This window comes from Camellia sinensis, chromosome 11 (assembly GCF_055761805.1).
Source record: "Camellia sinensis isolate YWXY chromosome 11, ASM5576180v1, whole genome shotgun sequence".
Lineage (NCBI taxonomy): Eukaryota > Viridiplantae > Streptophyta > Magnoliopsida > Ericales > Theaceae > Camellia > Camellia sinensis.
In genome coordinates this window covers 108,558,686-108,615,462 of record NC_138971.1, presented here as the reverse complement: position 1 = coordinate 108,615,462, position 56,777 = coordinate 108,558,686, and the positions used below count along the sequence as shown (strand labels likewise).

General features: G+C 33.5%; 1 protein-coding gene across 6 annotated transcripts; it reads left to right on the top strand.

Annotated features, from left to right (window-relative positions):
* Nucleotides 1–5,377: 5,377 nt before the first annotated feature.
* LOC114324005 (RUN/FYVE domain protein) lies at nucleotides 5,378–15,164 on the top strand. Of its 6 annotated transcripts, none has more exons than XM_082894462.1 (15): nucleotides 5,378–5,535; nucleotides 5,613–5,657; nucleotides 5,754–5,852; nucleotides 6,421–6,531; nucleotides 7,250–7,424; nucleotides 7,568–7,624; nucleotides 8,022–8,155; nucleotides 8,266–8,325; nucleotides 8,445–8,522; nucleotides 9,036–9,109; nucleotides 9,816–9,892; nucleotides 11,386–11,462; nucleotides 11,608–11,670; nucleotides 11,887–11,962; nucleotides 15,010–15,164. In XM_082894462.1, exons 1-15 carry the CDS (start codon nucleotides 5,464–5,466, stop codon nucleotides 15,147–15,149), a joined length of 1,338 nt encoding a protein of 445 aa, XP_082750588.1. In that variant the 5' UTR covers nucleotides 5,378–5,463; the 3' UTR covers nucleotides 15,150–15,164. The 6 variants fall into 6 exon arrangements, with proteins under 6 accessions (XP_082750588.1, XP_082750587.1, XP_028127517.1 ...); XM_082894461.1 differs by having other exon boundaries at nucleotides 11,587–11,670; XM_028271716.2 differs by lacking the exon at nucleotides 15,010–15,164 and adding an exon at nucleotides 12,871–12,897 and having other exon boundaries at nucleotides 11,587–11,670.
* The last annotated feature ends 41,613 nt before the right edge of the window (nucleotides 15,165–56,777 follow it).

The following is a 56,777-nucleotide window of genomic DNA, read 5'->3' as shown; positions in this document are numbered from 1 at the left end:
AATTCTTTTTGAAAATAGCCCTAGTCACTCCTTAAATCTTTTTTTGTCACCGCCTCTATTTCCTTTGCCATCTCTCACCATCCTCACCACTACTCCCCCTACAAAATTTGGGTGGTAACGGTGATGCTTATACCCTATTTGGCATGACCAATGAAAGGCCATCTTGTGACATTAATTATGGTTAAGAAGAAACAAATAAAGGTTAATTTGTAGAGTTCCAAACCTTATCCATTTGCGGCAAAGAATGAGAGGAATTGGTCTTAGGTAGCGGATATCAACTCTTGATTTATAGGATGCGATTAGTAATCATGTCCCCATATATGTAACTATGTGACAATGATAAACATGAGAAAAATGTCCTAGTTCAAGGACTTGGCACGTGTCTAAGGCCTTGTTTATCATAACTTTAAAAAGTTAAAAAGTTACTATCCTATTTAAATCACATCATCTTATTTAAGTTACATCACCTCTCTACTATATCACTTCAAATTCAACTCATATTTGATAAAAAATCAAAAAATACATTTATTTAGATCATCCCAAACCATTCCTTAGGACTGGTCGGAAGAAAAGGTTCATACACCCACCTAGCAAGATTGCTTTTTCAAATTCCTAAAACCTAGCTAGGAGGTTACAATGTGGTGGCTTAATGGCGGTTGAAAAGATGGTTGCAAGATGCAATACAACAATTTAGGAGGATCTCCATCTAAACATACGGTAAATGGGGAGTTATTGGGAGCGTCTGGCAATAGGCTTTTTGATTTTTTGAACTAAAATATTATTAAAAGACAAAGAAGGTAAAATAGTTAATAAGATAAAATATCACATCAAATCCATAATTATTTTACTTTTTCTCTTATAAACATCACATCCAATTACAATATATATATATATATATATATAATCTTCTTCCCAAACACAATTATTTTAACCTATTAAAATAGTCAACTTCCCAAACATTATCATTAAATGAAAAACATGCGCCACATGACAAGAACTCATAAGAACAAAGCAAATCATGTAGGGACGAATTAAGTAATTGGCCAGGCAAGTCATAAATACCAAAATTAAAGCGATGGCAAAAGTCCCAATATCAACTATCCAAATTACACATTTCAGCATCTCTTTCAACTAAAAGCCATTATATTTTACATTCTCTAACTTCCAAAGCACAAAATGTCTTTTATTTACTTAGCATAATTTAGTTCCAACAACTATGTATCCAGATTCATAAACTGCATATGTTCATCAATGAAGTAGTTTATTGTATCTATTTAGTTTTACTTGCAGTTCTATACTTACACATATGTAGAAAAATGGTGAAATACTCTTCATTGAGACAAAGAAAGAATTATTCCAATTTTTTTTTTTTTTTTTCACCACAAGCTTTTGTTTGTATTAGAAATTAGATTGAGCATACCACTCACATTTAGACCCCAATTCGATTCTTGCACCCCTGCATTTTCACACTCACAAAATCCATTCCATTGTTTTTGCAAACAAGTTGCTATGGTTTGGATCGATTAAATTATATGTATGGTTCAAGAGAGGGAAGGGAAAAGGAGTAGGGTATTGAAGAAGGGCTTAAGAAGAGGTGCGGGTGACGAAAAAAGACAAAAGAATCTCAGGGTTGTGGAGTGGTGGTCAATGGCAAACAACAAAGGAAATAAAGGCAGAAAAAAGAAAAGTATAGTATATATTTTAGTAAATTCAATGGGTGAGCTTCACCTTTTATGAATTTCGTCTTTTATTTCAATCATGTTGTCATTAAATATTTTTTCCAATGACTTGTAATTTGTTTTTGTTACCCAAAAAATAACTTAAAAGAGAGGGTGAATTATATTTCTACAAATTAAAATTAATAATATCTCAATAAAATTAACTACTAGTACAACAAATTAGTAAATGATCAAGCAAAATAACAACGAAGTATAACTAACATACATGGTAAATCAAATGATTAACACATGAATATTAAATAACTATAGCAGTAGTAGGAAAGTAAAGAGATTAGGGAAGAGGAGACAAACAGATTTATAGTGGTTCGGGTTCAACCAAGCCTACATCCACTCCTCATGCCTCACTTGAGATTTTTCACTATTTTCTAACTTCACAGGGGTGCTAGCAACCTCTTTACAAATGAAGCAATCCTCCACGGATTTTACATAGACTTCACAAGCCAAAACCCTTGCAAATCTTAGGTGATTCACAATCACTCTCAAGATTTCAAGAATACAGTGTTTGCAACACTTTTACAAGATGAAATGATATTTTTGCTTTCAAATAAAGCTTATAATAAATATTTCTCAAAGATAGATATATAAAATGAAATTTTGATTTTTCTGTAAATCTCAAACAGAAAAAATAAGCTTAATGCTATAAGGCTCAGTGTATAATTTCTGAGAAATGATGTGAGTGATTATATATTAAAGAATATTTTCAAATTTTTTATTGTAACTTGTTTACATTAGAGGTTTTGGTATATATAATGAAAATTATAGTCGTTTATAGCGGTTGTAGTCATTTGATTTTATAGCCGTTTATAGCCATTTGTACTTCCATCATTACCAATTTGAATATCCTCTACTTCATCATTACAAATTTGAATATCTTCCACTTGAACCTTTTGGCCTTTTGAACCTTTATAGCAGTTTATAGCCGTTGTACTTCCATCATTACAAATTTAAACATCTTTCACTTGAACCTTTTGAACCTTTTAGCCTGCTGCTGTGCTAGGCTGTTTGAACCTTTGTTTGGAGCTGTTTGAACTCCTGATTTAATCAAATATTGAATATATTCTAACAACATTTAAGATAAATGTTTATGTGAGAAATAATGAAACAAAATAAATTTTGATTTTATTAAAATATAAAATCATCAAAATAAGTGTTGATTCTATTTTTCTCTTTCAAATAAGTCACTAAAATAAATTTTGATTATATTTTTCTCTTTCAAATAAATCATCAAAATAAATTTTGATTATATTTTTCTCTTCCAAATAAATTAAAATATAATTAAATAAATCATCAAAATAAATAAATCTACCAATTTTCTCTTATAGGTAAATTTATACTGTTGATGCCTTTTGCTCAAGTGAAATTTCAGTTTCAGCTATGTAGGTCTAACTAATCTATTTAATCTTTACATTTTACATTTTATTTTAATATAATCTTTTCATTAGTTGTTAATATTTTAAATAAAATTATATATAAAACTTGAGAGACCAAAATAAAATTTACAAAAAATATAAAGATCACTAATATAATTCAAAAAAAATTTCAATGTTAAAATTCTCACATTAGTTGTACATAATTTTTTTCCATCTAAAATTTTTTTGAACCAGTTTTTCCAACTAAAACGATAACGAGATAAATGACATAAAAATCATATTAAAATCTAATTCGTAGTGTATAAATTATAGGTTATATTTATTTTGAGGTAAAATATTTTTTAAATTGGTTTTACACAGAAAAAATATTTTTATTTTTGTTTTTGTTTTTTCGTGTTTGGTTGAAACTTGAAAGAAAAATATTTTATTACTTAAAAATAAAAATTTTGATTCAATAAAGTATCATTTATGACTTTCAACGAGATAAGATATTTATTTAAAAAGACTAAGGCCTCATTTGGGATGCTATCTTTTTAGCCAATTAGCCAAAAAGTTACTAAATTAGCCAATTAGCCAATTAGTCATACCAAAAAGTCAACAATTACGGCTTCTCTCTACTTTTTGCACAGCTTTTCGTAATTAGTCAAAAAGTCATCCCAAACATACAAGTTTTTTTTACCTACCTTTTTAGCCAATTAGCCAAAAAGTTACTAAATTAGCCTGTTCCCAAACGAGGACTAAAGCTATGTTTGGCAATGGATTTTTGACTAAAAAAATCACAAAAGATAAAATTAGCTACATAAGTCAATAAATTACATGTTACATCTAAACTATAATCATTACACTTTTTCTTTCACAAAAGTAAAAAAAAAAACAAAAACAAAAAACCAAACGAGTCTAAAAAAGCCTGGCTAAAATAAAGTTAGACTATTTTAACTCTTTTCAAACGAAGACTAACTATGTTGAAAATATAGTGAGTAAAAAACATCTTTATAAAAATTGACTTACCAAATTTTTTAAAATAAATCACTTTTTAAAAATGACACAAAAACATTTTAGTTACCTTTTGTTCAACAAAATAACAAAAAAAGAGTAACTATGGGAGTTTAGAAAGAGAGTTGGGCTAAAATATTCTATTAAAAGGAAAAAAAAAATTAAAATAATCAATAAGATAAAATGTCACATTTAATTTATAATTTTTTTTTTCTCTTACAATTATCAAATCAATTATAAAAATAAAAATCAATTATTTTTCCAAACATAACTATGGTAGCCAAGCTAAAATAGATAAAAAAAATTTAAATACCCTACTTTCCAAACTTCGTAGGGGTGAGCAGCGGATATACCGATCCGCCAAAACCGACCGAACCAAACCGATCCGCCGCATTTTGGACGGATGCGTGATGACGAGCGGACGGTTGCGGATTGATTTTCTCAAATCCGCCAATTTGGCGGACGGATGGCGGATTTGAGATTTTTTGGCCGCAACCGAACCGCCAAACCGCCAAATCGCGAGCACCCCTAGTAATTTATAAGACTTTGTATTTTTAATTTGTTTAAATATTATATTTGTGTTTTCAATTGAAAAAGAGTTTAAATATTCTGTTGAAAAAAAGTTTTCAACTTGAATATATTTTTTGAATTGAAAAAAATAAACGTATTATTCATATATATATTTTTAGTTTTTAAATGTAACTCTAAAAATAATAAATAGAAAATATGATATATGTTGGTTGGTTTTTGTTTTTAAAAACATATGTAGATGTAACAATACAGAGACATTCAATCTCTACTACTGCTCTGTTCATAGTTTTGGTGATTTGAATTGTTATTATATTTTAAGAATCACAGATTGTAATACTTTATGGGGATGAATCATACTGTGATTGTAATATGTGGATGAGGTATGCAGTGATCATGATATTCTAAAGTTTCAAACTTTTTTTCTTTAGATAAGGCATACAGTGATTGTAATATTTTTTTAAGTCATTGACTGTAATACTTTCTTTTTATTTTTTTTCTTTTTTCGTTTGAGGAAGTGCACAAGTTGAATTATGTTGAAAATTTATAAAATTTTAAACCGCCAAACCGATTCGCATCCATCCGCCAAACTGCCAATCCGCTCAATCCACATCCGCCGGATTGACAGACGCCGGATTGACAGACGGATGCGGATTGATTTTCTTCAATCCGCCAATCTGACGGACGGATGACGGATTGGAGGTTCCGTGGCCGCAACCGACCCGCGCCCACCACTCGTCCTATACAAAGCAAAATGAAACAAGGATGGGTGTAATTTACCCATTTGTTTTTCCCAGACAACAGTGTTTTGGGTGAGGAAATTTCGCGGGGAAATGGAGTTGCTCAAATTGTCTAAATTCAAGCTTCAGCTTCGAGCCCTAGTCACCGAAGTTCGTGAACTCAGAGTGAGTCTCTCTCTCTCTCTCGCTCTCTCTCTCTCGGTCTCGACGCCTTTTCTTATCTGTCTCCATGGACATTTCAGGAAAGAGAACAATCTTCCACTGAACAACTCAACCTTTTAATTCAGGTTTCGTTTCCAATTTCAATACCTCTTCAGCTACACATTGTTAGACTCTCATATACATGTTGAAATTTATAGCAATGTGTTGATGTTTGAATCTAGAAACAAAAGCAAATAGAGGAGGAATTTGGTAGAAAGCTAACGGAATTGCAAGCGGAATTGGCTTTGTCCAATGAGCTTCGGCAAAAACTCGAAAGAAAGGTCTATAACTCATTGATACAGTGAAATTTGCAATTTGTCTTCGTAGAAAATCTTGTTAAAGATCAAGTATAAGTGAATGTTTGATTGCAGACACTTTCCTGTTTAATTGATTGACTAAGGATTGAGCTTCTCTCAAGTTCAAAATCTGAACTTGACCAGCCTACCACCGTTTTGTTTTGATGATATAAACCGTTTATTTTGTAGTCTTCCATGTATATCATTCATGTAAAAAAAAATAGATTTATCTGATAATTTCATTTTATCACATTTGTTTCTGAAAAAATGAACGATACGTATTTTTTTTCCCTCTAAAAAATAGACCATATTGAAGAAAAACGTGATAACACAAAACTGTTATGATTATTGGATGGACCTAATATTTTCCATGAATGATGTTGATATATACATGGATGATTCTACAAAATACACGGCTTAAATTATTGACACAGGAGCCGTTGTGAGCCCCACGAACCCTAACATGACTGTAAGTTCAGATTTTGAACTTGACAAGATTCCCATCCTTAACTACTACTTAGTTCTTGTTATTTATTCAATTAAATCAATGTAGGTGAGCTACCTTCAGAGTGACAATGCTTTGCTTGAAAACAAGCAAAAAGAGTTGAAGGGAACTATAAATAACTTACTCCAGTCAAGGGAAAGTTTTGTAAAAGTTTACGAGGTTTGTATATGCTAAACTTGTTATAATTTTGATTTGAAAATTTGCGAACCTTAACAGTCTTGTGTTTGAGAAATTGAAATTGAGTGAACCAATTAGACAGTTGAATGCCAAAATCTTAAATTTGTACCTTGCTGAAGAAAAACAAAGTACAATAGTTAAGAAGCTACATCTAAGTATTAATTTAAACTAAACTGGTTGTGTATATATATATAGACATACATATGTGGCTTCATGATTTGAGTCTAACAGTTGAATGGCCTAAATTTGCGTAATTTTATAGGGTCCAAACAACAATAAACGTTCAACTGAGAATTGGGCATTCATATTTTTGAAGACTGCTCTAAGTCTGAAGCTAATATTTTCAGCATTGCTGGTATTTTTTAAAGCTCATTGTATCAGCAGTCAACTGTATTTGGGGTTAGAAGTAAAGTTTTGGTTCCATGCCATGGAATATGTATGACAGCTGGATTTCTGTGATCTGTTTACTTTCTGACTTTGGTTAAGGGTTTTCACATTTCATCTCACTTTTCTTTCTGATGTTAAAGCTGCAAAAATGCTTTGATTAATAAATTATGTGGTAACTATCAATCATCATGCAATATTATTTAAAATTATTGATTCTTATAAAAAAGGATATGAATCTTATGGTGAAGGATTTATCACAATAATTACCATATACAACCATTATACCATAAATTGATGTCATATTGATCTGCAGGACTCTACTTTTGAAATGAAACAATCTATTCAAACCAGCGATAGAAAGGTCACTATCCTTTCTCAGAAGATAAATGCTCATTTATTACTATTTGATTCAATAGAAAAGGAGGCTTTTTCTGTCAAGCAAGTTTTGGACAATGTGCAACATCTTGTGAGTGAAAAAGAGGGAATAGGCACGTAGATCTCTCAACTTACTTACTTCCAAGTGTATGTTCCATTGCTCATAAATTGAATCATTGATCTTCAGTATAAACTATTCAAGTATCTATGAAAAAGGGTGCATGACGTTCCTTATTAACTTTGCTTTTATGTTCAGTGGCTGGATTAAAGAGCAAAATGGATAAGCTTTCTTCTTATGAAAAAGTGTTTGTTGGTAATTCCAAATCCTCATTTGCCCAACTTAATTAACTTGCATCTCTAATTGTATTATGCCATAATATATCATGCTCTTAATGATGTTAAGTATTTAAAAATAAATTATCTGGACGTGTAATCATGCTCTTAATGATGTTAAATATGTAAATATAAATCTGGAATTTACAACAATGCTTCTGGATTGTCTTTCTAATCAAATGAGGTTGAGTTTGCAGAACACTGAACTTATGTAAATTTGATCGTATTTTGATTCTATTATTATTTATAAATTTGGGTGATTTGGACTTTAAAACAGTAATGTTATTCTTATGCTAATTGTTCTTGCCATAGTTTTTAATGCATGTGTGCTTTCATTTTTCTTTAATAAGACTGGAGTCTCAAACTGTTTGATGCAGAAAAAATCTCTGACCTGGAAAGTAAACTGAGAAATGACGAAAATGAGCTCCGAAGAAAGGAGAAAGTAATTTCACAGCTTGAAGCACAGCTGGAAGAAGCAAAAATTAGTAACTTCCAACCACAGATGGAAGAGATATCCATATAACCATTGATTAACATCCATATTTTTCATTGACTCTGATTAAGGAATTGAATTTCAGCTGTGGATATTTCTTGTCAGTGTAAAACCTTAACTAGCCTTACTTTCAGAAAACACTATCAACAAAGGATGTGATCATACAGAATTTACTGACAGAGAAAAAGGTCTGAATTTGAGATTCTGTACTTTCATTTTCCAAAATGAAAAAAAAAATACTTTAGCTTACTTTTTTGTAGTTAGTCTTTATTAATTTCTGACTTCCTTGGAAACATCAAACGGTCAGGCATTGCAATTGGAATTGCGGAGTCTCGGAATTATCTTACAGAAGATTCAGGACACTGTCACAAATATGAATGAGGAGGTAAGGGGGGTATTTCTTTGAATAAACTAGGGTAAAATTCTAGCCATTGTGGTTTTAGTCCACTTACCAGGATTAACATATGGTGCACGTATGGTGGATGTGAGGACATCTGCCGTTTGCATGCTCATGTTGGGGCATGTGAAGGGAAAATGAACCTACTATGAATGGTTCGTCCAAGATGCTGTATGGAATTGTACTAGGTATTCTATTTTGACCATTTTATAAATAAAAGTGTCAGCCTGTGGCAATAGAAAGTCTGTTTCCTGTCACCCACCTGAATGCCACAGATAAAATGTCCAATTTGATCAATTTACAAACTTATCCTTTTGTTCACCTCTTAAATTTGTATATTTTGTACCTTGGTATGCCTATGGCAGCCTATAATTTGGGGTCTCATGATGTTTCTCCCAAAGGAATCTTAACATTCCTCAACTCTATCTTTATGGTAGTTGGAAGCAGCTTTTGTTTGTCATTGATTTGCCAGTCTCGTAATATCATTGATCCCTACTCCAGGATAGAAGAGCATTCTCCTCTGTTCTGGGAGGCCAAAAAGAATGTACAGAAATTAAAGAAAAGGAAAATATCAGGTCAGATAAATGAATTTTGTCATCAACTTCTGTTTACAAGTTGAATACTGACTTTAAAATTAGCATGTATTTTAACTTGTTTAATTTAACTGAGCACAGAGTGATGAAAAATGATTCATGTGGCTGACTCCACTTGATTGGGACACAAAACTTAGTTTGGTATGGTTTAAGTAAAGGTGAATAGAGTTAGAGGCCGTCTTTTTGTGGTTGGTATAATAATGTTACAGTGTAGAGAAAAAGAAGAATGGAAAAGAAATAGGTTACTCTGGCCTTGCTGTCATGTATACAAAGCAATGTGCAACATTCAAATGTTATATATATATATATATATATACGGCTTATATTGAACAAATCTTTGACACATGCATGCCCAACTGCAACTAAATGGATAAGGTTCTTACGAGATTGCAAACCAATTCAAACATCATAAACAATGGATTATAACTAGATATTTACTATATCTGTGCATGCTTGTTTGTTATTTTCAGTTTCCATGATTTAGTTACTGTAATGGAAGGATAGTTTTGTTCTTGGAGATCCAGAAGATATGGGGTTAGGGAATAGAATTCCACTTTTATGACTTCCTATTCTTATTGCTCTTGTAGATGCCAAACATTGTGATACGGTGATGAATTCTTCTTATTTTTTCTCAGACGGTATTTTTCTTCTTATTACCATTTGCGCTGTTACTGGTATATCATATCAGGATTGAAGATGCATATCAAAACACTGGAGAAAATTCTCCAAGTAAGGCTGGTGAGGGAGGCAGTGAAGAAAATACAGGTTCACTCTAAAAACAGCTTCAAGTCATGTTGCTATTGAACTGTATGACCTAAGGTTGCAACTTTAAAACTCTCAATATGATATTCAACATGTGTAAAGAAACCTAAACTTGTTGAGGCATGATAATGGGTGGACTGCTGCCAAGGTTTTGGCTCTTAGATATTCTATGAGCTAAGAGCAATTGGGACTAGCATTAACATTAATAATTAGAAAACAAAACTTAGTTTTTTTCTGTGTTGTTGTTCACAGTGTAGAGAACCGCAGAACAGATATTTGACTAATGAGCTATTTTGATCTGCATAGAATGCAGCTACTGTAGATTTTGGTGCTTTAGATGATATATAAAGTGTTCGGGTTTATGGAGCCTAATAGTACTAGACACTGGGCCCTTGATCGAGTTGATCCAATGGGGGGTTCGGGGGCCTCCCCACTGAGCGTTGGGTCTGTGAGTATTAAGGGTAGCTTGGTAATTGTCAATGTAACCCTAGTGCTATATATTGCTGCTTTCTGTAGCGACCACATTGTTACTCTCTTTTCATTCCCTCTGATATAGTGAAACTGGTGTGAGGCTTGGATGTTGGCAATCTTGCCGAACCACATAAATCTCTGTCGTTTCTTGTGTGTGATTGTTTGCTTTCTTCTTGCTATTGTTTGTATTTGGGTTATTTCACAACATAAAGCACAGAACCCTTAGATTCATATCAAGACCTGTGTGAAAACTTACTCAACAAAATTCAGATTGGCAGTTCCTTGTTTCTGTTAGTTCTCAATGGAGCACTATGGTTTTATTTCAGCAAGAGTCTCCATGTTTAATTTTTTTTCCTTAGGTTGTTGGGTAATTTTTTTTCCTGAACCCAACCCATAAGTTATGGGTTCCCATTCCACACATAACCCCCTGGGCCCCTAGCAGGCTCAAACCCAGTCTTCCCTCACATAGACATGCAGAAGATATCAATAGGCTAACTAACCAGGGGTGGATAGAGAGACTTCAATTCTGACAAATCGTTGAGATCAGGTAATTTGGTCGTATAAATTTCTTTGCTGTGGAACTAAAAGTCGGTTTTTGTAGGGGTATTTAACAAAGAGTGAGAATCCATTCTTCTGATTCCTTTTGGAGCTTGTCACCCTCCGGGTCATTTTGACAGTTCTCTGCTTATCCATCCTGTTTTCTTGAGGTGGAAATTCATCCTCCAGAATAGAAATGAAATGTGACCTCAGGAAATTCTAGAAATTAAACCTATTATGAAATGAAACACTAATTTAAATGAAGCAAGCCTACAATTTTTGACATAGTCTCTCAGTTCAAAAATGCTATTCGAAGCAGATATGATTGACTAAAATTTCAAGGTTCATCCATATGCATCTTAGTTGGTCACTTTTCTTCAAGATAGCTAGTTAAAATTGGTGACATGTATCTCAGGTTTCAACATGGGATGCCACTTCTGGCACAATTTCAATTTTTTTCTCTGATTTTTGTTTTTCATTCAATGCAGCTTCTGTGTACAAGGAGCATGATTCAGTAAACAAACGCTTGCAAGGGAACAATAATATGGAATGCTGTATCTCAGAGGCAAGTGGATTCTTTTCCTGTTTCTAATTGGGAATTTTTTATTTTTATTTTTATTTTTTTGGTCCTTGCTCATTATATGGTGTTGTTGCTGGACAAACATATTTCTGCATTGATGCAATGGCAGTTTTCTTGTTCTTCCCCACAGCCAACTTACTCGGAACCTCAGTCTACTCCCAATGTCGTAAGCATTGCAGTAACTGAAGCAAAGGTATATTTTAGTTTTGGACTTTTCTTGTACTTGACATTTGGAGACTTTATAAGCAATTTCATCTTGTTGCTTTAATTGATAGATTAATTTGGGTTCAGACCTACTTAAACAATTTTAATCTGCTTAAAGAAAAGAAAAAAGGGGTTATTTGACCCAAATTCTTTATCATTTTGGCTACCTACTTACTGTCTTTTTATATTGTTCTTAATTGAATAGGACAACTGCACAACATTAGTTTACCATCAAAATTTTGAAAGCTCAACAACCCAAGCAGAAACCTCTAACGATCCAGGTTAAGCATTTAGTTTCCATATTGTACTTCTATGCTGAATATTTGTGGATACATTTTGTATTAGTTACTAGAACATATTCCCACTTGACCATGGCTGCACAAGTATGATGACAAACCAATGAATCATTCTGCACCATGATGCTTGAAAACCCACTCACTTCTTTCCGTGCTTTTAAAACCATTTTCACGTGCATCCGAGCCTTCTGTTTATTTTCCCTTTGTACTCAAATTAAGCTCATTGATTTTTGGGATATCGTTTTGGAAAAGAAAAAGTTACTTTGCATCAGTTGTCAAATTCAAATACTGATTTTGAATATTCTTTTGATCAGTTTCTCGGATAAGAGGATGTGCCACAGTTTTTTGAGGATCCAGAAAGTCCTGTTATGGGCATATCCAATAAGAGCAATGCTAGGAACCCCAAGAAAACTACTAAATTTTTTACCAAACACACACTACCAAATTTTTTACTAAACACTCGCATGTGAGTGTTTGGTAAAAAATTCATGCGATTGTTTAGTAAAAACTTTGGTAGTTTTGTTGGGGTCTAGCATTTTTCATCCAATAACGACATACCATCCATGTGAATTGGGTTAGACAAACCAAAATTCGGCATTTTTGGGGACATGAAGGCAATTTTTTTTTGTTCATTATGCTTTGATAACTTGCAATAGTTGTAACAACAGCTTTGTTTGGCCCCTCTCTCTCAAGCTCGTCACGCTAGCCTCAACCTTTCTCGTGACATTTTATTATTATTTTTGAAAGAATATGAGAAAGAGAATCTGCAGTGTAACAGTAAAACTCGAATTCAAGCATGACGCCTAGCAAGGGAATACCTTTTTACTAGGCTAACCCTTCGGTCATTTACTCATGACAAATTTGACTTGGCATTTGTTTTTGGTGGTGATCAGGAAATTTCCATATGGCATATTAAAACATAGTCAAGTCAAATAGATAAACACAAATTTCATGTGCTATAATATCGAGCCCAGAATCGACCTGGTTGGATTTGGTAAGAAGCAAGAGAGTCATTCAAAAATGACAAAAACAAATGTGGTGAAACTGACAAGTTTTTGGTGAGCTCATGTTTGGATGTTTCCAGGCAATGGAATAACATCATTGAGGCAAAAATCATTGTAAAATGTTGCCATCACGGGAAGTTATAATTTTTTGGAACATTGATTACAACGAGTTAGGTCAATTTTTTATGCCTTTGTGTGTGCTTGCACAACTGTGAAATGAATTAAATTAGTCGAGCTTGATCCATGTCTGATAAGTTTATATGTATTATAAAAATTAAATTATTTGAACTTGACTTGTTTTAAACTTGTTAAAATTTATTTGAAATTGACTTATTAAATAGTCAACACAAATTTAAATGTATTTAAAAATTCATTAAAATTTTAAATTACTTTATTGGCTTGTTTACCACTAGTTGTGCCTGACAGCTCAATTTTTGTGGGGTTGGCAATTTTGCTATGGCATTCTTAGGATTGTTTTGAAAAATTGATTAAAAGTTAATTTTTTTGGATGGTTTTTTTTTTTTAAATATGTGAAAAAAAAAATAAAGAGATGATATGATTCAGCGTTCGTTTGGCAAAAAGAGTTTGGGGTTTTTTTGGCTATTTTAATCACAAAAGACAAAATAGACTATTTTAGTCACAAAAAACAAAACATCATATTCAATCCATAATCATTACACTATTCTCTCGCAAAAAAAATCAAAAAAGTCAAAAAGTCAAAAAGTCATTCCCAAACCAAGCTTTCTAGCTCAGGTTAAAATAGCCAAAAAAGCCAAAAAATTAAAAAATCAATTCACTTCCCAAACGGAGACTCAAATAAGTTAAAAGTTAAAAATTAACTTTTAATTATGTTCCCCAATTGGTCCTTAAACAGTAGTGCCAAAGGAAATCATTTTATATATTATTTTGACAAAGCCCTCATCTCTGCCTCGTAACTTTCCAATTATTATTTTTTTAGAACAAACTTGACAGTGATTGATAAACTGCTTTTCCAACAACAATCTGCTAAATAAGGGCTGGTTCATGTGCTCTCGTACATATATGCAACACCAACTTCTGCAGACTAATAAAAAAAAAAGGTTAAATTACCCCATTAGTTTTGTAATTTAATTGTCGTGTGATTTTAGTCTCCGTAACTTTAATTTGAGCAATTTAAAACTTATGTTTTCAGTTTGATTACAATGTACTCTCTATGTTACAATGAGAAAAAATTGCGCAAAATAACAGTGATCAAAATGAATTCCAAAAGAAATTATAAGAACCACTAGTGTTATTAATAAATGACATTAGTGCTTTATATATATATATATATATATTAATTTCATTTGGGTTTTCTCTAATTTTATTTTTGCCGTTTAAAATTTAACAATAAATTATAGAAGAACTATATTATAACAAAATCAAAAGTATATAATTTGGTTGTTTAAAATAAAACTACGATAATCAAAATAAAACTTATTAAAGAGTTCGATAGTGTAATTTAACTAAAGAAAATTATTAAGAATTATAATTTTGAAAATTATATTTGAGTATCATGAGTGTTGTTTTACATAACACTGATTAGATAATCTGACAAGTTATTTGGACGTGTGTAAAATAGAAAAATGCTTGGGAGCACTAATTAGTGCTCTCACTAATTAGGTGGCAGTGGGTCCCGCCATGAATGATGTGATGTTTTAGTCTTGGAGTTGTAATTTTTTTTTATTTTTTTATTTTTTTAATGCATTAGTGCTATTAGTGGTGATATTTTTAGTGAGATGAATCATTGTTGGTGTAAAATATCATGCGAGATAGAATTACGGACTTAGATATAAAAATTTAGAAATTATCTAAAACTATACATCAATAATTCATATTTATTTCATATATAAATTATACACTTCATTAATTCAAGGAGAATTTACCAATAAATCTTATATACAAAGTTCAAGACTTATCTAATCTTCAAACAAAATACTTGCACCAATTAGTCTTATACATTTTTAATTGTTACCAAAAATTTTTTTTTTTTTAAAAAAAAATTTACAGATACTGTTATATCTTACTGTCGTCGGATTTCCGTCAAACGGTCACTGGAGACTCGTCGGAATGTTCAACATCACCGGAAAGTCGTCGGAGTATTGCTGGAAAGTCGCCGGAGTATCGCCGGAAGTTCACTGGAGTGTTAAGAACATTAATGGAAGTCGCCGAAATGTTCAGAACGTTCATTGGACGTTAAGAACATCATTGGAGACTCATCAAAATGTCTAGAATATTACCGGGAAAAAAGAGAGGAATAAATGAAGAAATTAGAGCAAAAAAAAAACATAGCAAAATGTGTTAAATATTGATAAACTAAAAGAAAAAAAAAATGAAACGACAAAAAGCAGCAACAATGGGAAAAATATATGCTATTTTTGCTATTTTTTAATTTTTGTAACGTTTAAGCAAATAATCTCCAATGTTGATCAAACTGAAAAGTAAGTTTTGAAACTGTAGCATTCTATTAAGCATTTATTTTTATTAATCAAACTGAAAAACATGTTATGAAACTGTAAAATTTTACAGTTCTAAAGAATGTTATGAAACTGCAAAATTTTACAGTTTGATACCATGATTCATTCATGCACCAAAAAAATCTTAAACTGCGGAATTTTACAGTTTTAAACCATGATTCATTCTAGCACAAAAAAAAATTTAAAATTACAAAATTTTACAATTTTCACCGCCTGTAACTAAAACTCGAAAACTATTTGTTCAAAATTTGAAATTTTTTTCCATTAAAACAGAAAAAGAGAAGTGTATAACATAGAAAATGTAGAAAAAAATAAGAGATCGAAGGAGAGAGGCAGATATAGAGAAAGAATTGTACTCCGACAACTATTTTTTGTTTAGATCTAGCCAAATTTGATGTACATCTACTCAGTTCTGATGTATTACATCAAATCTAAGTAGATCTACTCATCTTCTTCGTCGGAAATATATCTTTTTCGCCGTCGGTGAGGGTGAAGTCAACGAGTTGATTTCGATGGTTGGTGGTTATCGGTGAACCCTGATCAATGGAGAAAGACGTGATCACCGGTCATCGTCCATGATAAAGAAGATGAGAGAAAAATACAGAAAAAAAGAGAGAGGAAAACGTAAAGAGTGAGGCAAAAAGCAGAGAGAGAGAGAGAGAGAGAGGGAAAGTAGGACTTTTGGGTCTACTCAAAAAGTTATTGGATTAAATGGTGTCCATATATTTCAAATAGGACATGTGGGTAATTTCCCCTTAATTGAATCTCTATTACACATACCTATTTTTGGATAAATTTTGGGACCCTAGCTTTTTTTATTATTATTGAAATGTGGTACTTAACTACAGGGTAATTAAGGTTGCAAACAAGCTGAGTCGAGTTGAGTTTTAGTATGTTTGGCTTTATTTATTAAGATTTTAACGAGTTCAAGCTTAATAAAAATTTAATGAACTGAGTTCAAGTCAAGATGGCTTAAGTTTGGTTCGAGCTCGAACCTATTCACAAGCCTTAATGAGTCCAAAAAAATACAAATTCATACTTTCATATGAGATTAAAGTTACAATTGAAACTTTGATTACACAAATATATATAGTATATATATATATATATAAATGTACTAAAAAAAATTAATATCTTACTAAATAATAAAATCTACCACTACTATTATATAAATGTATTATCTATAGTTAGTTATTATTTACATATAAATAAATTTAACTATTATTTATATTTACATTATTTAAATTTATAAATAACATATTTATTCTATTGTTTATGCATATTTTTACATTATTTAATACATGAATAATGTATTTATTTTATTATTTAAATAAATATTAAATGAGTCTAACTAACAAGTTAAGTTTTAGTATATTTATTATAATTTTAATGAGTTTGAACTCAAACACAATAAAAATTTAACGAATCGTTCGAATGAATCTTTACAGAACTGAGTTTGAGTCTATTCACGAACGACTCTATTCATTTGCAGTCCTAAAAATAACACTGCAGTACACACCCACTATAGTGCACACCTCTTCAAATGGTGTATATCATATGCACATGTTATGTATTTTTATGATAAATATTATGTTTTTTTTATTTTTATTTTTTTTAGGAGTTGCAATAATTTATGGTTCAAAAATAAAGTTACCCATTTTGAAGTAATGTTACGTATTTTTGTAATAATGTCGTACATTTTTATCCAAATATTTTCCAATTAAAGAATATGTAATAATACCACAAAATACGTAATATTATCACAAAAATGCATAATCTCATTTTTCAACTAAAAATTATCGTAACTCCTATCAAAAAAATATATAATATTTATCAAAAAATACATAACACCAAAACAAAGAACATATGATACACAATCATAAAATTTTCCCTCAAATACATTCTTGTCCGGTAAATGGCACTTCTTGTGGAGACCACATGCAATTCCATTTACCATTATTTGGAGAATTAATTTTTTAAATAATTTTTTTAAAAAGGCATACCAAAAAAATTGAGAGAAAAAATAATTTTTTTGTAATAATTTTTTAAATTTATAATTAAAATAGTTTGTTACCAAATAGGCCTTAGTTTGAAATACTGCTACAGAAATAATTTTCTTTTGAATAAATTGATGTGATATGCATTAATAAAATTTTATTATGTAAAATGAGACTCGATAAATTAAGTTTTAAAAAATCTTGCAATTCTTGCATTTTTGTTTTTGTTTTTGTTTTTGTTTTTATTTTTGTTTTTTGTTTTTTTTTTTTTTGTAGGAATATATTGATAAAACCAAAATTTAAATGAAAAAAAGGGCAGAGGATCAACTAACCAAAAAGGGGGTAATTTTTACTTATTTATGAAGTTGTTGGCACCATAAATAAATAATTTTATTATTAGTTATTATCTATATAATTACAAGACATGTGGCACTCTTCTATTCATTTGGAGGTTATGAGAAAATATGAATCATTAAACACATGTGAAAGGATGATGAACGACAAAGTGGAGAACATGGAGCATGAATTAGAGATTAAATGAAGTTATGGAGACATAGAGATAAAGTGGAAGATCATGGAGTGTAAAGTGTGGGAGATGGAAGGATATGGTAGTTATTAGGCAGTTTTTTCCTACAAATGTTTGCCTATAAATAATCATTCATGGCTATGGCCTATTTTGAAAAGATGGTAAAAAATGACTTTTTGACTTTTAATCATTTTTTTGGCTTTTGGACAAATGATTTGAGAAGTTGGTAAAAAGTTATTTTTGGCTTTTTTGATTAATATTTGTTTATAATGTCAAATCACAATGAAATAACCAAACTACCCCCATTCAAATTAAAATATTTACAACTTCACTCATGTAGCACATTTTGACCCATAAGGGGTAGAATTGTAATTTCATCGGTGGCTAAAAACCAACTTCCCAAATGAAAAAAAAAAAAATACCAAAAAGTCAACTTTTGATTTTTGCTACAAACCTAAAAAAGTGGCTAAAAGCCAAGTTCCCAAAACACCCCTACATTATAAGAGGATCCAAAACTCAAATTAAAAATAATTGATTTTTATTTTTCTTGTCATTTATATTCCATGCACTTAATTTTCTGCACTTTATTTTAAGCACTTCATTTTCAAAGCATATGAATAGAGGTAAATTTCTTGTACTTTATTTTATACACTTCCTTTTCAAAGCATAAGAGTATAGGTAAATTAATGGTTAGTTTGATTGTTTACTCAATCATCTTTTTTCGTCTCCTTCCTTCTTCTTGTAATTTTTCTTTTATCTACACTTCGTAATTTTAAAGTCCTTTTCATTGAGATAAAAGAACCGTCAACACAATCGCTTAATATTTGTTTGAATTTAATATGTAAGGATTTTTCAATTATTGCTGCCATGCTCGCATTTATGATATTTTCATTCGAAAGTCAAAAAAGCCAACATGTATTTTTAGCACTTCCAGTGGGACGTCAAGCATAAAAAATAAAAAATAAATTGGATTCATCTATTCCAAATAGCCTAGATGAAATTTTTTGGCGTAAACAAAAAATTTTGGATCTTCGAGAAGAGATCCATTTTCTTGATGAAACAAACTTCCATCCATCACAATATTATTTGGTGGAAGAAAAAAGATACAATTTAATTGGAGAAATTCATGAATTTGATATGGAAATTCGTCAATGGAATGATGAATTGTCAACTCTCACTGCTAAGCCGTTAACCGAAACTTTAATGGCCAGAATTGGTGAGGTTTTAGAATTTTTCATTTTTGAAAATGACAAAAGGAAAAAGTTGATTTTTATCAATGATTCGGGGGTTAAAAATCCATTTTTAAAGATCCAAGTTATGAAAACAACATGGCTAAAAAACATATTGTTGAACCAATCATGGTTACAAATGATGTTCCATAAAAGGCTAGGGAGATTGAAAAACTCATTCCTAGAAAGTCTATCCATAAAAATAATATGTCTTTGAAGGATTTTCATAAGACATTAATGGCTAAAATGGAATAACCAATTAGGTCAAGAAATAATAAAATTCACATGGATGATTTTCATAAGTCGTTAATGGCTAAAATAAAAAAATAGCCCCATTTGTCAATAAATGATGAAAATTATTTAGCCAAAGAACATGTTCTTAGACCAAAAGTGACTAAAGATGATGATCAACCTACTATTGACGAATTTAAAATATTTGACATTGTTGAAAATGTCAAAGCATTTGAATTTCCAAGACTATATTATGCCATGACTTTCGGTATTCAAAATCTATTTTGGATTTGTGGGCTGCATCAAAATTTAATTTTGATAAAATGGCTAATAAAACAATCATCTTTAAGCATTGTTCTTTTAAAGCTTTCTAAAATATGCCGTGAGCACATTCAGAACAAGGTTTTAGTTTTTTTTTTTTAAAAACAAAAATGAATCATGTTGAAAGAACCTTCGAATGCATATGTCTCCATTCAAATATGTTAATTAATTGCCAAATATGATCTAAATTGATGTACAACCCTTCATGAATTCGAGATTCCTCATTCTGAAAGAGGAGTTGAGGGGGGGTAATGTTGGCACCATAATAAATAATTTTATTATTAGTTATTATCTATATAATTGCAGGACATATGACACTCTCCTATTTATTTGGAGATTATGAGAAATTATGAATTATTAAACACATGTGAAAGGATGATGGAGGACAAAGTGGAGAATATGAAGCATGAATTGGAGGTTAAAGGAAGTTATTGAGACATAGAGATGAAGTGGAAGATCATGGAGTGTGAAGTGTGGGAGATGGAAGGATATGGTAGTTATTAGGAAATTTTTTTTCCTTACGAATGTTTACCTATTAATAACCATTCAGGGCTACATTATAAAAGGATTTAGAACTTAAATCAAAGGTAATTGATTTCTATTTTTCTTGTCATTTATATCTCCTACACTTAATTTTCTACATTTTATTTTATGTATTTCATTTTCGAAGCATAGGAGTAGAGGTAAATTAATAGTTAATTTGATTGTTTACTCAATCACCTCAATCGTTCCCTCGATTATCTTTCTCCGTCTCTCTCCTCCTTTTAATTTTTTTTCCTCTATACTTGACAATTTTGAAACCCTCTTCATTGAGGCAAAAGAATCGCCAACGCAATCGCTTCATAGTTAGTTTAAATTTAATCTATAAATTTTTTTTAATCCTTACTAATCTGGTTGTATTTATAATATTTTCTTTGGAAAGAAAAATAAGTGAAAAGAAGTACAATTCTTTAGTTTCCCTGTCTTAAACCAAGTCAAAGGAAGTACAATTCTTTAGTTTCCCTGCCTGAAACCATTTCTTACCTGAAGAAATCAAATGTGGTCAACTTGATGGTACAGGTATTTGTGCACAATCAGTTGCATTGCATTTACTCTATCCCCCCCCCCCCCCCCCCCCCCCCCCCCCCAACACACACACACATACATATATATATATATATATTATAGGGTTATATTAGAAGGCACACTCCTCAAAAGAGTTGTGTTACCCATACCACAAAATATTCTAATCAAATTATTTTTTAATATAATTTAATGGATCGTAACTAAATACTTTCAAGACATCAAAAATTTCATTAACCATAACAAATTACAATCATAATAAATTAAACATAATATGTCATTATCAAGAGCCAATGTACTAAAAAGAAAGAGGTTATAATCGAATATCAGAGATATAATTAAATTTTTTTTTATCATAACTAAAAATAACAATAAGTGTGTTTAGTTTGAGATTTTTGGATTAAGTTTTTTAAAAATTAACTTTTTTAGTTTTCGTATTTTTTTATTTTTAGTGAATATTTTTTAAATTTTAAACATTTTTATTATTTTTTTTAGATGCACCTTACTTAGATAAATCTAAAAAGTAAAAAATTTGTGAAAAAATATTTAAAAAAATTAATAAATACATAAAAATATAAAAAATGTACTGAATTCTTGTATTTTTTTGTATTTTTGGTATTTGGTGAATTTTTAAAAGATTTTTTTTACAATTTTTTTACTTTTTAGGTGTATTTATGTTAGGTGTGTCCAAAAAGTAAAAAATTATTTAAAATATTAAAAAAATTCAGTAAAAACAAAAAAACACAGATAATAAAAAAGTAAAATTTTCTGAAAAATATTTTTTGAAAAGTGAAAACAAGCAAGGTGAATTATAATATGTTATAACTAATATCACAATGAATCGTAATCTAATCATAATCAACGTCACAGTGAGATTCAAAAGATCATAATTAGGGTATATGAAACAAATGAGTACTATAATTTTATTTTGTAGTTAGGTTATATTTGAGAAGTGATTAAATTAGTCCAAAAAAAATAAATTAAAAAAGTCAAAAAATTGATAAAAAAAATCAAAAAACATTTTTTCTTACTCTTTTTATTTTTTATATGTCCTTTTATTAAAAAAAATTTATTTTCAAATGATTTAATTTTTTTGATTTTATATTTTAATCAAATCAAAATAATAATTAAAAAAACCACTTTTCAAATCTACCGACAACCACAATGAAGGTAGTAGAACCTTAAAAAGTACCTACTGCAACAATCTTGACAAAAATAAGGGGTAGCAGCATATTCTTCTTTACAAGTACATCATCTCCAACCTAAAAGAAAATGAAAAGAGAATGGCATAAAATATTTTAAACTACGAATAAACTTTTCGATAATGACACATTTATATTGGAGATTGAGTTGTTTTCACCATGGACCAGAGAAAATGGTTGTTGGATTATTTTTATTTTTGTTTCTTTTCATTTTGAAGATAATGTTTCAGTCATTTTTTACGTTCATATCTAAAAATTACTTATATAAAAATAAAAATTAAATAGCAAACTTAGTCGATAATTGTAGCTATTACAATTCAACTGTATTTAACAATTTATTTTGAAATTATACTAGTTATCTTTTTTTTTTAAATGTATATTATTTCTTGAAAAATACTAGAAATCCGTTATTTAAGTGTCATAATTCATTTATAATGACATGATAAGAGAATTGGATTGATTTTGTAACAAATCAAAAATTGTCACATAACTTATTATATCATTGTAGATAAAATTTTAAGACTTAAAAATTGTGGATCTGAATTTTTTTACCATTTTATTTTTGGTGATTGGACAAGTGGCCTCAATTATTTAAATAAATGCCCCTATTTAATTAGTCAAATCTTGTTCAATTACCATGGCGTAGCCTTGGTTGATTCAATCTAATAAATGGGAGTATATGATGTATTGTTGACCCCAACGCTTTATTTTATTTATTTAGTTATTTTTATTTTTTTTTTGTGGTTCACATTCCAAATGGTAATTAGATTCCCAATGCTTGGTTATTAAGCAAAAAAGCATCAAAACTAAAAATAAAAGGTTTGTTTGGGAAGTGAGTTGTCTTTATGATTTTTTTGGTCATTTTAATTTGGGATAAAAAAGTTTTTTTGATTTTTTTATAAGAGAAATAATGTAATGATTATGAGTTAGATGTGATATTTTATCTTATTAAACTAAAAAATCTATTTTATTTTTTTGTGACTAAAATAGCTAAAAAAGTCTCAACTTTTGCTTCTCAAAGGAAGCCTAAAGAGGTTAGGTTATGGTAAATATTTTTTAAATTGTATATTATATGTATAAAGAGGTTAGGTTATGGTAAATATTTTTTGGAAGCAGTTGCGTCCCGTCCGAGTTCAGGGACGGCTCGTGGAGATTCACCACAAGTCCCGTTTTGATAATTCGAATCGTTCAATGTGTACAACTTGTCAAGTATTATATTCTTGTAAAAAATTACGTTAATCGGATATCGATAGCTATCTCATCGGATCAGTTTTTTGTTGACCGTTAATTTGTTCACCGTTCTTTTTTTTTAATACAAATCTGATTTGATTACAAAGCAATCGATATCTGATCAACGTGATGTTTTACAGCCATATAGTACTCGACGAGTTCTTCACATTGAACGATTCAGATTATCAAAACGGAACTCGTAGTAGGCCCCCATGGACCGAACAGCACTGTCCAATCCGATTTCGTACTAGAGGCAAACTGCTCCCATATTTTTTAAATGGTATTTTATTTTAACTAGCATGCTTCTTTTCAGTTTAAAAAATAGATTAAACAGTACTATTGGCCCTGTGAAACCCATTACAAGTTCCATTTCGATGATCCGAAATGTTGAATATGTAGAGCTCGTTGGGTACTTCATCCCTATAAATAATCACATTAATTGGATATCGATAACCTCTTGATTAAACACATTTTGTCAATAATTTATTTTTAAAAGCATATTTACCATTGAAAAAAAATATAATCCGATTAGAGGGCTATTAATATCTGATCAACATTGTTTTTTTAACAGGGATGAAGTACATGACGAGTTTTATATATTGTACAGTTTGGATAATCGAAATAGGACTTGTGATAGGCCCCATGGACTCAACAACAGCATTTTGGTAATATATATTATGTATTTTTATAATACATGTTAGATATATTTTTTTAGTAGAGTTATGATGATTTATTATTTAAAAACAAAGTCATGCATTTTGTGATAATATTATATATTTTTATCGTAATGTTATATATATATTTTTTATTGAAATATTTTCTAACCACAAAACGTAAAATATCATAAATAAATAAAAAAATATGTAACTTTATCACAAATTATTGTAATTTTATAAAAAATTTATATAACATTTATCACAAAAATAAATTGCAAGGTATATTGATACACAATTTTTGAACGGTATGTACCATAAAATATCCCAAATAATGGTCATTCATGTTGCTTCACTTGTCCCAAACTAGCCTTCCTCTCTCTAAAAATTGCTAGTTATCTTTTTCAAAATTTATTGGGTAAACTATACTGTTCATGTTTAGAAAAAATGTACTTAGCCTCTGTTTGGCAAGTTGATTTTTAGGTTTTTTTGGCTATTTTAGTCACAAAAAACAAAATAGGCTATTTTAGCCATAACAAACAAAACATCACATCCAACCTATAATCATTACATTCTTCTTTCACAAAAAAAGTCAAAAAAGCCAAAAAGCCAAAAAGCCCTTCCCAAACCAAGCTTTTTAGCCCAGGCTAAAATAGCCAAAAAAGCCAAAAAGCCAAAAAGCCAACCTACTTCCCAAACCAAGCCTTAGTCCTATATTTTTTATATAATTATATTAATTTTTATTTTAGTATAATTAAAACGACTAGAATTAATACTAATAGTGGGTAAGCACAAAAATAAGCAAATATAAAAAAAATATTTTAGTAGAAAAGATATGATAATATTATTATTTTTTATATGACAAATTACTCATTAAAAGTATCTTAAGTGTCATGTGAATTAAAATATTAAGGGATGTGTAAAAGTGTGGTACTAATTGTATTTTCTTGGAGAGAGTGGCTTCTCTTCGGTCCAAATTTGGACTAGAGATGACTGTTCCAATCTATGAGGCTCATTACAGGCCTTGTTTTAATAATCTGAACCCTTTATTTTATCTAGCTCTATGCATATCATCCTTACAAATAAAAATAAAAATCAAGTTAATCTAATATTCATAATCCCTTCATTTTACAGAATTTGCCTCTAATAAAATTAATGGTCAATGTGTTTTAAAAATAGACCATCCATTTTTTTTTTTTTTTGGGGTATAAATGCGATCAGAAGAATGGGTTATGAATATCGAATTGACCTAAATTTTTTTATGGATAATATCTATACATAGGGTCTGATAAAATGAACAATTCAAATCATTGAAACAGGACTCGTAATGAGCCCCGCAAGCCCGAATAATTTTTTCCAGTCTAAATGAGAATTGGATAGAAGCCTTTCCCTTTCTTCAAACCTCACGACGGTGAATATAATTTACCCAAATTTATTTGTGTTCGTTTTGTAGGACTTGGTGGGTGCCAAGGTGTGAGTCTATTTTGATGATACGAATTGTTCATATTAATTATATTATTCATTTAAGAAAAAAAAGTTAATCAGACATATATAGCCCTGTGAACAAATCCTAATTATTAAAGATTAATAAAATTATGCTAATCGTTTTATTTATAAAAAAAAGAAAAGGAGGTGATCTTATTGTGCCTGTTTGGCAGAATTTAAAAGCAGCTTATTTCAACTTTCAGCTTAATTTAAGTTATTTTGATGTGTTTGGTTTAGCTTATAGCTTATAGCTTATAGCTTTTTGGAAGTCAGAAATCAGCTTATTTTTTGAGTGGGGCAGGAGATGCTTAATTTATAAGTCAGAAATCAGTTTATGTTCATAGTTATAAGCTGTTTAGGTATAAGGTATAAGCACTTTCCCACAGCTCTACCAAATAGAGCCATTATAGGATTACATACGTCCAATTAACCTAATTTTTTTTTTTTTTTTATAGAAGATCTCCCCAACAAGTACTACAATATGAATTTTTTGAATAATTAAAAGATCCAGACAAACCCCACAAACTTCAGAGGAGTTCTTATTTTGTATTTTTGAAAAGCATAATACGGCATAATACGAACCAGTGTCCTTTGGACACTTGTTAACATGTATTTATTGGTCTAATTTCAATAACTTTTGATTTATTTTCACAGACAATAACATAATATGAAAAATAAATAACACGCCCGGATTAGTTATGCCGAATCTTTTGAGTGATTCATAATTGAATTAACGTAAACCTAATATCAATATTACCTATAATTTGGTCATCATCATAATGCTATAATTAAATAGTTCACTAATATGAGTCATAATGATTCTACACTAATAGTGCGATATAGTCTTTTCCATGTACTACAACACTAGCAACTAGTTTAATATAACCATTTAAGTGAAGAGTATAAAGAGGTCAACGATAATGTATTTTAATGAAAGACTATTCATATTATCATTCATTCATTCTCATATATGTACGTACTCATTTGGACATAAGATGTATTTATTAGTATAATTAGTACACTAATTGGTGTATATAATATTATTTTTTGACTTTTAACTTATGCATTTAATTAGGAGCCATGCACCAATAAATCTCAAATCTTTATCTTATGACCCATTTGGTCCTACATTTTATCTTGTGATCCAATTAGTCCCAAGTTAATGTTAATGACAAAATAACCAGTGTTACACCATGTTTTGTGCTGTTTAGTAAGGGTAAATGAGGAAAATCCCAATGTGGTATTGACTGAAATGCCCAAAACCTTTACTCTGTAGATGTTTGTTTTCCTTTAGTGGTATTGTGAACATCAAACATCATCATCATCAAAACAACATCATCATCATCAAAACAAACATCAAACATCACAATCATCAAACAACATCAAACATCATCATCAAAACAACATCAAATATCACAACATCATCATCAAAACAACATCAAAATAACGATTAAACATCAAAATAACGATTAAAATAACATCAAACATCAAAATAACGAATAAACATTTTTTTTTTGATCAAACATCATCATCAGATTAGGGCTTTGGTGATGTTAAGACCCAACGGGGGTTGAGTCTCGAAGGCCATCAGATCGAACCCGTACGGGATTAAGAGGGAATTGATTGAGAAGATGCTGACATTGTAGGGTAAGGTTTTGATGAGAGAGTTAGATTCCTCTGCCTCCTCCGCGGGTAGTGCCCTGAATAGGAGCGCCGTTGGGGCCGGTGACGTCGACGGCTTTGGTGCGGCCGTCGTTGCCTGAATCGATGACGAACTCGACGGCCTCGCCGTCGCCGAGGATGCGAAAGCCGTCGGATTTGATGGAGGACTGGTGGACAAAGAGATCTTCGCCACCGTCGTCGGGGGTGATGAAACCGAAACCCTTTTGATCACTGAACCACTTTAGGACCCCCTTCATCCTCGCGCTGTTGTCTTCCTCCATTGGATCAAGAAAGTTCCAAGGGATGTCACAAAACCCTAGAACTCAGAAAGCGAAGAGATGAAAACCCACTGATTGAGATGTTGTGATGTTGTGATGTTGTTTTGATGATGATGTTTGATATTATTTTGATGATGATGTTGTGATGTAAAAAAAGGACTAAATGGTTTATAAGAAAACATTTAGGACTAGACGGAGTAACATTTTTTAATATGGGATTTATGAGTAATTTTTCCTTTAATTAGATATTTTCATTGTTTAACTATTTTATTAACTTTTAAATTTGGAAAAAGTAGTTGATATTTTATTGGAAATAATGTAATTCTTTTGTAATAAGATAAAAAAAATTCTTTCTTTTGAGTCAATTTTTTTAGGTCCATTTTTCAATGATAAAATTTTAAAAATTAAAAAAATTTAGTCAATTTTTTTCCCATTAAAATGAAAAAAAAAAATCAAATTCTATATAAAAAATCTTTACAAAAATTATTTTTATCTTTTCTAAACCTTTTTCAAAAAGTTCAAAAACTTAATAGATGATTCGAAAACTAAAAAAAAAAAAAAAAAAAATGACTAAATTAAAAGTAAACAATCACTAAAAATGAAAATAAACTTTTTTTTTTTAAATTGGCCAAATAAAACACTTATCTTTCATTTAAAAAATAAAATGTACACTTTTTAAAACATTATTTCAGAAAACCAATATTATCATTTTAAAAAAGATTTTTCATGCTATTTATTGAAAAATGATATGGTAAATAATTAGATTATACAAATTTAATTAATAATTTTTGAAACTAAAAATGCAAAAAATAATAATAATAAGTAAAACATTATTTTTTTTTCAAGCAAACATTAAAAAAAATAAAGAAACTAAAAACGTTTAAAAAAAAAAAACGAAAAAAAATTGAGTCAAAAAACAAAGAAGATAATTGGGTCATTTGCCAAAGAAAATTAAGTTATTTCCAATTAAACATTCATTACTTTTTCAAAATTCTATACGAATAGAAGTCCTTGGTTTCATTTAATACAACATTAACTAGTGCCCAAAGGCATTTATTAACTAAACCCTATAATATCTTAATTAATACTTTACATTTTCTATGCATAAAAACTAATTATGAACTAAGATTTAATAAGTGTCAAGGTGCATTTAATGAAAGTAGACTCATTAATTATTTCTTAACAAATGTCATGGGGCACATGTTAGCATGTAGCATTATTCGTCAGCATATGACCCTTTTAAAAAAACAAAAACAGTGAAAAATTCAAGAAACCAACTCTGCTTGATTTCTTGATTTTGAAGTTTTCAAAAATAATTTTTAATTTTTAATTTTTTTTGGTTTAGTGAATTCTTTAAAAAAAATTTAAATCAAAAATTTTACTTTTTAGATTCACTTAATAGTAGATACACTTAAAAAGTATAAAATTTATGAAAACTTATTAAAAAAAATTCACTACATACAAAAGTACAAAAAAAAAAAAAAAAAGAAGAAGAAGAAAAATCATATTTTCTGATATTTATTGAATTCCTTTTTAATTTTTTTCACAAATATTTTATTTTTGAACTATATTTAGATTAGGTGAATTAAAAATTAATTTTTTTTACTGAAATATTAAATAAAGTCACTAAAGACACAAACATGAAAAATTAAAAATTAAAAAATAATTTTTGAAAACTCAAAATAAAAAATATTTGAGTTTTCAAATACAATATTTGTGTTATTTTTTGTGTTTTGTTGTGTTCAGTAAATTTTTTCATATTTTAGTTCGGTTTTATTTTTATTTTTTAGGTGCATCTAACCTAGATACATCTAAAAAGTAAATATTTGTGAAGAAAAAAAAAATCAATAAATACCCAAAAAAATGCCAAATATGTTGAAATTTTGTATTTTTTATATTTCAAAATTATTCAAATATTTTTACTTTTCCGGTTCATCTAGTCCAATCTAAAAAGTAAATAAAAAAAATTACAAAGTCAAAATAAGTATAAAAAATCTGCTATTTTGGATTATTTTTCTCTTTTCTGGACATTTTTTAACTTTTTAAATTTTCTAATTTGTCTCGTCTAGTAGAATCCAGAAGTTTAAAGTTTTCATAAGAATGTAAAAATATTCATTAAAAATGAAAATAAGCTAACAAAAAAGTTACAAGAAAACAAATCCCAAACACCTAGAAATTTGATGTGTATTCAATAACTCTATGCTAAAATATACATATGAGGTTAAAATTTTTCAAAAAAAATTTAGAGATCCCAAATGGATATGGGTCTCACACCATGTGAGTATTTATTAGAATATTTAATAATTTATTTAAAATCACTAGCATTGCTCAAATTTTAATATTTATAAGGAAAAAAAAAGGATTTTTTTAGGATTCCTGATATTAAGATTTTATATCATAAATAGCATCCAATATTTTCATAATGTCTAAGATCCCTCAACATCGATTAGGAGAAATTTTGATCCCAGTGAAATTCTCTCCAGAATTTCTCTAGACCTCTCAAAGAAATTCTGGACTTCTCAAAGAATTTGTCTAGGTACAAACTAGAGAAAATTGAAATTTCTCTGAGTTCAAACAAGAGAAATTCAGAGAAAATTGAAATTTTTCTGGTTTTGTTCACAAATTTCTATGGCTTTGTTCACAGAGAATTGAAATTTCTCTGCTTTGACTCTGTTCACAGAGAATTTTTCTAACTTTGTTCACAAATTTCTCTATGTTTGTTCACAATTTTAAACCAGAGAAAATTGTTTTAACTAAACCAGAAAAATATTAGCACAATGATTTTAAATCAAAGAAATTGTTTTAAAATTTCTCTGTATTTATTTACAATTTTAAACAAAAGAAAATTGAGTATAACAAAAAATTAAACACCTTCTTTGCTGAATAACAAAAAGAAAATCTCTCTTTGGCATTTCATGCAACAAAAAATCTCTCATTGGCATTTCATATTAATTTAAGAAAAAAAATAAAATTAATATGATATTTCCCCAAATTCACAACATATTATGATCACTATCTTTGCAACACAGTCCAACCCATTTCTCCGTAAATTTCAACCCCAATCTCTCTCTCTCTCTCTCTCTCTCTCTATATATATATATATATATGTATATATCATACCATGTACTTACTAGAGAAGCCTCGATTGATCGGTTTCTACAAAGATGAGGTTGAAGAAGAAGAATAAGAAGAAGATGGCCGAGACTCCCATATCACCACCACTTCCACCATCAGGCGGCAGCGCTCGGCGACGACGAAAACAACAACAACAACAACAACAACAACAGCGGTAGCGATAAAGACAGCCACGACATCAATAAGGCACTGAAGAAACAGCGCGGAGACATGGGTCCAAGATGAGACTCAAACCCTAATTTGGCATCTAGGGTGGGGTACCTATGGTGGTAGAGGAAAGAGAGATAAATGATTGTTGTAGAGAGATCTGAAACCTAGAGAGAGAGAGAGAGAAGAGTGTAGAGAGAATGAGAGTGTAGGTGATATAAGGATATGAGGGTGAGAGACCTTAGACTACAAAAGAAAATATTATGGACCTATTCCAAACCAAACCAAACCTTAAGTCCTATCAAATGGGGTCGGTTACATGAATCTTTCTTCTTCACGCTGCCCTATCAAAGGCAATTTCGTTAGTCAAATTAAGTAGATCCATATATATCTATTTACAACACTAACCAACGTTAACCTAGGCCTACCCCGTCTCCTAACACTTCCATCTACCGTTACAGCATCGCATCTCTTCACTACTGCCTCTGTCGGTCTCCGTTGAATATAACCAAACCATCTCAATCGATTTTCTCTTAACTTATCTTCTATCGGTGCTACTCCTATCCATTCCTGATTCTGTCCTGTCTTGCCACACATCCACCTCAGCATTCTCATTTCAGCCACATTCATCTTATCTATATGTTGTTTCTTGGTTACCTAACACTCTGTCCCATACAACATCGTTGGTCTAATAGCCGTTCTATAGAACTTACCTTTAAGTCTAGTGGGTATCCGTTTATCACACAGTATCCCAGATGCACTTCTCCATTTATAGTATCTCGCTTTAATCCTATGGGCCATATTCGCATCAATCTCCCATGCTATTGTGATAATCGACCCTAAATAACAAAAATGTCTACTCTTAGGCAGTTCTTGGTTTTCAATCTTTACTTCTCCTCTGCTTTCATTGCTACTGTTACTAAATTTACACTCCATGTATTCTGTCTTAGTTCTACTTATCTGAAATCCTTTAGATTCAAGAGTTTTTGTCTAAATCTCTAACTTTGTATTAACTCTTTCTCTAATCTCATTCACTAGCACTGTATCGTCTGCAAGAAGCATGCACCATAGCATGTCATCCTGGATATTTATAGCGATCCCGGTTATCCCTTTACTGTTCTGTTGTATTCCAGACGCGGTTCCGTGGAGTTGGTAGTTGTACCTATCGTGTTGTCAATCTTTAAACCCTTTTTGTTTGAGTTTTAAAATGTGTTGGGCTTGGTTGTTACAAGTTGGTAGAGCTTTAGCTCCCATTGTTGTTGCCCAATTTTTGAATGGTCCGCTCGAGCGGGGTTTACACACTTCCAGTATTTCGTGCCCCTGTAAAACTTCTGCAGGTGTTTTTTCTACGCTCGAGCGGGTTTCTTGTGCGCTCGAGCGAGCTTGTTGGCGCTCGAGCGGGTAATTCTTTTTCTGAAAAGTTCTGAGAGGTGAAAATCTACACTCGAGCGAACTGGTTCTTCGCGCTCGAGCGGATGCGTTTTGCTTTTGTTTCTTGGTGCTTGAGCGGGCCTTCTTGCGCTCGAGCGTGACCAGATTTTTTGTGCTTGACGCTCGAGCGTTCTATTCTCTGCTTGAGCGGGTCATACATATATGAGTCATCCGCTAGGTAATTTTAAATCACTTTTTACATTTCCTTTCTCTCTCTTACTTTCCCAAAATCGATTTTGAGAGCCTCTGTCTCTAGGATCTCCCTTCTCTCTAGGATTTGATTTAGTTAGAGCGTCTCCCTATCCTTCGACCTTTGTAAAAAGTGTGTTGATCGTTGAGGGCTATATTTTGATCCAAGAATTTTGGGATTTGGAGCATCTTCGTTTCCTTCATCTTCTTCGTTAGGTTTCATCTTTGAGGTAGGGATTTCTACTCATCTTTATGGGCTTTGACCTAGATTGTGAGCTTTTGTATAAATGGTTTTGGATTTTGGAAGTTAGGGTTTCAAATGTGTGATTTTGAAAAGAGGAGTTTTGTTTCTTTTGAACCATAACTGTGTATTTGGGTTTCAAAATGAGTATGTTGATGTTTTTGGTAATATTTGGACCCTTGGGGGTCAAGATTGAGAAAAGGGGGAGAAAGTCCTAAATTGTGTATAAATTAATTGGTATAATTAATTTGGGAAAGTTATGGATTTGTGAAATTGAGTTGAATATAATGTCAGTGGTTCATTATGAGATGGAATAGTGGAGTCAGATTAATAAATCGTTTACTTTTGAAAATGCAGATAATTTATCTGTTGGTGCTTTTATTATCTGTTTAGAAATAATTGTCTTGGGCTACCGATGGAGAGTAGTTTTGATTGTTGTAGACAATGCATGATGATTAGGCAAACCAAAACTAATCGATTGGATGTGTCATCGAATATGACGGTTGAAAGAATACATTAATTTTATGTATTGATTGAAATTGTATATGATAACTGTTTATATACATTGCTTTGTGTGGGAGGAGATGTGGGATGTACTCCACGATTTATTGGAAGGTAGGGGATGGACCTTTAAGCCGAAAATTGTTTGACATTGATACAACACTACAATGTGTATCATTTGTGAAGTCTAGAAGTGTTTTGCTTGACATTGATACAGCACTAAAATGTGTATTATTTGTATTGATTGATTGAACTTGTATATGATAATTGCTTTTATACATTGCTTTGTGTGGGAGGAGATGGGGGATGTACTCCACGGTTTATTGGAAGATGGGGGATGGACCTCTAAACCGGAAACTGTTTGACATTGATACAACACTACAATGTGTATCAGGTGGGAAGTATAGAAGTGTTTCTATGTTTATTTGATATAGCACTAAAATGTATATCATTTAGAAAGTATGGAAGTGTTTTGTTTGATTTGATATAGCACTAAAATGTATATCATGTAGAAAGTATGGAAGTGTTTTGTTTGATTTAATATAGCACTAAAATGAATATCATTTGAGAAGCATAGGAATGGTTGTCTGACTGTGATACAACACCAATATGTGTATCTATTATGAAGTATGAAATGTTTAAAATAAGTTATCATCTTACCTGAAATAGAAATACCGTAGCCATGAGATGTGATCTCATTCAAAATGATTGGCCTAGTTCTGAATCGTAATCGTGAATCGAGAATCTGATAGGAAATGGAAACTGGAATAGAACATGGATATATTAGTCATGGGATTGAATAGTGTTATAAGTTGCTGTGTATGAGTTAGACATTTATCAATCATTGACATTTTAGTTATCGTTCATACTATGTTTAGCATATCTCTACTGGGCGTTGGCTCATTGTAGACGTCCCCGAACGCCCCGGGAGGATGAGTCCCGTTCTGTTCGTATTGGGCTCACTACAGTTCAAGACTCTCAAATTGTCACGGTTCTTAATCTGAACCAAAGAGTCCAAATCCGGCAAATCGTTTTGAAAAACAGATTTTTAGAAAAGAAGTGCCAAACATGGACTGCTTTGCCAGATACAGAGTCGCCACCTAAATATTTTATTTTGAAAAATTTAGAAAACCCTGACTCGATGCCAAAGGCCACGTGTCCGTCATCACCAAAGTTGCCTCGGCTTGGGAACTTGGGTATGATTGGGGAAGGTCAGCTATGAGCACCCCCGTTCGCCCGATCAAAGATCGGCCTCTACTAACCATGATATCTTGTTTTGAAAGCATTATGTATAGACCATATCGCCTAAATTGGAACAAAACATTGCATGTTTGTTTTGAAAATGGTTTGCTACTCGCAAGTAGGCTAAAATGCAGGTTTTGCCACCCTCAAGTGGGCTTTAGAAAAGATGGTTTTGCCACTATCTAGTGGACTTAAAACTCACAGTTTTAATGCATTATTCCAATTTAGGTAATTCAACCTCTACCCACAGGCATTCAAGCAGTTTATATCACATAAGTATCTAGCCACATGGTAAGCATACTGTCATGTTGACATTCACACTCATGCGAGATGCTAAAGCATAAATGCTCACCTAGTACTCCGTGCCAAAACAAAAGCTAGTTAGTAATCAATGCATGATCCTAGCTCATGTTAAGATGGCTAATGCTACACATACAAGATGCAACTACAATAGGCTCAGCTATTCTAAGATGGCATGTGATGATGCTACAACTAACATGTATTCAACTTTGGGATTGAAATACAAATGCTGTTAGTATGATGCGCCGAGCTCGGTGCACGTAAGACAAATGTATGGATGCACGCATGCTATCATACTATATGCTAATTGAAACATGCCCTAGACTAACCATCGAAAGCTAATAAATAAAAGGGAAGAAAGACATGGGGTTGGGAGACATACACACACTCACGCACACTTATTACACAATTGCCCTCACTCGGAGGGTCCGAATAAATATTACAGTCCGAATAAATAATAGTAAATTAATTATTATAGAATTTCTAATTAATTAACAAATTAAATGCAGAAAGAAGGTGGCCACAGCCCCGCCTCGGGATGCGTGAATGATTCGTGAATGATGCGTGCTTGATTCATCTCACCCGAAAACTCGCTGCCATAGCACTGTTGCCTCTGTTTACACTGTCCTGCCGCTCTAAAAATTCTGAAAGTCTCCAGAACTGCTTTGAATCATTCCCTGAATATTCTGGGATGCCACCGGCCAGAACAAAATGCCACCGGCCATTGGAATGGGATTATCGGCCAAATGTTATTCTCTCGGCCAAACATGTTCTGCCGGTTGGCACCCAACACTGCCGGTTGGCATCCAACACTGCCGACCGGCCAATTCTTTCTGCTGAAATCTGCAGCTGACAGCAGCAGAGGGCAAGCAGTGTATGGCATGAAATTTTCAAGCAAATGTATGCATGGACACTCTCCCTATCATATTATGGACTCAAGGGAGTGTGGCCCTCGGTACTCGGGCCACCAATCACGCATTCCAATGCATGATGGCCAAAGGCACCAAGTTTGCAAATCGGTGTAAATGCATGCAACAAGACAAATGGGTGCCTGGCACCCTATCATGTTGGGATCAAGGGCGTCGGCGACCGAGGATTGAGACGTGTTTCGTCACTTTTGAGTACGAACACACCTCACTCCTCGTGTTTGGTTTGACACCCCAAACCAAACACAATGCTATGCATGTGTGCAATGTGGCTCAAGTATGTACATGATGCTAAGGTACAGAACATGCCAAATGGAATGCAAACTAAGCATGCAAATGTATAATGTGCTAAGCATGCAATACTACAATGCTACCTAGATAGACAACTAGGCAAAATGATAATCATGTAATGATGCATTAACTACAAGGATGCAACAATCATGCAATGTGATGATCATACTACAAGACATAAATGCATGGACTTACACTAGGATGGAGGAACCTCAGCCATACCCCAAAACAGTGGCCAAAGGTACTAAAATGATGGTGCCAACATGTAAGACAAGCATGCAAACCAATGAGCCTAAGACCAAGGCATAAAAGCCAACTTTTAAGCGCACTTAAAAGAAGACAAACATGAACATTAGACCAACAAAATAAGAGCTATGGCATGTTAGAATGAGCCCAAAAACCCACTTAGATGGCATCCCAAATGTCTAAACATGGTGGCAAACACAACAACCAACTCTTGAGGCACAAAACTACAACACTTCAAAGCATTGAAAGAGAGCCAAATTCAAGTGTATGACCACATTACATGGACTGAAATATGATCTCAAATGATGCCAAATTAAGGGAATAGGCCAAGTAAAGCATGCTAGTGACCCACACATCCAAGGCTCTTAAGCCAAAATGCATGGTGGCTATATCAAACATGGAAAATATGATCAAATCAGCACCCAACAGACCTCTATCATGATAAATAATAACCAAAAGCTTCACAAAGCGAGGTAGAGATATGCAAGCATGAGGGTTTAATGGCTAGGTGCATTCCTAGGCAAAATGGGGGAATACAAAGCAAGTGTATTAAGCATGGGAGAGGCCATTAATCTGACCAAAAACAGAGACATATTATGACCAAACAACACCTAAAAACCTCTGAAATGGAACCGAAAACAACCAAGCACCTATGCTACCCTTATGAGGCCAAAGCATGCACAAATGAGACACAAAGGGGAGAGGGGTGTCCCTCCCCTATGCAAGACCTCAAACCCCCTTCTTCACCACTGAAAATCCACTAGATTTCAGTGGTGAGAAGGTCAACACACAATAGTAACCAAGGCTTAGCAAAGAGAGCACCAAAAGGGCCAAACAAGGCCTTAGAGGGGGAGGTCGACCCCCAACACCAAAACAACCTTAATGAAGTATCTTAAGCATGCAAATATAAGACTTTTTTCAGTTATACACAAAGTCTAAAACAATAAGCAAGATGGATAAAAGACTAGTGCAAAATTGGGGAATATAAAGTAAAAGTGTTACCCTTGGAGAATCCTTGAAGAACAGCAAATGCAGCCCTCTTCTTCTGATCGAAATCAGTCCAAAACCTCAAGAAAAAACCCTCAATGCCTCCCAAAGTCAAAGTATGGTGTAATAGTGTGTGTTTTAGTGCAATACTATGAACTAAACACACTTTTAGGCTATAAAACACACACAAAATGAAGAGAGAGAAGGAGATATATAGAGAGAGGATGATATATCGGATATATGTATGTATTAGGTCTGGATTTTCTAAACCAAAACAAAGGAGAGAGGAGGGGCTTTTATATAGACCAAGCAAAAGGCTAAGCTTCCAAGAGAAGCTATCCTAAAGGGTCAAGGCTTCTAAGGAAAGCTAAGCAAAGGGGCCAAGGCTTCCTTAGGAAGCTGGGACAGGTGTCTAAGCTTCTTGAGGAAGCTAAGACAAAGGTCCAAGCTTCCTCAAGAAGCTAGACCAAAAAGGTGCAAAAGGGGCAAAACAGCCACACTCGTGCATGGACGGCCAGGTTTGTGCACTCCAGCTGGCACAAATGGCATGCGTTATGCTTGAAAAAGGGAAAAAAGTGATATCGGCCAGAAAATGAGTCCACCGGCCAAATAAAGTGCCGGTCGACCACTCATAGTGCTGACCGGCCAATGTGCTATTTCATCAATGGCCGGTATCAAGAAGACACGGCCGGTGGCCTCAAATCACGGTCGGTGGGTCTCAGGGGGGGCTAACAAGCCACTTCCTGTCTCAGAAACAAAAAACACAAGTGTTTGGTGCAAAACTAACCACAGAACAGTCGAGTTGAGAGATCCTGAAGCAAGGCGCGTAGCCGAGACCTTCGGGAACTCAAAACAAACACAAGCATGGATGATCACCGAGTGTTCAAATGGTGACGTCCAAGTCTTGAGGACGGTCAAAAATGGGATGTCTACACTCACCCTATATGGGACTTCATTTTCAGGTTCAGGTGTTGTGCTGTCTCCGAGACCTTAACTTGGAAGATTGAGGGAGTTGAAGATTCTTATTTGTTAATTTTGTTGTATTACATGTATATCAAGCCAAGGGCTTAATTTGTATTCTGAGTTAGTACTCTTCTTCTGTAACCCAAGTGTTGACTTGGAAAGTTGTAAGCCCATAGGACATTTACTTTTATTGTTAGCATGTATTACATTTTGTAAGAATACCTTGCTGATTGTAATATAATATCTCTTTTCTGTATCTTGAATGTATGATATTATGGGTTATTTTTGAGGGCGTTACAATATTTTTCGTCAACTCATCCATAACTAAAGCAAAAAGATAAGAACTTAAGGTAAATCCTTGGTGTAACCCTACAGTGATAGGAAATTCATTTGTCTCTCCAACAGGCGATCTAATAGTAGTTACCACCTCTTCGTACATGTCCCTAATCACATCAATGTAACCTTTTGTCACTCATTTCTTTGCTAACACCCACCATATTATATTCTGGGACACTCTATCATATGCTTTCTCAAGGTCGATAAACACCACATGAATGTCTATTTTCTTTTCTCTATAATTTTTCTATTACTTTCCTCAAAAGATAAATCCCTTCCATTATTGACCTGCTTGGCATAAACCCAAATTCATTCTCTGACACCTCTGTTATATCTCACAATCGGCGTTCTATCACCCTCTCCCACACTTTCATTATATGACACATTAGCTTGATTCCTCTATAGTTGTTGCAATTCTGGACATCTCATTTTTTCTTATAGATTGGCACTAAAATACTCTTCCTCCACTCATCTGGCATGTTCCCAGTCAACAAAATTTTGCTAAACAACCTAGTCAACCAAACAATCTCTTTTTTACCCAAACATTTCCAAGCTTCAATAGGGATATCATATGGTCCTGAAGCCTTATTTGATTTCATCTTCTTAAGTGCAAACTCCGCTTCAAAGTTCCTAATCATGTGATAGAACCTATAGTCTTGGTTTATCGTATTACTAGTTATTTCTTCCCATATTGCCGTACTTCCATGTTCCTCATTTAATAGTTTCTCAAAATAGTTCTTCTATCTTTCCTTAATCTCTTCATCCATCACCAATACCTTAGAATTCTGACTCTTGATGCACTTAACTTAATTAAAATCTCTTATTTTCCTCTCCCGTATCTTAGCAAATTTGTATACCCTCTTCTCTCCTTTCTTACTATCTAGTCTAGTGTATAGGTCATCATAAGCTTTCATCTTAGCCTCTCTCATTACTTTCTTGACCACCTTATTAGTCAATCTATAGCTCTTAAGGTTTTCCTCAGTTCTATCATTTTACCATTTTTTAAAGCCCTCTTTTTTTTCCTTAACTACTGCTTGAACCTCTTCCCTCCACCACCAAGTTTCTCTAGAGCTGAGTCTTGTTCCTTTCGACTCTCCAAGCACTTCTCTTGAGATTCTCCTCATATAATTGACCATCGAGTTCCACATAGTGTTAGCATCATCTTCCAAGTCCCAAGTACCTTCCTTATCCATTCTATTCTTAAATATTTCTATTTTATCCCCTTTCAAGTCCCACTATCTCGTCCTATGACGCCCACCATCCTTCCTAGCTTGGTATTGCCCTCTAAAACATAAATCTAGTACTAAAATCCTATGTTGAGAGGTCAGATTCTCTCCAGGAATCACCTTACAATCATTGCATTTTAGGCAGTCCACTTTTCTCACTAAGAAGTAATCTATTTGGCTCTTAACTACCCACTCTTAAAGGTTATCAAATGTTCATCCCTCTTCTTATACATAGTATTGGCCACCACCAGGTCAAAAGCCAATGCAAAATCTAAAATACTTTCTCCAGCTTCATTTCTGTCACCAAAACCGTATCCACCATGCACCCTTTCATAGCCTAGCTTATCTATGACTACATGGCCATTAAAATCTCCACCTATAACCAGATTCTTTCATACAGGTATCTCCTGTAAGATCTCATCCATTTGCTCCCAAAAATCCCTCTTAGTCTGATCATCTAATCCTACTTGAGGGACGTATGCACTAATAACGTTCACTATATTTACTCTAATAACTAGTTTAACTAACATAATCCTATCTCATTTCCTAATAATCGCTACTACATTCTCCATAAGACCCTTGGCAATTAAGATTCCTACCCCATTCCTACATCTATCCTTACCACTATAATACAGTTTAAAATCGGTATCCTCAATTTCCCTAACTTTCTCACCCGTCCACTTAGTTTCTTGTACGCAAGCTATACTAACTCTCCTCCTAATCATAACATCTACCAACTCCATCGTCTTACCAGTTAAGGTTCCTATATTCCAAGTGGCTATCTTAAACCTATAGTCTTGGACTAGTTTCTTTACCCGCGCTCGTCCAGAAAAACATGAGAACCTTTGCCCATTTTTCACCCCATCCAGGCGTCGATGCGGCGCTCCTTACTCACTTTTTAAAACACCTAGAGGCAGGCGCAATGTGTCACTTGAAGGGAACGACCTAACATTTTAACAATTCAAAGTAGGACCTATTCCATTACTAAAAATTAGAAAGGGATGATAGACTAATTTTCTCAACGAAAAAAAAAAAAAAAAAGGTGACAACGTCATCCCAAAATTTTAAAAATAAAAAATAAAAAATTTACTAGCTTTGAAATTTGGCATGGCATGAACCATAAAATCAATGAAGCAATGAAAAGATTCTGTGAAATGATTTGCTTAGTTATCAATGCATTTAATGCAAGTTGCTTACATGTATTTCCCTGCTTAGACTGGTCTTTAAATTGCTGTAACCCTTTTTAATTCCATTGGAAAAAAAAAAAAAGAAAAAAAAGAAAAGAACAACTGGTCTTTAAATTTAGTCCTGTTTAATTAGAAAATTTCTATACATAATAGTAATAATAATAATAATAAAATGATATAGAGCGATATGATAATAACATTATTACAATTACATACCATAGTTATGAATTTCATAATTTCTAATAAATAAATATAAATGAAACTTATTATTCTGTATAAAAATTTTACATACAAATTCCGTTCGTATGGTATTATCTTTTCGCAGTAACCTATTTTGTTGATTGGAGAGTTAATGCATTGAAACAAATGATTAAAAAGTCTTATAAATGAGTTTCTTAAGGACATAAATTAATAAATATTATAATAATAATATATTTTTTTAGAAAAAATATCATTTCAATCTGATGATCTCAAAATAATTGTACTAAATATAAGAATATTTTAAGTGGATAGGAAAGCTGGCACCTAGCATAGGATGAAACTTGCATCTCGGCCTACGAGGACATACACTCCTATGCAAATTAGATTATTTTACCATTGTTCAACTGCTTTATAAATTTCTTTTATAACATAAACTATGATTAAAAAAAATAACAATTATCTTAAACTTATTAAAAAATACTCATATAACCCAGTATAAAATGGAAAAATGTTCGACGCCTTTTCATTTGGAGTGATATCTTCCATCTCTATTTTATATTTAGGGTAAATTATACTTATTTCTTTTGAGATTTCTGACAAATACAATTTTTTTTTTATAATTTCGATAATTAAAGAAACCTCTCATATTTTAATTGACAATATCAAAATTCTCTCAATCCGTCAATTTTACATAAACGACATTACTTGTTTATACATAATCACCCTATTACCTTTTCATTTGTGCGTGAAAAGACTAAATATCCTTCCCTCTCTCCGCTGTATTCAACTCTGTTTTGTGTACTTACCTTTGCCTCTCTCTCTTCACTAATTACTCTTCCCCCTTCCTCTGTTTTGTGTGCTCACCTTCGCTTCTCTCTCTCTCTCTCTTCACTAATCACTTTTATCCCTCACTCCATTTACCAATCGACACCCTTGATGTGCTGTTGAGCACTTTGATCGAACATTCGGTGGGCGAAACTGATTCCGACACTGTTCAAGAAAATTAGATTTCTCACACCACAACAAAACTAAAAGTTTCAATTTCTGCAAATGGAACAAGAATACAACTTAATTATCAAATGAGTTAGCAAAATAAAAGAAAGGGGATGAGAAACATGAATAAATAATAATTATTAAACATTTCGAATATCCATAAATCAAATTTCACCCTGTTTTTGCTCAAACATGATCAATGAGTGATATAAATTAGCACAAGAGCAACAATCATGCATAAACAAGCATTTTGATGCAAGTATCAATAAGCCCAAATCCATCCCAAATCAGCCACCAACTAACCCACTATTATACCAAAAATTTCTTTAACACAATAACTAATTTCTTTCTTTTATTACACACAGATGTGTATATTATAAACACACCCAAATTTATATATCAGCACATACAAACACTTGTACCCAAAAAGAAAAAAAAGAAAAAGAAAAAAACTTACTAACACAATTCTACCAACCAATTGAAATACAAAATTGAAACTAAACAACTCAGAGCAATTATAGAACCCACCAATACATTGTAGAAACTTGAGGTATATGTTGCTATAGTGGCTATGGATGAGATGTTATGGGTTGGAATGGCTATTTCTCTTGTGAGATTGGAAGAAGATGGTAGTTTGTGTTGGAATTTATGGTTTTATAGGTTTATTTTAGGTCAACTTTGACTAGGTCCTAAACGTCTTTTAGGGTGGATCCAAAGAGGTAATGTGTTCTTTGCCACATGGCAAGTCACACGGTGCAAACGGTTAATCAAAACTATTTATGAGTGAATGGAAAGTTGACGTCGTTTTCGGGTTCATGGAATGGACAATTAAAGAATAAAATGTGAGTTTCCTTGTAAGGCTTGTCCCACATTGAAACTTTAAAAAAACTTGTGTATGTATATAAGTTTTAGGTAGCAACACTTGGGTTGGGCCTCAAGGGGCACCCCAAGTTTGTAGAAGGGAGGAATTATGGACAAAATAGGTCTTAGCCCAGACCACCATACGCGCGCCGCCATTGCCGTCCGACCGGCCGTGCTGCGTACCGGTTGTGGGTCGGGTCGATTCTAACATTAATTTTTTAGACACAATTTATTTAAATTTTTTCAAAAATTCTTATGGAAAAATTTAATTTTTCTGAACAAAATTAATTCAAAATTTGCGCCAAATTTGAATTCAATTTTTTGTTCAAAATAGTTCCTCCTCCGGTCCAAGTTCCAGTAGTCTAGTGGGTTCAAATAGCCAAACAGATTCGGTTTTTCTGGACAAATTCAAAACTGGGTTCAAACAAATCTGGCACCTGTTCCAGTTTCAATACATATGTGTTTGATTTGAAATTCATACCTGTTCGGTTCTATAAATACTAGATATGTTTCAGCAATTGTTTCATTTTGAAATTTTCTTGTTTCCTTCCATTTTGCTCTCTTGTATACATTTATTCTTCATACTAGTTTTAGAGAAAATTCTGAGAGTATAGAACACAGGTTCTAGTTCGCCGTACAGATTGTTTGAAGTGCTCCTACAATCTGTGTAGATCATTATATCCTGGGAGATAGACGTCATTAATCCGTAAGCATCAAAGCAGGGCGAATCTGTCTTAAAGACAGAGTGTCACACACTCGATTTCATCTTCTTGTACTTTTTTGGTTTGATAAATAAATTTTGTAAGTAATTTACTTTTGTTTGTTTGATTTGGTTTCACATTATTTATTTTACACAGAAAATTGTTCCAACAACCTTAAGACATAATCGAATAATTCTGTTTATACAAAATTTTTCGTTTGTTTCCTTTTCTTTTCTTTCTTTCTTTTTTCTTCTTACAGAAATTGTTTTCTGTGGTTTTACAAAATAATATTCTGGTTGAAAAAACAAATAGTAGTAATATATTGTTTGAAAAATAATAGTAATATACTATTTATTTTCTTTGACAATTAGTAGTCATTAATAATTCGAAATATTTATTTGTGAGGTTAGTCAGAAATTAATTTTGGTTTTCAAAAATAATTTCTGAATTTTCATTAATTAAAATTCTATTTTGAGTATTTTAATTTTTGAAGTGTTACAGAAATATTTTTCTGTGTGGAATTAATTTGTTTAAATAGATATTTTATTTTTCAAATTAATTAGAAATAAAAGTTACATTTTTTGTTTCTTTTATTTTTATAGAATTAAATTCTGTATTTATGGTATAAATTTTCTGTGTGGTACAAAATTCTAATTCTAATTTTGTTTTATAATTTAGAATCATGGCTACTGAAACTAATGCTCAAACAAGTACTGGTATGGTGACTGCAATTGCACTAACCCCTCATCCTGTTGTGACTATGCCAGTCAATCATGGTGAGAAGCCAGAGAAATTCTTAGGAACTGATTTTAAAAGATGGCAGCAGAAAATGTTGTTCTATCTTACTACTCTCAACCTGGCACAGTTTCTCCGTGAGGATGCTCCTACTCTGAAAGAGGATGAAACCGACCGGCAAGTAATTACTGCTGTCGATGCTTGGAAACATGCTGATTTTCTTTGCCGAAACTACATTTTGAATGGGCTTGATATAGCCCTATTAAGACGGTAAAGGAATTTTGGGAGTCTTTGGAGAAAAAGTACAAGACAGAAGATGCTGGCTAGAAGAAATTTATATTAGGCAAATTTCTGGACTTTGTGATGGTTAATTCTAAGACTGTGATCAGCCAAGTTCAAAATCTCCAACTCATTCTATATGACATTTATGCAGAAGGCATGTCTCTCAGTGAATCTTTCCAAATTGCTGCCTTAATTGAAAAATTACCACAAGGTTAGAAGGAATTCAAGAACTACCTCAAACACAAGTACAAAGAAATGACCTTAGAGGAATTGATTGTGCATTTGAGGATTAAGGAGGACAACCTCAATTCTGAGAAGTGGGTTGGTAAGCATCCAATGGAGTCTAAGGCAAATGTGGTGGAACATGCTTTAAAAGCAAAGAAACAGAAGCATTCTGGAGAAAGTTCCGCACAAGGCTCTAAAGGAGGGGAAACTAAGAAGTACAAGTTTAATGGCAAATGTTACATCTGTGACAAAGAGGGACATCAGGTCAAAGATTGCCATAGTAAGCGCAAAGGCAAAGGAAGATTAAGCAAGAAGCTTGTTTAAGCCAATATGATCGAAGTGGACAAAATTTTCAATGATGTAGATGACATAAATCTTTCTGCAGTTGTTTCCGAGGTAAACCTTGTCGGAAATCCTAAAGAATGGTGGGTGGACATTGGTGCTACTCACCACATACGTGCCGACAAAAAGATGTTCACATCTTATTCTATAGTGGACAACGATGAACAACTTTTCATGGGTAACTCCTCAACTTTTAAAGTTGAACGACAAGGAAAGATTATTCTAAAGATGACATTTGGAAAGGAACTCACTCTTAACAATGTGTTGCACGTACCAAACATTCGCAAGAATCTAGTCTTTGGATCTCTGTTGAGTAAAAATGGGTTTAGGCTAGTTTGAGAGCAATAAATTTGTACTTACTAAGAATGGGATGTATATAGAAAAATTTTACATGTCTGATGGCCTTTTCAAGCTAATTGTAATGACTGTTGTCCCCTATATTATTAATAATAATATATATTCTTCTTACTTGCTTGAGTCTTCAAATTTATGGCATGTAGACTAAGACATGTTAGTTATGAATCCTTGCGTAAATTAATTAATATGGAATGTTTACCTAACTTTGACATTGATTTAAATTATAAATGTGAAATTTGTGTTGAGGCAAAATTAACCAAAACTCATTTTCATACAATTGAAAGAATTACAGAACCACTTGAATTAATTCTGTTAGAAAAATGGTTTAAGAGAGGCATATTTTTTAGCCCAAATTTGAGTGGGCCCCAAACGTCTTGTGGGATGGGTCCGAAGAGGTGAAGTGTTCCTTGCCGCATGACAAGTCACACAGGAACATCAAAACCATTTATGAGTGAATGAAAAGTTGACGTCGTTTTCGGGTCTGACATTAATTTTTTAGATAAAATTCATTTGAATTTTTTCACTAAAAATTATTGTGAGAATTTAATTTAATTCTAAATTTAAATTTTAGGTTCCTAAGTGGTTTCCTAATGTTTGTACCTCTTCATTTATTTATTAAACTATTCAAATAGTTTAATATATATATATATATATATATATATATATATATTTCAAATGGTTTAAAAAATAGAGGTCCAACAGTTACTTTAACTGTTATCCAACGGATCACTTTTCATTTTGTTGAAAATTTGTTTGAAATTTTGCAACGGTCAAACCATGTTTGAATAGTGGTGCACCTGTTCTTTTCAAAAAATACCTGTTCGGGTAAGTTTGAAAGGTCACCCAATCGGGCTTTGAATACATACCACATTTCCAGCAGTCTTTTGATCCGAAAAAACAATCTGGAAATTGTCTTTTGCTGTCCAATTCTCATCTAGTGCATATATTCTTCATATTAGTTTTAGAATAAGTATTCAGAGAGTTATAACACAGGTTTGGTTCGCCGAACAATTTATTTTGAAGTGCTACTACAAATTGGTTAAGATCATTGTATCCTGGGAGATAGACGCCATATAATCGTAAGCACCGTAGCGGGGCGAATCTGTCTTAAGGACAGAGTGTCACACACTCGACTTGGTCTTTGAATTATTTATTCGGTTCAAAAAAATAAATTCTGTAAGTTTTATTTTATTTTGTTTGAATTATTTCAAGTTATTTTATTTACACAGAAGATTGTTCCAACAATCTTAAGACAGATCCGAATTATTCTGTTTACAGAATTTTTCGTTTGTTTCCTTTTCTCTTTCTTCTTTTAAGAAAATTATTTTCTGTGGATTTACAAAATAATATTCTGGTTGGAAAAACAAATAGTGATTATATGCTATTTGACAGATAGTAATAATATACTGTCTATTTTCTTTGACAACTAGTAGTACGATACTGGTGTCATTAATAATTCAAAATATATTTTTGTGAATTTTTTTCAAAAATTAATTTTGGGGGTTTTAGAAATTATTTTATGAGTTTTCATTACTTAAAATTCTGTTTTAGTATTTTAATTATTGAAGTGTTACAGAAATTAATTTTCTGTGTGGATTTAATTTGGTTAAATAAAATTTTATTTTATTTCCAAATTAATTGAAAAAATAAAATTTATTTTCTTATTTCTTTTATTTTACAGAATTTAATTTTCTGTGTGGAATTAATTTGGTTAAATAAAATTTTATTTTATTTCTAAATTAATTGAAAAATAAAAGTTATTTTCTTATTTCTTTTATTTTACAGAAATTTAATTTTCTATGTGGAATTAATTTGGTTAAATAACATTTTATTTTATTTCTAAATTAATTGAAAAATAAAAGTTACATTCATGTTTCTTTTATTTTTACAGAATTTAATTCTGTGAATTTAGATTAATTTTCTGTGTAGTATAAATTCTAATTATAATTTTGTTTTATAAATTAGAATTGATGGCTACTGAAACTAATACCCAAACAAGTACTACTGTGGTGGCTACAATGACGCCAACCCCCTCTCCTGTTATAACAGTACTGGTAAATCACGGTGAAAAGCCAGAGAAGTTCTCAAGAACTGACTTTAAAAGATGACAATAGAAAATGTTGTTCTATCTTACAACTTTGAACCTGGCTCGTTTCCTCCGTGAAGATGCTCCTATCTTGAAAGAGGATGAAACCGACCGGCAAGTGGTTGCTGCGGTTGATGCCTGGGAACATGCCAATTTCCTTTACCGGAACTACATCTTGAACGGACTTGACAACACATTATACAATGTTTACAGTCCTATCAAGAAAGCAAAGGAACTTTGGGAGTCTTTGGAGAAAAAATACAAAACGGAATATGCCGGTTCAAAGAAATTTGTGGTTGGCAGATTCTTGGATTTTGTAATGATTGATTCAAAAACTGTGATCAGCTAAGCTCAAGATTTCCAACTCATTCTGCATGACATTCATGCAGAAGGCATGTCTCTCAGTGAATCCTTCCAAGTTGCAGCCTTAATTGAAAAATTACCAAAAGGCTGGAATGAATTTAAGAACTACCTCAAACACAAGCGCAAAGAAATTTTTATGAAAGAATTAATTGTGCGTTTGAGGATTGAGGAGGACAACAACAATTCTGAAAAGCGGGCTGGTAAGCATCCTATGGAGTCTAAGGCAAATGTGGTGGAACATGCTTCAAAAACCAAGAAACGAAAGTCTTCTGAAGAAAGTTCATCACAAGGCTTTAAAAGGGGGGATAATAAAAAGTACAAGTTTAATGGCAAATGTTACATCTGTGACAAAGAGGGACATCGGGCCAAAGATTGTCGTAGCAAAGGCAAAAGCAAAAGAAGAATAAGCAAGAAGCCTGCTCAAGCCCATATGACCGAAGTGGACAAGATTTCCAATGGTGTAGATGACATCAATCTTTTTGCAGTTGTTTCCGAGGCAAATCGTGTTGGAAATCCTAAAGAATGGTGGGTGGACACTGGTGCTACTCGCCATATCTGTGCCGATAAAAAGATGTTCACATCTTATTCTATAGTGGATAATGGTGAACAACTTTTTATGGGCAACTCCTCAACTTCCAAAGTTGAAGGACAAGGAAAGATTGTACTCAAGATGACATCTGGAAAGGAACTCACTCTCAACAATGTGCTGCATGTACCAGATATTCGCAAGAATCTTGTTTCCGGATCTTTGTTGAGTAAGAATGGGTTTAGGCTAGTATTTGAGAGTGATAAATTTGTACTTACTAAGAATGGGATGTATGTAGGAAAATGTTACATGTCTGATGGCCTTTTCAAGTTAAATGTAATGACCGTTGTACCCTCAGTTATTAATAATACTACATCTTCTTCTTACTTGCTTGAGTCTTCAAATTTATGGCATGGTAGACTAGGACATGTTAATTATGGATCTTTGCATAGATTAATTAATATGGAATGTTTACCTAAATTTGACATTGATTCAAATCATAAATGTGAAATTTGTGTTGAGGCAAAATTATCTAAAACTCATTTTCATTCAATTGAAAGAAGTACAGAACCACTTGAATTAATTCATAGTGACATTTGTGATTTTAAATCAATTCAAACTAGAGGTGGGAAAAAATATTTTATCACTTTTATAGATGACTATACTAGATATAGTTATGTTTATTTAATTCGAACCAAGAATGAAGCTTTGGAAACTTTCATTCAATATAAGAATGAAGTTGAAAATCAACTTGGTAAGAAAATCAACTTGGTAAGAAAATTAGAAGTGATAGAGGTGGTGAATATGAATCACCTTTTGGTGAATTTTGTAAAGAATATGGAATAATTCATCAAACCACTGCTTCTTACTCACCTCAGCAAAATGGAATTGCTGAAAGGAAAAATAGGACTTTAAAAGAAATGATGAATGCCATGTTAATAAGTTCTGAATTACCTCAGAACTTGTGGGGAGAAGCAATACTTTCTGCAAATTATATACTTAATAAAGTACCCCGAAAGAAAGTAAATCAAACACATTATGAATTGTGGCATGGAAGAGTACTATCCTACAAATACTAAAAAGTGTGGGGGTGTTTGGCTAAAGTGGCTATTCCTAGTCCTAAAAAGACTAAGATAGGTCCTAAGACCATTGATTGCATTTTCATTGGTTATGCCAAGAATAGTAGTGCATATCGGCTTTTGATTCATAAATCAGAACATTCTGAAATGCATGTAAATACTATTATTGAATCAAGGAATGCATTTTTTTTTTGAACATGTATTTCCAAATAAGACTGGACAAGAGACTAGTAACAATAAAAGATCTCATAATGCTATTACTAGTTAGGATCAAGAACATGATCAAGAACAAGAGTTAGATCAAAATGAGGAAAAGGAACTTAGGCGTAGTAAACGTGCTAGAATCTTAAAGTCTTTTAGTCCAGATTTTCTAACATATTTGTTGGAAAATGAGCCTTTAACTTTTAAAGAGGCTATGTCTAGTCCTGAAGCTCCTTTACGGAAAGAAGCTGTCAACAGCATAGTTGAATCCATCTTGTAAAATCACACTTGGGAATTAGAGGACTTGCCACCAGGTTGTAAACCTCTTGGGTACAAGTGGATTTTTAAAAGGAAAATGAGAGCGGATGGATCAATTGACAAGTACAAGACAAGACTTGTGGTCAAAGGATTTAGACAAAAAGAAGGTCTTGATTACGTTGACACATACTCACCGGTTACTAGAATAACATCCATTAGAATGCTAATTGCCATTGCATCTCTATACAATCTAGAAATTCATCAAATGGATATGAAAACCGCTTTCTTAAATGGTGAGTTAAATGAAGAAATTTACATGGAACAACCAGAAGGTTTTTCTGTTCCAGGAAAAGAAAACAAAGTGTGTAAATTGGTTAAATCATTATATGGTTTAAAACAAGCGCCAAAACAATGGCATGAGAAATTTGACAAGGCAATGATGTCAAATGAATTTAAAATTAATGAGTGTGACAAATGTGTTTATATTAAAAACACAGATAAAGGTTATGTCATTGTATGTCTTTATGTAGATGATATGCTCATCATTGGTAGTAATAATGACATGATTAAAACTACTAAGAAAATGTTGAATAAGCATTTTGACATGAAGGACATGGGCATTGCTGATGTAATTCTTGGTATGAAAATTATCAAAACATCAGAAGGTTATGCTTTGTTACAATCTCATTACATTGAGAAAATACTTGACAAATTCAGCAAAGATGATGATCATCTTGCTAGATGTCACGACCCAAACCCGGCCCTATGGGTTTAGCACCGTAACCGGCCAGTAATCCGAGATTACCGAAGGCCTGCTGAACAGTAATACGGTGAAACAGAGTACAGGGCCTGGCGGAAGCCAATACAGTAAATAAATAGTGTCCATTGAGCTGTGACAGTCTGTATGCAAAAAGGCTTTTCATGCATTATACAAAACGGTACAGAACAGTATACACAATATTCACATCCATATAACTAGGGACTCAACCCCTAGTAACAGTACCGAAAACATTCCGTCTGTACAACACGGTATACAAAATTAACAGTCACACAGTACGGGGACCTAATCCCTGTATAACGGTACAGTAAACAGTCAGTCTATACAAAACAGTTAGACAGTACAGAAGACAGGCGGGGGAAAATTCTAAAACACCCCTAAGCCTTAACAGTAGGCTCGGAACCTCGCAGTGAGGCACAAAGGCTGGCTTGACAAAACTGGAGTAACCCTGACGCCTCTAGCTGCGGTCTGGTGCCTGTACACCTACATATATATATGAGCAGTGAGCTAAAGCCCAGTGAATAACACAATATGTAAAGAGGTTAAGAATGAATGTCCTTACAGTATGAAAACAGTTCATTTCAATCAGTCATTCAGTTGTTCAGTACAGTAAACAGTCATATGTGGTACATCCATTAGCATAACAGTAACAGTAGGTCTTAAAAGACCGAACAGTAATGATGGCCATCAGTCAGTAAACAGTAGTGGTTCCACGAGGGAACCGACAGAGATCTCTGTAACAGTAACAGTAACGGTAAACCGTAAATACTAAGGATGCCACAGTACAGTTCAGAAATAAAGGACATACATTCATTCAGTAAATAATACCAGTTCAGTAAACAGTTCAGTTCAGTATTCAGAAGATAATCAGTTGAACATATCTTTACACAATTGTTACTCACAGAGTTCTGGGCTACAGTATGCTAGAGCGTGTCTCCCCAGTTGCCAACCCTACACAGTTCACAGGTTGAACACACACTAAGCTACACAGTTGGGAAATAGCATAACTTAATCCCTAATTTGCCTTGGTGTGTTCTACAACGATATCCTCAATAAGATGCCTTAAACTAGGCCTAAGAATGCCTAGAATGGAATGAGGATGCAAAGATGTACATTTAAAAGCATTTTCAGAAAAACAGAGTCCCGCTCGAGCTCAGGTTTCCCCGCTCGAGCGTACAGGCAAACAAAGGTACACGCTCGAGCGCAAACTTTCCCGCTCGAGCGTACTGTAAAAGTACTGGATGGGTGAAATCTCCACTCGACGCCCGCTCGAGCTTGAGACATGACTCCGCTCGAGCGCCCAATACTCCGCTCGAGCGGACTGCAAAACAGTGCAGAGATATGCTGGTTGCTCGGATTCCACGCTCGAGCGTAAATTTCCCCGCTCGAGCGGAAGTGCGAAATCTGGAAAACCCAGATTGCACCTCCAAGCTCAAACTCAAGTTTAAATGCATCAAAACCGATCCTCTTGGGCTCATTTTCTGGAAAACTCTTATAAACACATGGAGTAACATGATTCAAAGATCAATTCGAGAAATCAAAGCCCAAGGGTGTTTAATTCAAACCAATTTCAAATCATTTTCCAAGAACATTCTTCAAACATGACATGCATGATCTTAAATCCTTTTCAAAGCTTCAATGCTGTTTCAAAAGAGCTCAAACCTTCAAAAACAAGATGAACTCATGGAGTATGACCAAAAGATGGACATGCATGTGAGGCATTATGAACTACAACCTCAAAACTTCAATATATGTACATGCATGCAACAATTAAGCTACAATTCGCCATCTAAACCATGTTTGGCTCTACACTCCTTCAATATGACATAAATCATGCAAGATTCAACTTAAAACATGAATAAGAAGACAATGGAGCTACCTTAAGTCTTGTATTTCAAGAAGGGAGCTCAAATATGCAATCACTTCAACAATTTCTCAAGCAATTCCAAGCAATTCAAGATGAAAACCAACTCCTCAAGTCTCTCTCTCTCTAGGGTCGGTTGAGGCTCAAAATGTGAGAAGAAGTGTGGGTTTAATCAATACGTGGAGTGTTTACAAGGCTCATGTGTGTGTGTGTGTGAGTGGCCCACTAGTGGCAAGGTTGTAATTAAATCCAACTCTTTAATTAGCTTATTTAATCTAATTTAATCATACCTAATCAATTTTCAGATAATTGTACAATAAAATCACGTAAATTACGAGGGTCACAGAACACTAATCGTTTTCAGATTCGGCCGCCGATAAGGCCTTCAATTAGCAGTTTAAACATACGAACATGAACAGATAATCATACAATCAAACAGATAGAATGAAATTAACTAACATATACTCAGTCAATTCAGTTCCAGTTTCAGTCAGTCAGTTCAGTACTTTTAATCAGTTCAATTATCGGTCAGTTATCAGTCATTATCAGTTCCGTTTAACAGTAACTGGTGATCAATCAGTCATTAATCAGTAATCAGTATGAGGGTTGTTACACTAGAACACCTGTAGATGTTAATTTGTATCTTTCTAAGAATGTACAGGAAAGTATTTCTCAATTAGAGTATGCCCAAATTATTAGAAGCTTAATGTACTTGATGAACTATACTCGCCCAGATATAGCTTATGCAGTAAGTAAATTAAGTAGATATACGAGTAATCCGGGAGTAGAACACTGGAAAGCAATTATAAGGGTTCTAAGATATCTTCGATTTACTCGTAACATTGGGCTGAATTTTACTAGATATCCAGCAGTACTTGAAGGATACTGTGATGTAAATTGGATATCGGATACTACAAACTCGAAGTCTACCAGTGGGTATGTCTTTACTCTTGGTGGTGCGGTTGTATCTTGGAAATCTTCCAAACAGACTTGCATTGCTCGGTCTATATGGAATCAGGATTCATAGCTTTAGACAAAGCAGGGGAAGAAGCAGAATAGCTTCGCCACTTCCTTAAAGATATTCCAATTTGGCCAAAACCAGTGCCTGCTATATGTATACATTGCGATAGTCAATCAGCTATAGGTAGAGCACAAAGTCATATGTATAATGGTAAGTCACGACACATTCGTCGTCGACATAACACCGTAAGACAACTACTCTCTAATGAAATTATTTCCATAGAATATGTTATGTCTAAAGACAACATAGCGGATCCACTAACCAAAGGGTTAGCAAGAGAGTTAGTTGAGAATTCATCGAGAGAAATGGGACTTAAGCCTATTAAATAAGAGTTACCACAATGGCAACTCAACCTAGTTGACTGGAGATCCCAAGATCTAGGTTCAAAGGGACAATCGAGTTGTGAATAACTCAGAAGGATCACTAGGGAGTCTAACTCCTACCCATTTCTTTGATGAAATAGTGATATTTGCAGCATTTGAGGTTACATAAAATTTTAATGATTCTTATATCTAGGTAAACCTAGTGGAGTATGGCATGATACTTTTCATAAGAATCACCTATATGAGTGTGAACTGGGCCGATTCTATGAGAATTGTGAAGGGTTACAATTTTTTAGAGCACTCACGAAATACCAGGTTGTTCAAGGCCAAAATGAACTCAATAGTGAGAACTAAACTGTGTCTTGGGATATACTGTGTGAGTTCTATTGTCTTGGTTTAGACAAACGGCTGAACAGTTCAAGACATTATGAACTCAATAGGAGCCTTTGCCTTTCACTGGTAAGTCCCCCAGCCCTTGTTATTACTGTTTTCATTTCATACTTTTTTCTTTATAGCACCAAATCCGTAGGTTTTAGGGCCTCCTCCACCCAAAACCTTCAATGCCCCTTAGTTTCTTCGCTGTTCTTCCATTTCCCTGATGAACAATGAAGATCTGGGGCGGACCGAGCTCCAGATCTCCAAAAAATCACTTAGACCGAGCAAATCTTTAGTTTGTCCCAACCTTAGGAGGAACCGGGGTAGCAAAAAGGACTTGGCCGCTCGACCGGGCTAATCTCTGGTTCGCTTGGGCGACCGAGCTCCTTGGCTAACCTTTACGACCGAGGTGGTTTGGCACAATCCATGACCGAGCTCAAATCTAGCTCGTTTTGCGCGATCGCACTCCCACTTACAATTACCCTCCGTTTTCCTGCAGAGTCCAAAGGGACCAAAGACCAATTCTGAGGCTCTCAAGGACCGAGCAGCCATTAATTCCCAGCCTGTGCCAAACCACCTCAGTCGAGCTAAATTAGTTGGTCACATATAGGGAAATTCCGCTTCCTTGTGGACACACCTGCTGCCTTGGCCGCCTTCAGGGAAGAATACGGTATCCCGACAGATGTCCATTTAGAGCTCGCCGAGATGGAAACAACCCCTTGGGGCAAACTTGACCAACGCCCCTTTATCGTGCTGTCAGTAATTGAAGGAGGCCTCTGCTTCTCAGTCAACCCTTTGATGACTGAATTTTTGCGCCGCACCGGGCTAGCACCCACCCAAGTTTCGATCAATACTTACCGAATAATCAATGGCATGCACGAGCTAAACAACCGGTTAGGAACAAACTTAGGTTTAGCCGAGATACTACGACAATACACCCTTGGTCACACCGGCGACGGCCTGGCCTATTATTTAAAAATAAGACTGGGCAAAGAGAAAATAGTGACCGGCACCCCGGACAAGGACTTACATGATGACGACTTCTTCTAGGTGTCTGGCAATTATGAAACAGCCGACGTACCGGGCTGGTTCATCAGTAAGAACTTTGGTTCCACATGTAAGCCACGCTAATTTGCTTGGCTAATTCCCTGCCTTTAACATTCTGTACTTAACCATTTTTCCTATTTCTTTTGCAGCAATTCAAGCCTTGCAATCCAACTACCAATATCCCAACGTAGAGGCCATCCGGACCGTGCTCCGTTACAGCCACTGGGATTGTAACGAGTTGCTCGGCTACACTCCAACCTACAAATACTCAGCTCCATGCCGGAGCAAAGTTATAGACTTTCTCCGTGCTCCAACACCTCCTCCGGATCCAACTTTACTGGACGTGCCGCTAATCTGGCTGACCGAAGAACAAGAGATGGCAAAACGAAGCCGCTTCAAGAACCTCCTCACAGCAACCTCAGCCGAGATGCCAAGCATCACCACCCACTCTTAAGCTGCCGGACAATCCAACGGCCCCGTGGTCGCTTTGGCATCTCCAGGTGCCGGGCAACCCAGACAAGAAGTTCGCCGGGCTGGCAAAAGGCCTCGCGCAGACTCATCCGCCGAGCTGGTTGCCGAGCTAACCACCGAGCAACCCACCGTCACTGTCGACCCAGAACCACCGTGGCGACCGCAACTAAAGCACCGGGAAAAGGACATACTGGCTACCGCTTCCATCAAGGGCGACAAAGAGCACCTGTTCGCCTTTGACCTTTCCAAAGCCCTTCTCCTACCGAGCGACGTGGTCGGCAGCGACCACGTTTCTGACACCCGGTTGGTGAAATCGTCTGTTAAGTCCATGGCTAGGGTAAGTCTCAATCTTTCAATGAAAATTTTTTTACCAAGTGTTTGCACGGTTTCCTCTCTGATCAAACTTTCTTCTTGCAGGCCATCCAGAAGCAACATTTGGTCATGGAACGAATCCATCGACTGCGGCAGAAGGCAAATGACACTGCCAGCCAAGTCCAGAGTCTTCAAACCGAGCTCGGCTGAGCAAGATCTTCACTACAAATTGCCAATGCTGACAATAACAGGTTGCTCGGCCAGCTTGACGAAGCCGAGAAGAAGAGGGATGAGCTCCAGGCCGAGCTGGATACATTGAAGAAGTCAAGGGAAAAAGAACTTGAGGATGCCAATAACGCCGGCTTTAAGGAGGCCGAAGACAGCTACAAAAAGCAAGTCTTTGCCACCCAAGACATCTACTTTAAAGCTGGTTGGAAGTCTGCCTGTGCTCAGCTCGGTCAAGGTCCGGAGACCAACGTATTTACCTCTCCGCCGGCTGCTTTCCTGCCAGTGTACCTCGTGCCCTATGCCAACGACGTCTTCAGTGCGTTGCAAGCTGAGGTCGAGGAAGAGCTCGCCAAAGAAACCGAGGTCAATGCCGAGGAGGGAAGCAGCCAAGAGCAGCCCGGAGAAACTGAGACCGGTGTCCAAGAGCAAACAACGGTCAACCTGGAGG

Coding starts and splice junctions, on each gene's coding strand:
- LOC114324005 (XM_082894461.1), top strand. CDS start 5,464: ATGGAGTTGCTCAAATTGTCTAAATTCAAGCTTCAGCTTCGAGCCCTA. Junction 7,425..7,567: donor GAGTGAAAAAGAGGGAATAG/GCACGTAGATCT, acceptor TTTTATGTTCAG/TGGCTGGATTAAAGAGCAAA. Junction 11,671..11,886: donor TTGCAGTAACTGAAGCAAAG/GTATATTTTAGT, acceptor TTAATTGAATAG/GACAACTGCACAACATTAGT.